At 43.6% G+C, this 72089-nt stretch overlaps 1 protein-coding gene across 1 annotated transcript; it reads left to right on the forward strand.

Moving 5' to 3' along the window:
• The first annotated feature begins 8882 nt into the window (after positions 1-8882).
• P2RX3 (purinergic receptor P2X 3) lies at positions 8883-56741 on the forward strand. Its single transcript, XM_033920679.1, has 12 exons — positions 8883-9001; positions 31137-31272; positions 33087-33158; positions 36654-36720; positions 38076-38163; positions 40628-40705; positions 41178-41319; positions 43465-43601; positions 46457-46550; positions 50329-50394; positions 52684-52761; positions 53870-56741. Exons 1-12 carry the CDS (start codon positions 8883-8885, stop codon positions 53999-54001), a joined length of 1209 nt encoding a protein of 402 aa, XP_033776570.1. The 3' UTR covers positions 54002-56741.
• The last annotated feature ends 15348 nt before the right edge of the window (positions 56742-72089 follow it).

Here is a 72089-nt window from a genome sequence, read left to right on the forward strand (position 1 = left end):
ATCGAGGTTACAACCCCATATAAAACCACCATTAAAATAAAAAATAAAACTGTAAAATAACTTTACATAAGCGTAAGAATTCATTCTTGTTTAATATTCTGTCAAATGTGCATTTCGAGCCTGGGGTTTCTCTGAAAACCTACCTATTTGAATTAGTGTTTCCAAAATTATTAGTCTACATTCTGTTGTGGGTGTAAGGGGGGAGAGGAGGGGGGGGCAGCGTGTGATAGCGTTCTCCTCTCTGTTTGAAAGGTTGTGCTTTACTATCTAATTTTATGGCAATCAATTTTCTACTTTCTCTGTTATTTTTAATTGCTGCATTTGTTGTAAACCACTTTGTCTCAGTTACATAAAAAGTGATATATCAAATTAATAAACGATAATTATTTCAGCCTGCCTTCAAGGAACCCTTTGTTAGCTTGGGTTTTTTTTTGGTTTGTTTGTTTTTGTAAGAGAATGTATTTTATGGTACTGTAATTTAGCCCTGATTTTAGAATTGTAATTTTGTCTTGTATTCTGCATTTACGTATATTTATTTTTATGGAAACCGTTTTGTTTAAAGGCGGTGGTATTTAAAAAATTTTAACTAAATAAATGAGGATCTTATTTTGGGAAATGTAATTTGTTTCTGCCACAGACCTTAACTAAGCTGTTTGTGCACTGGTCTCTGTGGTATCCCTCAGCCCCACTGATCTGAGAGGTCCGCTATGTTAGAATGGGTTTACATTATCTCCAGGATGTAAGGACAAGGCTGTCTATAGATCCTCTCTCTTCATAGTACAGTCTCTGGGCCTAAAGATGGATAATACTCGTTCCTCTGGTGCCAAATCATAATACACAAATGTGACACCAGAACCCATGAGCTAGATCCTTGTTAGAAAAAAATAAAAATAAACAGTGAAAGGATGAACAAGTCATTAAACACATCTCTCCCTGACACAAATAAATAGCCATGGCGTTTTTAATGTAGCTTCCTCAAATTAAATAGTAAATTACTAAATTAATATCTGCTTCATTTTCCCATTTTCATTTTGCATCTCATCTGTGCAGCAGGGAATTGATAGATATCACTTAGAAAAGTTACATCACACTGAATGTACAGTAGCTCTCTTAAAGCAAAAACCCACATCTCCATTATCCCTACCTCTGTGGAGTGCACTATTTTCTTCTTGTTTTTTGGACTAGGGAAACGCTCATCGCTTTGTGAAACAGCTCATACAACAAATGCATGTGACCCAGATGTCACTAATAGCTCTGTACTTAATGGTGGAGATTTTCTTTTTATGCTTTTCAAGCGTGGAATTACCCTGTAAGCACTATGAAGAAACACCCAGAATGTTTCTCACTAGCTATCAAAGAGGAATGTGCCTAGATCCCATAAGAGAATGCCTTCCACAGTGTTATCTGGAGATGAGTGTTCTGTAAAACTTAAAACCACTCTGAAGAAGGGGCAGAAATATATGGAAGCCTGCTTTGCCACTGTAACGGTGAAAATAAAGACAAGGAAACACAATACTACTCATGAAAACAATTTCCATGATAAAGACCATGTTGGAGAATGGGGAGGGGTGGGGGTGGGGGGGGGGGCGATATTCAAAGCGATTTAAGTGGATAGAAGACTCTCCTGCTCGCTTAAAATGCTTCCTGACACCTAAGTGGGGATATTCAGTGGCATTTAACCGAAAGATCATGGCAGCCATTTTGAAAGGCAGTCAAAAGGAAGCAAGAGTGCTCCTGTCCCCAAAGGCCCCTCCCCCCCCCACTGGACCACCAGGTAAACAAGTAGGCATGGGGGGGGAGCTACCTAGACATCGGGGGTTTGTTTGGGGAGGGAGGGGAGAGATTAGGACATCAAAGGTTTTCTGTAAGATGAATAGTTATGTCGGTCCCGGCTTGATATTTATCTGGGGCCTGCATAACTCACTTATGTGGGCCTGGCTGAATGTTGGCTGGCCCCTCATAAGCTCCGCATTTAGCCCTCAATAGTCGGTATTGGTGCTTGGACATGGCCTGGCACTTACTATTGAGGGCTAATTCAGCCAGTGACTATTTCAAAAAAATAATGACCACCGGCTGAATACTAAGAGGGGGGGGGGGGTAGAGAATGACATGGGGACACATTTTTCCCTGTCCCCGAAGGAACTCATTTTCCTATCCCGTCCCTGTGAGTTCTTTTCCTGTCCCTGCCCCTGCCCCATTCCTGCAAGCTCCATCCTCATCAGCACAAGCCTCAAACACTTTAACATCATAAGTAGCAACATTCTAGAGCTCAGATTGTGATGTCATAATGCCTCATTCCACCAATGCCTAAGCTCTGTTCTCATTTGCACAAGCCTCAAACACTTTAGCATCATAAGTAGCAACATTTTAGAGCTCAGATTGTGATGTCATAATGCCTCATTCCGCCAATGCCTAAGCTCCATCTTCAGCTGCACAAGCCTCAAACACTTTAAAATCATAAATAGCAACATTCTAGAGCTCAGCTTATGATGTCATAATGCCTCATTCCACCAATGCCTAAGCTCCATCCTCATCTGCACAAACCTCAAACACTTTAATATCCTAAGTAGCAACACTCTAAAGCTCAGATTGTGATGTCATAATGCCTCATTCCACCAATGCCTAAGCTCCGTCCTCATCTGCACAAGCCTCAAACACTTTAACATCATAAGTGTTCGAGGCTTGTGCATTTAAGGCAGGGCTTACAGGAATGGGAAAGGGAAATTGAGTTCCTGCACGGATGAGGAAAAATTTGCCCCCGTGTCATTCTCTAGTTTATGTCTAGCAAATAAGAATGATTATAATTCTATGATGAGTGGCTATGTGTGTTGGGGGGAGTAATGTGATGTTGATCATGTTTTCTATTCCACCTTTACTTAGCCAGTTTGAGGTCGAATTACATTCCATATTATATACAGGTACTTATTTTATACCTGGGGCACAAGGAGTTGCAGTGAGAATTGAACCCAGTTACCTTAGGTCTCAGGCTACTCCTTCACTCCTGCAAAGTATATCAAATGCCAATCAACATGGTGCTGTGATCAACTCGTGCATTTTGTCCATGTAGGCCAGAGGCTTTACTAAATGTGTAAATTCCTCTTGAGCTAAGAAACCAACTGCAGGATTGTCAGGTTTAAAAAAGGTTTGGATAAGTTCCTGGGGGACATGGGGGAAGCCACTTCTTGCCCTGGGAATGTTGCTACCCTTTGGGTTTCTGCCAGGCACTTGTGACCTGGTTTAGCCACTGTGGAAACTGGATACTGAGCTTGATGGACTATTGGTCTGACCCAGTATGGCTATTCTGTTCTTATGGTCGAGAGCTGGGCACCTTATCAGGGTTATGTGAGCGGCATTTTGGCTTACTAATCACTGAACTTGATATACCATGTGGAGACCTACAGCGATGTGTGGTTTTGCTAATACCTGCTAGAGATGATCCATGAAGGTAAATCCTTCTAAAGATTTCTGGAAAGCCATCCACTGCACAAGTTTTCCATAAAGAATTATTCTTTATAATACCGAGGGCCTCAAAAAAAGTACCCGGCGAGTTTTGAGACCACTGGGCTAAGGCAACCCAAAGCAATTTGATTGCCTGATAGCTCAAGAGGCAAGGGCTATTGCAGTAGAGAGGAATCTGAGTTGTTTAGTGAGTTGGGAACAAAGAACTGAAAAGAAAAGCTGCTATTGACTTAAGCTCCTAATAGGGAAGTCTTTTTAGATTGGAAAGGCTATATTTCAGGAGCTGCTGTCATTCAACTGTGTTTGCTATGGAAGGAGAGCTGGCGAATTAATTCCGATGACTTTTTTTTTTTTATTTGGGAAAAGAAAAATGTGATTGTGTAGTGTGCTGAGAAAAGTGGAAGGGGAAAACAAAAGTATTGGTTCCCTAACGAAACATCTTTATTGGGTAGAGATAGTGAGTGATTTTTTTGTGTGTGTGTGAATTTGTCAAAGTTAGAGTGAAACGGCTTAAGAGAGTCTCTGAGATTGTGAGAGACTATCATTCAGATAAACATATAATCTTAAAGCCACCAGGAAAGAAAGTCTGTTCTAACGGCTGTTAGAATCTGTGACGCTCTGAACAAGGTATTACTCTGCTAGACTGGGTTTGAACAGAAGTTGGCACGGGCAGGCTAAAGCTGGTTTTGTTCATCACCAGAAAAGGATCAAGAAAGTGAGTTTGAACAACTAAAAGACAAATTGTAAGAATACGAGGGGCCACTGAAAAGGTCTCAGCCCGACCAACAAAGCTGGAGCAGTCTCCATCGAGGGCTATACACTTAGGCCAGCGATTTTCCACATTTTTCATTCCATATTTTTCTGATGGAATGAAAAAAGTGGAAAATCACTGAACTAGGGGCCTCTTCTATCAAACTGCGCTAGCAGTTTGCAGCGTGGTGAGTCGCGCTGAGTGGCCCGCGCTGCTCCCGACGCTCATAGAGTTCCTATGAGCATCGGGAGCAGCGCGGGCCATTCGGCGCGGCTCACCGCGCTAAAAACTGCTCGCGCTGTTTGATAGAAGAGGCCCTAAGGCTAAGCCCGCGCTACATGGCTAGAACTAACGCCTGCTCAATGCTAGCACGGACGGCAATTTAGGGCACGTAATTCCGCGCGTTAAAGCCCTAACGCAGCTTAGTAAAAAGTGTAGAGCCTTCAATGGAAACTCCCCAACGGTGTCGGTTGGGCTGAGAAGCTACTAGTTAATCTGTCAATTTAAGGTACTTGGTTATTTATTTTAAGAATTCTAAGCTGTGGTTATTGCACTTTATTTAATGTGATGGCTAATGTGTAAATTCTATGAGCTCTCGACATTATTTTTAGGGGATGAGATTGCTATGTAATTTGAATGCATTTTATAAATGTATGATGTATGAATTATTATGAATGTTTTCCAGTTGTTAACCGCTTAGTTTTAGGCGGTCTAGAAATATTATAAATAAATAAAATTGTGACATAATAATAAAAAGATATCGTAGAATTAACTGTCCCGGTAATAAAAGGCCATTTACAATGATATACTTATATGGGCAAAGAAGAGGAAGAAATTCCCAAAAAAGGAGTAAAGAAAGGATTTTTCTTTCTTTTTTGCCGAATATGGAGAATCTGGTTCTTGTTGGGTTCAGGAGAAGAGCCAAGTAGATGATGGCAGAGGCATTTGGAGTGACTGACATCCATGACTGAATTCCTTCAGCTTAAAATTGTTATGGACAGAATGTTGTTGAATTTCTACATTGCTAGGTCTAAAGTTAGCACCCTGTCAGTGAAGAATATGGAGGGGAGATCCAAGATGCTGCTTGAAAAGAGGCACAGATCTAGAGCTCAGATTGTGATGTCATAATGCCTCATTCCACCAATGCCTAAGCTCCGTCCTCATCTGCACAAGCCTCAAACCCTTTAACATCATAAGTAGCAACATTCTAGAGCTCAGATTGCGATGTCATAATGCCTCATTCCACCAATGCCTAAGCTCCGTCCTTATCTGCACAAGCCTCAAACACTTTAAAATCATAAGTGTTCAAGGCTTTTGCAGTTAAGGCAGGGCTTACAGAAATGGGACAGTGACAAAACTCTTAGGGATGGAACAGGGAAATTGAGTTCCTGCGGGGAAGGGGAAAAATTTGTCCCCCGTGTCATTCTCTAATTCTGTCATGGACCAGATAGAAGTGTTGGTTCCTAGAGAATGACACAGGGACAAATTTGTCCCTGTCCCCAGGGGATCTCAATATCCCTGTAAGCTCTGTCCCATTCTTGCAAGCTCTTCCTCAACTGCACAAGCCTCAAACACTTATGATTTAAAGCATTCAAGGCTTGGGCAGATGAGGACAGAGTTTGCAGGAATGGGACAGGGACAGAGCTTGCGGGGACGGGATGGGGATAGAGAGATCCTGCAGGGATGGGGAAAATTTGTCCTGTCAGACATTGATCCTTAACTCTGAGCAGAGTGCTGCCCCTCCTCCACTGCATTCAGTGTTCCCTAATCCATATGTGCTTCAGCAACCCCCAGCATGTGGGGTTTGCAGAGGTAGAGCAATGCAGTGTAACTCTGTGACTACCCTAGTGACATCATCACCAAAGGCCTGAAATATCCATCTTCGATGAGCGCATCATCAAAACTCGACATTTTGTGTCTTTGATGATGACTTCGCCAAGGCAGTTATATGAGTGAGAGTTTTAGTGGGCTGAAGATAAATGAAATTTACCTAAAGTTAGTGGGCCAGCTTTGGTCTGCAAGCTATAATTAGCCTACTCCTGACCTAGGATAAACATTTTAATTGTCTATCAGGTACCCAGGAGTAGTAAACAATTGGTCCAAACTCCCACAACCTATTTTCAGTGGCCAGATGGATTGTTCTTCTTTGTTTATGTTAGAACTATTCACATAACTGAACCTTTGCTGAGTGTCCTGGCTGATTTCCATTCTGGTATGTTACAAGAATAGCTTATTTATACAGCTCGGTGTGTCTATCTTTTTGAACCAGAGCAGTGGGTCACCCTAGGGCAGGGGTGTCCAATATCGGTCCTCGAGGGCCGCAGTCCAGTCGGGTTTTCAGGATTTCCCCAATGAATATGCATGAGATCTATTTGCATGCACTGCTTTCAATGCATATTCATTGGGGAAATCCTGAAAACCCGACTGGACTGCGGCCCTCGAGGACCGACATTGGACACCCCTGCCCTAGGGGGTGCTGCGGTGAACATCACATAAAAATTCCCAGGTGCACATTTCACCATAGCCCCCTTATATTGTATGGCGAATCACCAAAACTCCACTGTACCTAACTGTACACCAAAACAATAGCCCTTATGCCCGCAGGTGACACCTATAGGTGGGTATAGTGGGATTAGAATGGGGTTTGGAGGCTCACAAATTCCACCATAAGTTAGAGTGGAGTATGGGCCCAAGTCCCCATCTCTATGGTTGACAATACCACCTGCCAGGCTGCTCTAGGAACCTGCTTGGGGGGAGAGGGTCAGTGACAGCTGGGGGAGCGTGTGGGGGTCTGGTCAGTGTGGGCACCTTTTTAGCACTTATGTGTTGTTAAAACTGGTCTAGCCCCAGACATCCAAATTATGCCCTGGACATATTCTAAAATGTTCGAATATGGCAGAAAAACGTCCAGCTCATAAGCCCCCCCTCTAGTCCCACCCACACCACTCCTCTAACACGCCCCCTTGAATAGCATAGATATTCATCTAGAAAACAGGTTTTGAAAATAGCCCCTTTATGTTGCTTTTTGGACGTTTTTCTTTTTTTGAAAATGAGTCCCAAAATCTAGCAGAGGTGAGGAGAAGACTCATAGCACTGGGAGCCCCAAAAGGAGCAGTTCTGATTGAACTGGATGTCCAGATCCAGAAGCAGAAAGACAAATCTAATCTAATCTAAACCTTAAGTTTATATACCGCTTCCTCTCTATAATTATAGAGCTCGGCACGGTTTACAAGAGCTTAATATAAGGAAGAAACAACTTAGTGAGGCTGGAGGGTGAGTAGGAGGGAAGAGAGCATTACATTTTTGTGAATAGTCTAGTTTTCAGATGCTTTCGGAATAGTTGGAAGAAGCCCAGATTCCGAAGTGGGGCAGTAAGGTTAGTCCAAAGCTCAATGATTCTGAAGAAGAGAGATTTCCCTAATTTTCCCGCATAGAGGATAGTTTTAGCGAGAGGGAGGATAGTTTGTTTTTTGGGTGGATCTGGTGGTATCAGGACTCAAGGAGTTCCAAGATAGTGGAATTAGGGGAGGGAGGATGCCGTGTAGGCAGGCGCATTTAAAGTGAACCTTTGAAATTCCTGGAAGCCAATGAAGTTTGGACAGAAGTGGGGAAACATGATCGAATTTGCTTTTTGCGAAGATCAGCTTGGCCGCAGTGTTCTGAATTCGCTGAAGTCTTTGAAGACTTTTTTTTTTTTGGTTAGACTTAAATAGATGGAGTTACAGTAGACTAGAAAATTATCCTGGTCCAATCAACCCTTCCTCCCCCCAATATCCTGAAAGCCAGACATAACAGAAATTATTTCATAGGTTAGTACTGGGCGTTTATGAGGCTTAAAATCCAAGTATTCACAATGGGCATTATTACTTTGCCAATGTGTAAAATCTCTGCCTGCTTTAATAGGATAGAAGTTAATACATTACTGTCAGGATAGGGAATAAAGCTTTGCTCTAACAGAATATAGATATACAGTATTAGTAGTAGCTGATGAGGAAGGCATGCACCAATGCTGTAATCAAACATATTTAGATCACGCATTACTGTTTAAAATGGCAAACTAAAAGCCCAAGAATCTTTGGGGATTAGACAACTTAGAAATTGAAGATCTGTGAAAGGGGGGGGGGGGGGAGGGGAGAGCCGTCTAGAAAGCCTCGCCCATAAGTCCTGTAACTCCCATCCACTCTCCCTTCCTTTAATGGCATGGCTGAGAGAAGTCAAAGCCCCCCCTCACTGGCAATGAGGAGGCAGAGAAGCTCTGAAGACATCCAGCACTGAAGTGGAAAGAGAGAAGCAAAAAGCAGCAAACTGGGAGTCCATGAAGAAGCCCTTCAGCTGCCTCTCCATCCTCCTCCTCCTCTCAGGGCAAGGTGATCTGAAAAAGGAGGCAAAAGGCTGACTAATAAGAGGAGACCGAAAACAGAGAGGGAGAGAAGGACCTGACAGCGAGAAAGACGTGGCTGATTGCTTCAGACACCCTCTAACATTATTTGTTGGGAAGGGGTAAAACGCGGATCTGGCGGATCCTTCCCTTATTTGTTGTTCTCAGCTTTGTCATCAATGTGAAATTGGTAATAAAAAAGATTGAACCAGCTGGAGGGAAAAGAGAGTGAGAAAGACTTTCAAGGGATCGGACTCTTCTTTTGCCCCTCTGAAGTCCTGGGCAGTGACCAGCATGACCTGCATTGCCGATTTTTTCACCTATGAAACCACCAAATCAGTGGTGGTGAAGAGCTGGACGATCGGAGTGATAAACCGCGCGGTGCAGCTGCTCATTATCACTTATTTTGTCGGGTAAGTGACGCGCATTTGTGCCCGGGTGTGAGAGAGAGAGTGACTGTGTGTGTGTCACAAGTAGCAATGATTGTATACCGTATCTCTTTGGGTTATAATAATAATAATAACAACAGTTTTTATACCGCATTACCGTTAAGTTCTATGCGGTTTACAATAGATTAAGCGAAGTACAAATTGAGATACAGAGAGAGCGAGCGCTAATGCAAACCGTAATACAGTACTTGAGATTAAGCAAAAGTTAAAATAATCTGACACTATGCGCATATAAATCTGTTGCGCTGGATTTGTTACGCGGCTATTTCTTTTTCGGTATTTGGGATGTTTCCAGCTGATGCTGCTTTGTGGTGGGTAAGAACTGCTATAGAGGACATTGCAGGATGATTCCAAAACCGGAAGAGGGGATTCCAGGAACTTGTTGGAATATTGCGGAATAGAAACCTGGTTAATATAGAAATAATAAATCCGAGTTCTTATTATTGTTATATATATTCAAATATTTGGTGAGAACAATGATTTGGATTTAGCACACATTAATGAGATATTATTCAATAATATTAAGGACACTGTGCGGGGCGTCCGATTTTAGGTTTTACCTGATAACTCATTTCCTCCCCTGATGCACAAACACCCCAAACTTTTTTTTAATTTATAACATTTTATTGAAGAAATCCAGTAGATATACAATAATATAATAAAATAGTCATTATATTAAAATTCATCATATTAATTTCCATCAAATGTCTTTCATTTCTTCAAAATATATTTCCAAATTACCCATTACGTCTCTCAATACCCTCCCCCTATTTCCTTCCCCCCTTCCCTTTTCCCTATTCACCTCTCCCCCATCCCCCCCATAATTTTTAATTATAACATTGTAATAAATGAATTAAACAAAATACAATTCAAATAATTCCACATATATTACTATCAACAACCTATTACCACCCCGACCCTAGAATGAAAGGTGACATCAATTACCAAATGTTAAAAATGCAAAGAACGATTCCAAAGCTTCACTGTAAAGTATTAAGAATCATACTTCTTGCTCTAGAGGATAATTTTTGTATATAAGAGTCCCAAATTTTCAAACCCAAACTTTTTAAAAAAATAGATGTTTATTGCATAAACACTGGGAAAAAACCCACACTTCTCTTTGTACTGCCTTACCTCACTCCCAGCTGTCTTGTATCTTGGGTTTCCCTGCCTCATTCTATACTGAGGACTCCTAAGTGACACAAAAGCACTTAGCCCCCCTTCGACCAGAAAAGGTTCATTCTAGTAATTAGCACCTGTATCAAGCAAACCCAGATAAACAAGTTTTGTGCCTTCAGAGAAGCCCTGATTAACTGGGAAACAAGCATCTCAAATTTCCCATTTCGAAATATCTATGAATAGAACCACTAATTACGTGGTATTATTGCTGTGACATCTCTGTAGTTTTGGCATATGGGTATTACAGGAAATGCTGAAGGATTAAAGACTCTATAATGCAGCTATTCATATGACGATAGCACATAGCACTCAGCACGAATTAGAATACATTAACAGTATAATTTAGGCAGCTCCACAGCTGTTCGGAGTGCTGTACAAAATCATTGGCATGCATAACCTTTACTTGCATCCTTTAAGTCAGTGGTTCCCAATCCTGTCCTGGAGGACCACCAGGCCAATCGGGTTTTCAGGCTAGCCCTAATGAATATGCATGGAGCAAATTTGCATGCCTGTCACTCCATTATATGCAAATCTCTCTCATGCATATTCATTAGGGCTAGCCTGAAAACCCGATTGGCCTGGTGGTCCTCCAGGACAGGGTTGGGAACCACTGCTTTAAGTCAGTGAGGTGAAGTACATGAATGGGAAGGAATTTGCTTATGAAAAAGGGGACAATGCTTTTGAACTAGAGAGTTTCGCGGGGACAGAAATCTCACCCATCCCTGCCCGTCCCCGCCAGGACCCTCTCCATCCCCACCCGTCCCCATCAGGATCCTCTCCGTCCCCACCCGTCCCCGTCAGGATCCTCTCCGTCTCCACCCATCCCTGCAAGGAATTACTTCCATCCCCGCCCGTCCCCATAAAAAGCAGCAATTACTTCTGACAGGATCAATAATTCCATAGTTTCTTTTGTGTTTGTGCTGCTATTTTCCTTGTGGAATCTCTTTGGTGGAACCCTTTTTTTGTTTTCTGTTCAGGTAATTAACTTATAAACCCCCTCTTTTACTAAGGCTGACGTCCATTATATTATATGGATGAACCCTGCTTCCAAAGCCTTCCATCCCCATGGGAGTCCTGTGGGCCAGAGGGGGGTCCCCGTGGGAGTCCCGTGGGCCAGAGGGGGGTCCCGTGAGAGTCCCGTGGGTTAGGGGGGATTCCCGTGGGACCCACGCGAGACCTGCGAGATTCCCGCAATCCCCGTTCCTGTGCAGACCTCTATTTTGAACCTTGAGCAGGACGAAGCTCCTCTTCTGCACTCTAGACTAGATTCAGTAAGCCAGTGGTTCTCAACCCTGTCTTGGGGGCCCCCCAGTTTTCAAGATATCCATAATGAATATGCATGAGAGAGATTTGCATACCTGTCACTTCCATTATCTGCAAATTTCTCTCATGCATATTCATTAGGGATATCTTGAAAACCCGACTGGCTGGGGGGGTCCCCAGGACAGGGTTGAGAACCACTGCAGTCAACGGTGCTGAAATCTGGGTACCTGAAAACCAAAACCTGGGATTATAAGTGAACACCACGTGGGTAATATGTGAAATGCAAGATTACAATAAAAATTACCCACTACTATCTATTGCAGGGGTGGGCAACTCCTGTCCTTGAGGGCCGGAATCCAGTCGGGTTTTCAGGATTTTCCCAATGAATATGCATGAGATCTATTTGCATGCACTGCTTTTAATGCATATTCATTGGGGAAATCCTGAAAACCCGACTGGATTCCGGCCCTCGAGGACCGGAGTTGCCCACCCCTAATCTATTGTAACACTGCTTGCTCCAAGTGTGAAAAGTGCTCAGGACCAATCAGATGGTTAAAAGATCACATTGATACCCCATAGGCTGTGCCTTTTTATTTCAATCACTGCACTTTAATCACTAGAGCAGTCAGAAAGCAATCCGAACCTCAACAAATATATTAATGGTTGTATTCATCTCAGAAAGGTGTTCTATTCCTCCGGGTTCTGAGCTCTTTTCACACGTGGAGCAAGCAGTGTTACAATAGATAGTAGTGGGTAATTTTGCTGAAATCTGGGTGCCCCCCCCAAAAAAAAGAGAGAGCGCTGAGTGGTAGTCTATAAACAGCTCTACTGTTTTTAAAATTGCGCTTAGTGCTGGAATCTGCACCCAATTTTGGGTGGGAGGATCTACACACCAAGTGGACCCTGGTCTAAATCATTATGCCAGACTTAGGCTTGACCTGTGTTCTCTAATGTTGTATGCATCTGTAGGAAACGCAGTGAAATAGCGAGGGTGGGTGGTTCTCCTTCCCAACCCCCCCCTGCCATGCACGTTGGTCCCTTCCTTTCCACGTACCTCTTTGTTTTTCCTGGCGTGAGCAGCTTCATGAATTTGCTGCCCCCTTCGGTGTCAGCTCTCCCTCTGACGTCACTTCCTGGGCACGAGACCCAAAAGTCACATCAGGGAGAGAGAGAGAGCCGACATCGATGTGGGCTTGCGCCGGGAACATTAAAGAGGTACGGGAAAGGGCAGGGGTGCACTCGCGCGGTGGGGGGGGGGTTGGGAAGGAGCAGTGGCGGGAGCAGAGAGGAGGATGGGTACCAGTGCCTCCGCCAAGACGGCAGACCAACCCCTCACTCCTTTACTTTGCCACTGAGTAAACGCCACTGATCCATCTAAGCCCCTCCCATGGCCAAGCCCCTGTGGCGAAAATCTTACGCCTGCATCTGTATAGGAGAGCGTGTAACAGAATGCACACGTGCATTCAAAGTGTTGCCTATTAGCGCCAATAACCGATTGTTGGCCTCCCGGTATTGGCGCTAACAGGCTCATTACTCACCTGAAACTGTGCGTGCGCCATGCAGTTTTAAGCACTATGGGCCGGATTCTCTACATGGCGCCTAGGTCAGCAGTGTCAGCGAAAATGGACGCCAGTCACGTGTCAGTCGCATGCAGGCGCTGTTGACGAAATCACGGCCAACGGCGCCTATGAAAAAAACGTAGACGCCTGCAACGTAGGCCAGCGTTTTACCGTCCAACGGCGCCCAAGTGCCATTCTGCTCCTAACCATGCTCATGTAGGCGTAAGACCTGTATTTTTTCTGGGTGGCACAAGTCTGATTCTGTTCTCTTGGTTTGTATTATAACTATCATCTGATGTTGTCTATTATGAACGGAGGAGGGGGGGGCAGAGCAAGCAGCGGGGGCAGGACTAGGGCAGAGCTAGGGCGGGATTAGGGGCAGTAACAGGGCGGGGATGGGCGGACCTGGGGGCAGGTCTAGGGATCTAGATTTTACGAATGTAAAATCTGGCAACCCTACTTATGTGCATCTTTTAAATTGTATCTTTGAAATACGGTGCTCCCCCCTGCATGTGCCGCTAAATACCTGTGCACTCCTGCTGGTATTTAGCAGCAGATCCTTTTTCAAAATACCATCGGAAATGAGCGCCTCCTGACCCGGCCACCTCAGTTCCAGTCTCTCCATTCTGCGTACAATAGTAAGCTGCAGCTTAGTAGCACTGTACGAAAAGTATATCTCAGCAAAGTTACTTTTGTGGTTACTATAAGGATTTTAATGCAGTTTAGTGAGGCAGCTCCTGATAATTCTATAATGCGGTTATTGCTGTAATTATCCCATAGAAGCGCTGCACAGTATCACGAGAGAGTGCACCTGTGGTTAAGAAGACTGACGCCAGTAGATACGGCCTTCCAAAGTTTCTTATATGATGTTCAAGGCCCTCGTGTTTGAAGTCTTTGGTGAGCAAAGCTTTAGAGCAGCGGTTCCCAACCCTGTCCTGGAGGACCACCAGGCCCATCGGGTTTTCAGGCTAGCCCTAAATGAATATGCATGAGAGAGTTTTGCATATAATAGAAGTGACAGGCATGCAAATCTGCTCAATGCTTATACATTAGGGTTAGCCTGAAAACCCGATGGGCCTGGTGGTCCTCAAGGACAGGGTTGGGAACCATTGTTTTAGAATATATAGGCACGAACCTCTCTTCTACAAAGCCGCGCAGCAACAGCCCCGAAGCCCTTTAAATCTCTATGGGCTTCGGGGCCGTTACTGCGCGACTTTGTAGAAGAGGGGGGTAAGTTTTGCAACGATCATCCAATAGAATTAAGGAAAATGTCTTCATACTTGGATTTTTCCTTCACAGTCATCCTAGGGATGGGTTTCCCCCCCCCCCCCACACACACTTGTTTCATGCTTCTTCCAATGTAAGTCTCATGTTAGATATGCCGGTTACAGGAAACGAAGGAGATGGGGGCGATCTAATCTAATCTAATCTAAACCTTAAATTTATATACCGCATCATCTCCATGAGAATGGAGCTCGACACGGTTTACAAGAACTTAAAATAGTGGGTAGAGAAGAAAAAAAAGGATTACATGAACTTATGTGTAGAAGGGGGGAGAGAAAGGGGGGAAGGATAGAGCTACAATTTGCTGAAAAGCCAGGTTTTCAGTTGTTTGCGGAATAACTGAAGGGAGCTCAGGTTCCGCAGCGGGGTGGTGAGGTCGTTCCAAAGACCTGTGATTTTGAAGAGAAGGGATTTTCCCAGTTTGCCTGAATAGTGGATGCCGCGTGGAGAGGGGAAGGCTAGTTTAAGCCTTTGGGCAGTTCTGGAGGAGTCGGGACTGGAGGAGTTGAAAGACAGTGGGATAAGAGGAGGCAGGATTCCGTGAATGATCTTGAAAGCCAGGCAGGAACATTTGAAATGGATTCTGGAGATTATTGGGAGCCAATGAATTTTGGCAAGGAGTGGGGAGGCATGGTCAGACTTGCGTTTTGAGAAGATCTTTTGTTGGACTGCATCAGTGCATTTACATGTATATAGACTATATTTAGTTGAATATGCCAAACTTCATAGGAGGTGTGTAAATATTGTGTACTTAGCTGCAATCGTAAATCTAATATTAGATGTGAAGATAGGTAGGACGATCGATGTGCCGGTAACATAAGTAGGATGATTGACTATGCCATAATTATGCCGGTCTTAATAACTCTGTATTGTAACACTGCTACAGAAGCCCCTGTAACTCGGTATAGAGCCCATGTATTGTAACACCCCGCAGAAGCTCTTTGTAACTTTGTATTGTAACACCTTTACAAAAGCTCATGCAAACCGCTCTGAATTGACTCCCCAGTCAGGAGTAGTGATATAGAAGCTCACAATAAACAATAAGCAATTTTGTGATGAGCTTTCAAAGATTTTATGTTCTTGGATTGTCTTAAAGTTCCCTTTTAGTATTCTTACCATAAAATCATCGGTGCAGTGGTCAGTGTTTCCAGAGTGTTGTCCGACAGAGGTGACATCCTGGTTGGTATTGCACTTTGCAAAGAGGCATGTTATATCCGTGAAACAAGCCAAATGCACGGGATGGTAGCACGGAATGCTGCTACTATTTGGGTTTGTTGCCAGGTACTTGTGACTTGGATTGGCCTCCGCGATCACGGGATCCTGGGCTAGATGGACCCCAGTAAGGCGGTTCATAGACAACCCCGCGAAAGACAAAGGCGCGCGCCGACAACTGAGCACAAGACGGAGGCGTGCGCCGAAGAAAATTACAGTTTTTAGGGGCTCCGACGGGGGGTTTTGTTGAACTCCCCCAGTTTACTTAATAGAGATCGCGCCGGCGTTGTGGGGGGTTTGGGGGGTTATAACTGTCCACATTTTACTGTAAACTTAACTTTTTCCCTAAAAATAGGGAAAAAGTGAAGTTTTCAGTAAAATGGGGGGGTTATAACCCCCCACACCCCCCACAACGCCCCCACAACCTGGCGCGATCTCTATTAAGTAAAATGGGGGGGTTCCCCCCCACGCCCCCCCCTGTCATAGCCGTAAAAACTGTAATTTTCTGCGGCGCGCACCTCCACGCTGCGCTCAATTGTCTGCGCGCGCCTTTGTCTCAGTGCGCTTTTGACACCCAGTAAGGCAATTCTTATGTTCAAAGGTACATTATGGCCCTCTTTTACTAAGGTGCGCTAATCGATTAATGCACGCTAATCGATTTAGCGCACGATAAACGCTAATGCATGCATGTTAGGCTATGGACGCGTTAGCGTACGCTAATTTGATTAGCGCGCTAATCGGTTAACGCACCTTAGTAAAAGAGGGGGTATATTTTTTTGCAAAGTTTTAAAATCTTATTATTTTTAACTAGATTTATTGTAAGAACTGATGAAAATGTTGATGCAATGTTTTAAAGTTCTGTTATCCACCTAGAATCTAGTTGAACATTAGAGCGGCTTCTTATGTTCATAAATACGTATGCCCCATTTCAGCGTCAGGATCCATGTCTATGCCGGCGTAAAGATCAATATTTTGATTTGCAGCTGCTACCCAGGACCTCTGGGTTTCAGAAAAGTGTCCTATTGATCAGCGTTCCACTTGAAAGATTAGTGGAGGGAGGTTGCTCCCTTAATTCCCCAGGGGTTGATGTCACCCTCCCCAAAAGCGAAGCTTGAAATGGATACCGGGCTCCGTGACAGCTTTGGGAAAAAATTAACATTTATAATGCTAAAACGTCTGACATATGCAGGATACAGTGGGGAACGGTTCATAGACAACGGCGCGTAAGACAAAGGCGCGCGCCGACAACTGAGCGCAAGACGGAGGCGCGCGTCGAAGAAAATTACAATTTTTAGGGGCTCCGACGGGGGGGTTTTGTTGGGGAACCTCCCCCCCTTTACTTAATAGACATCGTGCCGGCGTTATGGGGGGGTTGGGGGGTTGTAACCCTCCACATTTTACTGTAAACTTAACTTTTTCCCTAAAAACAGGGAAAAAGTTAAGTTTTCAGTAAAATGTGAGGGGTTACAACCCCCCACACCCCCCCACAAAGCCCCCACAATGCGGCGCGATGTCTATTAAGTAAATTGGGGGGTTCGCCCCCCACGCCCCCCGTCGGAGCCCTAAAAACAGTAATTTTGAGCGGCGCGCACCTCCGCGCTGCGCTCAATTGTCTGGGCGCGCTTTTGTCCTGGCGCGCTTTTGACCTGACACCGTGGGGAACGCCAGGCCGATGTGTGGGATACAACTAAAATCAGCTCTTTATTGTGGAAATGGAGGACTCAACACAGGCTGTGTTTCAGCAATAGCCTTCATCCGGAGTCCATTAAGATCAACGTATATTTTGTTGTTTACACAAATAAAAAGAGCTTTGTCGGCAGTATACCTCTCGCACAGAGTCTCAGCTCGCTCTGGTTTAAGTTTGGCTTTCCAGTCCACCTCCTCTTCTTTGTGAATAGAGGAAGCTGAGACTCAGTATAAACAACCGAATATACGTTGATCTTTTATGGACTCCCGATGAAGGTTTTTACCAAAATACAACCCAACATGAGTTCCATTTTTACAATAAAGAGTGGTTTTCAGTTGTATCCCACATGTCTGCCTGGAGTTTCCCAATGTATCTTGTTACCTTTCTTTGTAACACAGCAACATAGTAGATGACGGCAGATAAAGACCCAAATGGTCCATCCAGTCTGCCCAACCCGATTCAATTAAAAAATTTTTTTTCTTCTTAGCTATTTCTGGGCAAGAATCCAAAGCTCTGCACAGTACTGTGCCCAGCTACTGAAGTCTCCATCAAATCTCACTTCAGCCCATCTACACCAGGGGTGCCCACACTTTTTGGGCTTGCAAGCTACTTTTAAAATGACCAAGTCAAAATGATCTACCAACAATAAAAATTTTTTTTAAAAAAAACCCACAAAGCACACTGAAAGGCAGAGAAAATGTTAATTATCATTCATATCCCGGTTTTTTTTCAAAGAGGTCAAGGCAGATGACTCTATGCAATGTCATCTCAATAACAACCATACAAAAATAGACAAATATAGCCCCTCCCTTTTTACTAAACCACATAGCAGTTTTTAGCGCAGGGAGTTGCGCTGAATGCCCCACGCTGCTCTCGACGCTCATAGGCTCCCTGCGCTAAAAACAGCTATTGCGGTTTAGTAAAAGGGAGCCATAGTGCAAAATATAGATAGCAGATATAAATTCTCAAAACAGACACATTTTGATCACTAAATTGAAAATAAAAACATTTTTCCTACTTTTGTTATCTGGTGATTTCATGAGTCTCTGGTTGCACTTTCTTCTTCTGACTTCTTCTCACTTCACTCTGGCTGCACTTCTTCTGACATCAGCCCACTCCTGCATTCAATATTTCTTCCCTCCTATATGCTTTCTCTCTTCTAGATCTCATTCTCTCCCCCAACTTTTTCTTTCTTTCTCCCTACCTCCTGTTCTTTCTTTCTCTCTCTCTCTATGCCCACTTTCTTTCTGTCTCCCTGTTCCCTTTTTCTTTCTGTCTCCCTGCCTGCCCCCTTTGTTTCTTTCTCCCTGCCCTACCCCAAGCCACTAGGTTTGCCGTCGCCACCGGGGAACAGGCCTCCAAGCCACCGTCCCCCAAGCTCTCCATGCAGAAGCCTTGCACTGACCAGCATTCTGCTCCCCTTCAATTCTGATGTCGGAGAGGAAGTTCCGGACCAGCCAGGCAGCAATTGGCTGGCCCAGAAATTCCTCTCCGATGTCAGAATTGACGTTGGGGAGAGGAATGCTGGTCAGCGTGAGGCTTCTGCAGGCCCAAATCTCCGGACGCCCAGGGCCAAGGAAAAGAAAAAAAGCCCGACTTCCATGAGAGCCGTTCCAGTCTCCTTTTAGCACGACACTTAGAAGAATGCATAGCCCCTCCCCCCCAATAGGAACCACCTCAACTTCCCATTTTCAGGCTCAAGACGTCAGAGCAGCAGCAGCAGCTCCGGCATTTTTGGGCAGAGCACCTCCTGCTCCCAACCGCCTTTCTCCAGTCTGGCTTGTCGATTCCGCCAGGGGCAGCCGGCGCTCAGCTCTCCAGGGTCATGACTTCCCTGGACCTCCCTCCCGCCTTCTCCCGAAGGAAGTGACATCATCCTCCAGTCTATCAAAGAGTGTCTACGGGAGAAAGCGAGAGAGGGAAGACGGGTTCTGGCAGTCAGGCAAGGAAGGGCGCAGCGAGAATGAGTGTGCGTGAAGTGATGACCGGTGGGGAACCTTGGGGAGAGGAAGGCTGATCGGCCGGTCGATTGGGACGGCAATACGAGTCTATCACGGAACCCGGGATGGGTTCCGCGATTGACTTGCGTTGCCTTCCCGATCGACCGGTTGATCGCGATCGACGTATTGGGCACCCCTGATCTACACCATCCCAGCCATTGAAGCCCTTCCCAGCCCATCCTCTACCAAACGGCCATATATGGACATAAACCGTGCAAGTCTGCTCAGTACTGGTCTTAGTTCTTCAATATATACCGTTATTTTCTGATTGGAGGTCCTCTGTGTTCATCCCACACTTTACTGAACTCTATCACAATTTTCCTCTCCACCACCTCCGTAAAGAAGAATTCCTTACATTGCTCTTGAGTCTACCACCCCTCAACCTTAAATTCTGTCCTCTGGTTTTACCATTTTCCTTTCTCTGGAAAAGATTTTGTTCTATGTTAATTCCTTTCAAGTATTTGAACGTCTGAATCATATCTCCCCCTGTCCCTCCTTTCCTCTAGGGCAGTGTATCTCAAGCTCTGTGCCTCCTGAGATTTCAGGTGTGCAGCGACACTCTGGGGAGGAGGTGAGTTGCCAGCGCTGGCTGACTGCCTACCAGACATGCGACGAGAGGCACGTCCTATAGGCAATCAGCCAGTGCCAACACCTCTTCGTGCCTCTTCCCTGCTGGCACCCCACTGCGCCACTCAGAGCCCATCTGGAGGGCCTTCGCGCAAATGCGGACATTGAAATGATGATGTCATGCATGCATATGATGTCATCACTGTGACATCCGCGCACTTATGGATGCCTCGAGCCACAGCCACTGTGTATAGTGTGTCACGGCTCAACAAAGTTGTCGGGACACTGCTCTAGGTTATACGTATTTAGGACTTCCAGTCTCTCCTCATATGTCTTTTGGCGCAAACCTCCTATCATTTTTGTCACCCTCCTCTAGACTGCTACATGTCTTCTTTGTATTTCATATGCGTTTCTTATGGCTTCTTTGTATTTCATAACATCAAGTTTTTGTGCTGGAACATACATGTTTATTTGCCTTTGATCATTTTGGGGCCCTTTTACCAAAAGTGGTAAAAAGTGGCCTTAGCGCACTCTTTATACAGGTCAATTCCTGCGTTAAGGCCATTTTTACCACTGGGGTAAAATGACTGATATATCTATTTTCCTTATTAAGGTCCACGTGCTCATTTTTCCATTAGCACATAGGCAGCGGAACACATTTTGTTGGGGGCAGGGGCAAAAGTACCACCCTGGACTAGAGGTCTGCACGGGAACGGGGATCGCGGGAATCCTGCAGGTCCTGCGGGAATCCCCCTGTAAACCACAGGACTCCCACGGGGATCCCCCTCTGGCCCACGGGACTCCCACGGCTTTGGAAGCAGGGTTCGTCTATATAATATAATGGACACGTCAGCCTTAGTCAAAGGGGTTTATAAGTTAATTATCTCCACCAAAGAGATTCCACAAGGAAAACAGCAAAAGAAACTGTGGAATTGATGATCCTATCAGAAGTAATTGCTGCTTTTTATGGGGACGGGCGGGGATGGAGGTAATTCCTTGCGGGGATGGGTGGGGACGGAGAGGATCTTGGCGGGGACGGGTGGGGATGGAGAGGATCCTGATGGGGACGGGGGGGGGGGGGATGGGTGGGACTTTGTCCCCGCGCAACTCTCTACCCTGGACCTCTCTCTCTGTCTCCGTGCTCCCCCACCTACCTCCTCCCTGGCTGCTCTCATTATAAATCTTCGGGTAGTGGCAACAAGTAAGCTGTCGATCTGCCCTGGAAGTCTTCTTTCTCCAGCAAATAGAGACTGCAGAATGAAGAGTTCTGGGGCAAGATGATCGCAACAGGCTCATTCATTGCCGCTGCCCAAAGAACTAAAATGAGAGCAGCCGGGGAGGAGGTAGGGGGGGGGAGGCGGAAGAGGCATCTCCTCTGACCTCCGACTGTCAGTCTTTGGAGGGGCACGGCCCCTGTGGCCACCCCCGTTCCAACGCTCATGCATTAGCATATGGTCATTACTGCATGAGCCCCTACTGCCAGTAGGAACTCACATGCAAAGCGTCTACTAATTGGTCAATATATGGCAAAGTCCATACACTAATCCATAAGTGCAGAACACGTTCACTCTCCGCTCCCAGACTCGTCCCGCGCTAACATTTTTTTTGGGGGGGGTTGTTTTTTTTTTAACATTTTAGCATGTGGGTAACATGCACGCATCCCAAAATTACCCCAGGATGCCTTAGTGTGTGCATATTATTGTATTTAATTATATCATGTTCTTATATCTATGCAAACCTTGGTGTTTTAACTTATGCTTATTATTGGTTTTCATATGCATATTTTGATATGTTCTTTGATGCAATACTAGACTCTTGGCAAAGGCAACCTTTTCTCCACTCCCCCCCCCCCCAACTCCTCTCCTTGCTGCACGCATGCACCCCTTGCCTTCCCCTGTACCTTTTTTTACTTCCCCGGTGCAAGGTTGCTGCTCACGTCAGCATCGGCGCTCTCTCTGACGTCATTTCTGGGACCCGCACCTAGGAAGTGACATCAAAGGGCAACCCTGACATCGACGTGGGCATTCTGCTCAAGCTAGAGATGTTAAAAAGGTACGGGGGAAAGGAAGGGGGGCGGGGCAGGGGTGCCACCATTCCAGGCGCCGCTCACCCACTGGCTACTATTGGAAACAGGATGCTGGACTTGATGGGCGTTCGATCTGTCCCAGTAGAGCAGCTCTTAGGTTCCTAACATGCTTGGGATATCGGAGGGACCTTCAACAAATTTCCGCATTTTTATTTTTTTAAACACTTTTATTAAATATCTCAACAGCAAATTACATCACTTTTCCATATAATCACCCTGTTTTGCAATACGTGTTTCCCAGCGTCCTACTATCACACCCTCTTACCGCTTCTCCCACCCTCAACAATTTCCATTGAAAATAGGTAAGTGCGGAAACTTTTTGAAGGACCCTCGCGCGCATTTATGGCTAATCTCTAAGTCAGGTATGTTGCATGGTTATAGGTGTAATACAGGCTCATGGGTCTAGTAGGTCATAGTGCAGTATTCCTATAGTTTGTAGTGACACTGTGTATTTACAATTCTTCCCATGTTAATGGTTATATATGGATATATTCTATAGAGGGTGCTGTAAATCTGACTCAATCACGGCTAGTTTAGTACTTAATGGCGCTGACATTCCTACAACCTAAGCTTTTCTTGGCTAGTCCCAACGACAAAATAACAAACTCATTGCTTCATCTTAATGGTCATGACTACCTGATTATTAAATCTATCAAAATTCCGGGAGTCACACTAGACCGATATTTAACACTAGCAAAACACACGAACATAGTGGTACAAAAATGCTTTTTTACATTGTGAAAATTAAGAACCATAAAAAATATTTTGATCCTTTATCGTTCAGGCATTAGTTTTATCTATTTTAGACTATTGTAACATCATCTATTTAGGAGCACCCAAAAAAATTCTAAGGAAATTACGGATAATTCAGAATACAGCTGTTCGATTGATTTTTGGTTTAAAAAAGAACGACCATATTAGTCCATATTATCGTTTACTTCATTGGCTGCCTTTGGAGGCAAGAGTATTATTCAAATTTTCCTGTATCTGCTTTAAGCTGATATCGGGATTGTCTCCAGCTTACCTTTTCCCTCATTTTGTGTTGCATAGACCATCAAGAGAAACTAGAAACTTCTACTTACTTGCTTATCCAAAAATTAATGGGTGTAGATGTAAGACCTTCTTAGTTAGGTCCCTAGAATTTCAAGCTGGTAGGCAACAATCTTGGTTAGGTAAATGTATTCAGCAAGCTATGTTATACTATTGCAGTTTTCGGAAATTAATTAAGACCACTTTGTTCGATAAGTTTATTACTTAGTGAGTTTTATTTATTGAAATTCTATTTTACAAATATTTGTATTTCTTACTGTATTATTGTATTTCGCTGATTGTCCAGCTCTTTTTAATGTAAACCGCCTAGAACTTTTGGTTATGGCGGTATAAAAAAATAAATATTATTATGTGACATAATGAAGCATAGTAGTGCTGTAATCTAGCTGTACAATTCTTGTGTGTTACTATATTGTATTTTATCACCTGTGACCTCATTTATTAAAGGCTCTATTTAATTGTGTGCCTATGAGGAATCATTTTACCCATGGACACGGAAGCTATAGAAAAATTCTGAATGCCACTTGCCACTTCATTTGGAAAATTGGAGGTGCACCCGGAGGCAGAGATAAAGCCAGATACAGTGCAAGAGTATTAAACTCGTACTTTTGTCATTAATACGTTGCGATGTAGTATTCCTATTGTGATGCATTACAATACGTGACTTCTATGGTTATACCACAAATTTGCTCCTCAATCAGAATGCAGTGAGGCCTGGATTCTCTCTTCGTTCTGCACGGTAACCTGTATTTGTTATCCCTTACACAGAGTAGGAGAAAGGGTATTTCTGAATGACTATTGGAATGTTTCCCAGATGCATAAATCTGTGGGCTTCATTCCAAAATATGCTCTTGAGGACTAGTTAAAAATATGCTTCTCAGCAGATCAGCCTTATAAGAGACTTTACTTCCAAAGGGAATTTGAAAGGATGTTCTTAGAATAGGAGCTTTGGTACTCCGTCACCTGTTCCGTGCACTGCATTGAGAAGAAGCCTGGCAGGCTCAGTAAGATAGCACATCTCATCCAAGGAAGCTCTGTAAACACTATAACAGTGCTGTGACAGAAAACATTGGACTCATGATCTGGGCTGAACTGTGGAAAATGTAGATGTTGTGAACATCTGAGACGTTCCCATTAGAGAATGACACAGGGACAAATTTGTCCCCGTCCATGCAGGAACTCAATATCACCATCCTGTCCCTGTGAGCCTTGTCGCTGTCCCTGCCCCATTCCTGTAAGCTCTGCCTTAAACTCACAAGCCTCAAACACTTATGATTTTAAAGTGTGTGAGGCTTCTGCCAATGAGGACAGAGCTTAGGCATTGGTGGAATGAGGCATTATGACATCACAATCTGAGCTCTAGAATGTTGCTACTTATGATGTTAAAGTGTTTGAGGTTTGTGCGGATGAGGACGGAGTTTAGGCATTGGTGGAATGAGGCATTATGACATCACAATCTGAGCTCTAGAATGTTGCTACTTATGATGTTAAAGTGTTTGAGGTTTGTGCGGATGAGGACGGAGCTTAGGCATTGGTGGAATGAGGCATTATGACATCACAATCTGAGCTCTAGAATGTTGCTACTTATGATGTTAAAGTGTTTGAGGCTTGTGCAGATGAAGACAGAACTTGCAGGAATGATGCAGGGACAGGAAAAGAACTCGCCGGGAAGGGAAAATTCCCATTTCCACAGATAAACATACACAATATTTGAGGAAGACACTTCCCTCCCCCCCTCCCCGCTCACCGCAAACGCCTATGGATCCCATAGAGTTGGAAGATTTTCTTCATGATAGGTTTTGTTTGGGCTCTAGTAAGTGATATATAGGTTGGGGTATTGTTGCAATGAATGCAATGTCCGTAATCTCTTTTACCTTTTCCACAGGAGGGCTCACAGTCTAAGTTTATGCCTAAGGCAATGAGGTCGAAGCTTTTCTGTTTTTTTTTTATAATAGTTTTTCATGTGTTTGGTTGTTTTGGATTTTCTTATTGAATTTATATATATATTATTAAAAAGGAAACCTTAGAGAATACGAGTTAATGTATATATAGATGTTTACAGTATGTTGTGAATGCGAGGCTAGATTGAGATGAGTGGAGTAATGGTATGGAAGTATTGGGGTCAGGGGTCAGCAGCAAGGTTACTGTTACTTAAAGCTTTTTTGGCAGTGATGAGTAGCACCTCTCTCCAGAGGCTTTGAGAGACAGAATGGAAAGCAAGGTGCTCTGCTATGCAGGAAATGGATTTGGTTTATTCAGTGGGGGGGTCCCTGGGGAGGGTTTTGCCTCACTAAAGGTCTTGCCAGAAGCAACACGCCGTTTTCATACAGCGAGGCTGAACTCACTTAATCTGTCTCCTTTCCGGAGTGCCATGATTCATGGTGTTTTTAGAACCTAATTAGCAGGAAAAGAAATCTTAGCAAAGGCAGCCTAGCAAAACATCTCTCGAGTAACCCCTTCTCGGCTGGAAATGTTGCCAATCTCAAGAAAACCAGTCACTTCCTTTCAGGCGGCATGGAAAATGCCAAGAGACCTAAATCCAGAGGTTCCCAAAACCTGATCCTGGAGGCACTTAAGCCAATCAGGGTTTCAGGATATGCACAATGGTTACCATATAGCTCCAGGAAAAGGAGGATGGATTGAGACATTTGGGTTTTATACTTCCATTGATGGAAGTAAAACCCGGATTTCTCAATCCGTCCTCCTTTTTCTGGAGCCATATGCTAACCTATGAATATTTATAACAGAGATTTGCATTCAGTGGAGGTGGTGCATGCAAATATCTCTCATGACAAAGTTTGGGAATCAATGGCCTAATCCAAGGAGAGAGACTTTTTGACCCTCTGGCAGTCCTAGTTTCTACACTTATATATCTCGGTGCATTGGGGCATGTTTAGTCCCTGTTTCCTCCCTTTTGAAATCAGTACGGATTGTTAGAAGTCTGAGTCTCCCAGTTTTGATGGCTGTCTCAGCCAGAGGATAGGAGCTTCAGCCACTAGTGATCAGTGTCAATTTCTACATCTTTGAACTTTTATTACTTGCTACAGGTAGTAAATTTTACTATGAATCTTTAAAAGCTTTATCTTTACACAACTGTGTTGCATGGATATCCACTGTTTTCAGTGCTGTTATGTTACAGGAAGCTGAATATACTGGGTAACTAGCCTGTTTAGGCTGGTGCCAACCTCAGAGGCACAGGCTTCTGACTTTCTGCTACATTTCTACTAGGGGGCAGACTAGTACTGTGGCTTCCAGCACCAGAAGAACTGAGACCCATGCCTTTGTATAATGCATATCACTGGGAATGTCCAGGAAGTCCATTTCTCAGAACTCCAGGTCCCATTAAGTTGCTGGGTTTTGGGAAAAGGAGAAAGCTATTCCATCTGATATTCAGTGCAATTTAGCCTGCCAGGAATGGCTCCTGGATGGCTAACTAACACTTAGCTGCTAAAAGAAAAATTTGGCAACCCTGCTCAACAGGTACAATAAAACAATCGGTGTTGCTTTAAATGCTGACTGCAACAGGCTAAATTAGACCTGGATATTCAATGCTGAGCCACATCAGAGCATTGGTGCTTTCTGTGGGGCCTCGGATGGTGTTTGTAAGCAACTGTCAATATCAGGGGTTGGGAACTCCGGTCCTCGATAGCTGTATTCCAGTCGGGTTTTCAGGATTTCCCCAATGAATATGCATTGAAAGCAATGCATGCAAATAGATCTCATGCATATTCATTGGGGAAATCCTGAAAACCCGACTGGAATATGGCTCTCAAGGACCGGAGTGCCCTACCCCTGGTCTATATTATACCCAAAGTCTGTATCACCCCTTTACATCAGTGGTTCCCAACCCTGTCCTGGAGGAACACCAGGCCAATTGGGTTTTCAGGCTAGCCCTAATGAATATGCATGAAGCAAATTTGCATGCCTATCACTTCCATCATATGCAAATCTCTCTCATGCATATTCATTAGGGCTAGCCTGAAAACCCGATTGGCCTAGTGTTCCTCCAGGACAGGGTTGGGAATCACTGCTTTACATAAACACCATCACCTTGAGTAGGTGTCTGATAAGAACTTGGGGAGATACGAAAGGTTTGTTACAGTGGGTTTAAAAATAACAGAATTAATCTGTCTATACCAGGGGGAGGCAATTCCGTTCCTCGAGAGCCGGAGCCAGGTCAGGTTTTCAGGGTAGCCACAATGAATATATATGAAATGGATTTGTATGCACTGCCTCCTTGAGATGCAGATCTATCTCATGCATATTTATTGTGGATATCCTAAAAACCTGACCTGGCTCTTGCTCTTGAGGACCGGAATTGCCTACCTACATTAGAAAATGAGGGGTTTCTAACTCCCAGTACTGGACAATCCTGCGTGATCTGTGTCCCTTATATGGTGATTTGGTTTAGAATGAGCTGGGGAGGGCTTTGATAGATGTTCCAGTGACAGGATGGTTAGGTTAGACTGGAATGGGCTTCTATGGCAACTCCAGCAGTGGGAGCCTAAACACCGTACTGAGCGGACTTCTATGGTCATAGCCCCAAAATATTAAAGAAAAGACAATTTAACCATGACTATATAATGAGTGTGACTATTGGGCAGACTGGATGGACCGTTCAGGTCTTTATCTGCTGTCATTTACTATACAGCTCTCCTAACCCCTCCCCTTATCCCCCCCTCCCATTTAATTCCCTCCCCCCAAAAGTCTGTTCCTATTCTGCTATTTCTTCATCTCCAAAGACTCAACCATATAGCCAACTCCCTGAATTTTAATTCCCCTGGAAATGTCCAGTTAGTCTCTTTTGTAATCCGCCTAGAACTGCGAGGTACGGGCGGAATAGAAGTCATTAATGTAATGTAATGTACTAAACCGTGATAGCGGTTATGAGCGCAGGGAGATGAACTGAATGCTCTGCACTGCTCCCGATGCTCATAAAGTTCAGTGTGACTCCCTGCGTTAAGAACCGATTATATGATAGATAAGGGTGGGGAGGAGGGAAGATAAGAGAATATTATATGTATCATTGTTGATTATTAAGTGATATATTTATGGTTATTTGTATGGATATGTTATCATACTTATTATAAGTTTAAAAATGAATAAAGATTTTAAAAAAAAACCCAACCAAACAAACAAACCGCTATCATGGTTTAGTAAAAGGGGGGGTAGGTTACTATGTTTGCAATATTGTATGTAGTACGATGTTAATGACTGTTTTTATTTTGGGTGCTCTTTATTGATTTGTTTTTATGTATTGTACATTTTTATAATTATAATTTTTAATTCTTAGAGTGATAATTATGGTCCAAAGCTATGGAATTCCCTTCTGCAACATCTCAGACTTGAACCATCTTATGTCAAATTTAAGTCCCATCTCAAGACCTACCCCTTTCAAGAAGTATTTGGCTTAAAATCACAAATTCTTCACTCTTCCCCTCCCCGCCACTCCCTCCCAATCTTTCCTCTTTCCCTCACGACCTCACCCCTAGTACTCTTCTCTTGCTCTCTTTAACTCATCCCTTAAGAGTACCAGGCAGTCACTGGACATTCAATATTTCTTTGCCTCCAATGGATGGTAGCTGTTCACCAGGCAGACTCTTGACTGGTTGTTTAAGACTTTTCAGTTTCACATGATGAGAAGATTATGGCCTTGGAAATACTCTGTGGTGCCAAGTTTGCTAAGAATGCTGGCTGTTAGGACATCCGAAAAGCTGGCTTTTGTGCGTTTATCATATGGACATCTTTATATTCAAGAATGGTCAATAAAGATAGATGTATTAAAAAAGACCAAAACGTCTAACTAGGTCATTAAAAAAAAAAAAAAAAAGATAAGACGTCTTGCTGTTTTTAGAATGGACATTTTCTCTACTGAATTTCTGGATGTCTTTCCCAAGATGTCGAAACTCAGACTTAAGACATCGTATCGAAAATACCCCTCCACGTGTTTTGAATTCTCTTAATATTCCATTTCAACTGGGTGAGCTTCTGATGTTACTGTTTCTTATGAGTCAATTGGGATGTTAGTGCTGTCATTGACATTTTAAGGGGGAGTATTGGTGGAGAGATTTCTTGAAGACTTAACCTCTTTTCCATCCTGGAAGTCTCCTTGGATGCTATACTCCAAGTGTCAGCATTTGTCTTCATTCTGACAATATGATGGGTCTTTACTGCCTCTTCATATCTTCTAGAGATGTGGAGGGGCATTTTCGATAGGATGTCTATGTCTGACTTTGGATGTTTTGTGAAGCACATCCAAAAATCTGGTAGGAAAAATGTCTATTTTCGAAACCGTAAGACGGCCATCTTTTTTTATTTTCGCAAATGGCCTTTGTAGACGAGTTCTCCCTTAGTGCATCTATCTTTTTTGGCCATTTTCAAAAAATAAAATGTATAAATGAAAAACATACTAAACAAGCCATTTGCATGTAGTGAGTGAGTAATAAAATAATATTATAATTATTCTTATTATAGTTGGCACTACTAAATATGTTTGTTCTGAAATCTGAAGGAATCTGAAAGAAAACAGAGGGCCTCAAGCAAGGAGTTGTGGAATGTGGTCTGTGCTAACCAAGCCACAAGCAAAGGTTGTGCTATGCATGTAGCACTGGGAATTTGGTGCCTGAGAGGGGGGATTTATGACTGGTACATGTTTATGCAGACCGTCTAGAGATAAGAAACCTGGGCTGAATTAGGATTCCCACAGCAACAGGGTAATAAATTCCCTTTGAGAATCCGTAGGTGCTTTCACCCGAGGAACAGTGCAGAAAAGCTCTAAAAAATTACCAGGCAGAAGTTTGGTTTTTGACCAGAGAGAAAGGCGTCGGGTTGATTTTGGCACGCTGTCTCCCTCTCCAACTCAGGGTTCTTGGGGTTTTTTAAGAAATCTGCTTTTGAATAGTTTTGTACCAAAATTGTTTTAAGAGGCACAGCTGCGTGCGTGTATTAATGTTGTATTCACTTTAAAATTTTGATTTATCAAAGAAACGGTTAAAAAAAAATTATGATTGGCAAAAAGACCCCGAGTTCAATTTTTCCTGGGAGAGAAGCACTTGTATGGCCTATGTAGCAGGTCAGTAGGAGAGACCAGCTTTTCTATTAGACTGTCCATTCAGACATTCCAGCAGAGCAGTGGGACGTGAATTTCACATAAAGTGTCCCAGTTACTCATCCCACCATAACCCTTTACACTGTATGGGAAGCCCTCCAAACCTCACCCCAAACCAACTGTACCCAACTGTCTAACACCCCATAAGCCGTTATGCTTCATCTATTTGTCAGTTCAATAGTTTTTGGTGGGGTCTGATGGGCTCCCACTTTCCACCACAAGCGACCTACCAACCCCCCTCCCTCCAGACCTGAAACAGCAGTGTCAGCAGTCTTGACCCGCCAACCCCCCCCCTCCCTCCAGCTGTTCTGACTCGCCAACCCTCCTCTCTCACTTACCCAAAGCAACAATAGCAGCCGGTCAGCAGAGGCAGCGCTGTAAATAGGCTGCTTGTGGTCAGCCCCAGCAGGGCCTTTCCCTGCTGCATCACTTCTGTGCCCTGCTGGGGCTGACCACAAGCAGCCTGTTTACAGTGCTGCCTCTGCTGACCGGATGCTGCTGCTTTGAGTAAGTGTGGGGGGGTGGGGGTCCAGGTGGCCAGACCCATATGGAGGGAGGAGGAGCAGACCCGAAGGGGAGGTAAGGGGAGGAGGACCAGAAGTGTATGTGGGGGAAAGGTCCAGCAGGGTGGGCAGGGGAGGGGAGAAGGATGAATTCTGGACCCATAAGTATGGGGGGGGGGGAGAAAGTGGGGGAGAGAAAGTGACCCAGGCTAGAAAGAAGGTTGGGAAGGGAGGAACAGATGCTGGACCTACAAGCGAGGGTGGGGGGATGATAGAGAGTGAGGAGGGAAATGAGACAAAGCTATTTTTAGAGTAACTCTCAAGCAACCAGAAATTACAGTTATCTGGCATCTACCAATCCTCATGGGTGTTGGATAACGGAAAGTCTACTGTATATTAAACATTTATTTAGTTGAATATAAAAAAATAAATTGTCTAATATAATACTTTTTGACTAAAAAGTAAGAGTGCCACAACTACAATGAATGCAACTGTTGTTAACATTTGTATCCCAACCACTTTATTGCCAATTCTGTCCACTTTACTCTTGGTAAAACTACATTTTGAAGATGACTGTCATTCATTCATTTGCTCATTTCAGGTGGGTTTTCATCCATGAGAAGGCTTACCAGATACGAGATACTGCCATCGAGTCTTCTGTGGTGACCAAGGTGAAAGGGCTTGGCATGTATAGCAATCGAGTGATGGATGTTGCTGATTACGTCACACCACCTCAGGTGAGTCTAATTATATTGCACTGGCCTCCTCCACACCTCAATCCATTATTTCCTGCATCAAGCCCGCTCTTTTTGAATCTAGGGCAGGTGTAAGGGTGGATGTCTGCAATATAGGTGACATTTTGGCCACTTACGCTAGTGTTTTTATAAAGATAAGAAGATACCTACTTGTCTTTATAAAACTGACTTAAATAGAAACTGAAAATGAGCTTACACTAGGCATCCCCTTATAAAATTACTCATAGAGGATAATTCTGTTAAAAATCAATTACTTGTGCAATGGAAAAAAACACCTATTTGCTGCCCATTTTAGGAACCTTAGGAGACACCAACCTTCTGGGTCCTGCTTTCACGTTCAGCCTATTGACTGGCTAAGGAATGTCTGACCAATGGTGTCTTCTAAGCTACTGGTCCTACCTTCTTTGCAGCTTATTGGCCGGCTAAGGAAGGTCTGGCCAATAGGCTGCAGGGGGCGGTGGGACAGCAACTATAGAGACAAAGCCTTACGTTCTCCTTTCCCTTGTGGCTCTACATTGAGAAGATTCATCTCTGATGTCTGAGCAGTGCTGGAAAGAATATTGGAGGTGCTCTAGCACCCACAGAGCTGGTGCTTGTGGCATAGAGTAGGAGACAGAGTACCTAGAAATAGGCAGGAAAGGGAGATACGAAGAGGAGGTACACACAATTTTGATAATGTATCCAAATTGCATGCACAATTTAATTGAACAAGCCAATTAGCATCAATAATTGACTTCTTAACAAGCAATTGCTGGTGCTAATTAAAATCAATTCTATTTCATGCATGAGGCAAAAAAGGGAGCGTGGAAATAGATGGATCATGGGTGAGTCATGGGTGGATTGGGGGGCTTTACTTTAAGTTACACATATAATTATAGAATAAGGGCATCCACGCCCAAATTTAAGTGCAGGTATTTGTACCACATTTTCATTGGTGCAAAATGGCCACTCCTAAATGTAGTTGCGGTTCCTGCCATAGAGAATAACACTGTGGCAGAAATTGTCACCATTCCCATCCCCGCGGATAACCATGGGAAACCATCTCCATGTCATTCTTAAGGAGCGAGGGAAGAATCAGAGTATGAATGGGCCCAGACACTGACCCTCAAGCCTTGCATTGAAGAATGCTGGTGTAGAAGGACTGAGGTTGAGATAGACACTAAAGAATGACACGGGATGGTTAGAACATAAGAACATAAGTGTTGCCATACTGGGACACACCAAAGGTCCATCAAGCCCAGTTTCCAATAGTGGCCAATTCAGGTCACAAGTACCTGTCAGAAACCCAAAGATTACCAACATTCCAGAGCTGAGATTGTGATGTCATAAAGCCTCATTCCACTAGTGCCTAAGAGCCAACATCATCAGTGATGTCACAATGGGTTTACATAAGAATCAGAGTATGAATGGACATAGCCACTGACCCTCAAGCCTTGCATTGAAGAATGCTGGTGTAAAAGGACTGAGGTTGACATAAGACACTAAAGAATGACATTGAATGGTTTCCCGTGGTATCTGCGGGGACTTTTTCCTGACATAAATGCTATTCTTTAAACCACGCCTAACTTTAAGCATGACTTATAGAATAATGCTTTTTTCAGCGCCGATATTTTGGGCACCATCTATATAATTTAGCCCTTAGTGTGCATTAACCACATGTTAAGAGCTTAATACCCTTTAATAATAGGACCCTTAAAGTGTGTGCGAAGCATTCCAGAATCCGGCAAATTAAGGAAACCTGATAATGATATATTTTTTTAACAATTGGCCTCTCTCTTCTTTTTCCCCCTTACTAGGGATCATCAGTATTTGTCATCCTCACAAAATTAATATTGACAGAGAACCAAGTGCAAGGATTCTGTCCTGAGGTAAGCAATGGGAGGAAGAGGAGGATAAGGGAAGAAGATGGGGGGGAAAGGAAACTGACTGTGTACATCAGGAGTATGAGCAAAAGGGAGAGAAAGGGGAGAGAGCGTGCAAGGGTCGGGGGTAGAGGAGAGAAGGTGTGTTAAATGTTCTCTAGAGCAGTGATTCCCAACCCTGTCCTGGAGGAACACCAGGCCAATCGGGTTTTCAGGCTAGCCCTAATGAATATGCATGAGAGAGATTTGCATATGATGGAAGTGATAGGCATGCAAATTTGCTTCATGCATATTCATTAGGGCTAGCCTGAAAACCCGATTGGCCTGGTGTTCCTCCAGGACAGGGTTGGGAACCACTGCTCTAGAGGAAAGCTAAAGTCATAAGGCAGAAGGATGAAGACGGGGGAAAGATAATATTTGTAGGACTTGGACTGAGAATTCACTAGCGAGAGATAGGGGAGCATAGGAGAGGCACAACATGGGTGATGTATAGGAGAATATTCATGTTCCACCCATACATATACCCACAACCCTATAGCGTGCAACTGCAAAGGAAGTGTTAATATGGGAAGGGCATGGGTGTGCCACAAGCATTTTGACTGTTCCTGCACACACGTTAAAGAATACTGGTATTTATTTGCTCAACTGCATTTCCACCAGCACCTAGACATGGTCCTTCAAGTTCGACAAAGTGCGCCTACCCAATGTAGGCGCCTAACTTAACTGAGTAATAGGCTAAACACCTCTTAATTGGCACTAATTGGAATTAATTAAAAGTTAGGCACCTAATTCGGCAGGCATGATTCTACGACAAACACTTGGGGCCAGATGCACTAAACATGATCAGTAAGACTGTGTGGATCGCTGTGGGCTGATTTTTTTTGGGGGGGGGACGATTCCGAAACAGCGATCGATGCTCAAACAAGTTTGCAGGCCAATGATTTGCATAGAGGTTCGCTGTTATCTCCGTTGCGACCCCGTCCGATGAATCGCTGTGAGAGCGACTCTCGGACGTGCGCAGAGTAGTCCAGTTGATACAGCGACAGTGGGCGCATGCGCCAGATGTGCTGCGTCAGACTCCTCCGTGGCAGCCGGTCCTCCCTCCTTCGATCGCCATCATCGTTTCCTCTTCCTCCCAGGGAAAGGGCAGCCTGCATAAATCAGAGCCTACAACCGCCGTCCATAATGTTGAACGTTGGAGCAGAAGCGCACGCGGTTAACAACCGCTGGCATTTCACATGCTTTTACACAGCGAGGGGAATCTCTTGATGCTTTGCGGAGAGGTAGCAGCAGACCACGCAAATGCGGGGCATAAATGAGGGTGGTGCTGTATAAAGTTCTGGCCCGGCTTGTACATATTTTAATTATGAGGAATTAAAATTTTAGCTTTCTCTCATTAGCCCCATCTTTTCACTGCCCTCTCTCTTTTATATTTTATAAAATAAGACGCGCCTTCAACACACGTGCTCACAACGCACATATAACACACGTATACGTCCCCGCTAGTGTAAAAACTGTATTTATGGTATCAATGTTATAAATGTTATATTAATTTCAGAGCTGAACTATCTGTAAGACACGTAAGCGACTGGTCTTCACTGGTCACTGTTTTTGGATCGCTAAAAGCGATCACTTTTTTTGTGTGTGCATCGCAAAGCGATGTTAGAGCATCAGTCGCTCAGCTAGTTTACATGGCATTTCAGTCAGATCAGAGAAGGAGCGATCGTGCAGAAAACCACGCGGTGAGCTGTTTTCTGCACTGGGTCGGCAAATCCAATCATTGCTAAACCAGTCAAAACCGGTTTAGTGAGGATTGTTAGACAATCACTGATTTTAGTGCATCTGGGTCCTAGTGTAAAATGCATAGTTAAAAGTGGGCGTGTTTTTGCGTTAGCAACCACTGGGTGCCTAACTTAGGCGCAGACGTTTAGGTCACGAAAACCCTTGAAACACCAAAAGAAATTGACCCTATTCACTCCACAAAAAGCGCACACAAAAAAACAAAGAATCAATGTCCAAGTTGATGGCTTTATTGGAACAAACAAGTAATCCACATAAATCAGGGGTGTCAAAGTCCCTCCTCGAGGGCCGCAATCCAGTCGGGTTTTCAGGATTTCCCCAATGAATTTGCATGAGATCTATTTGCATGCACTGTTTTCATTGTATGCTAATAGATCTCATGCATATTCATTGGGGGAATCCTGAAAACCCGACTGCATTGCGGCCCTCGAGGATGGACTTTGACACCCCTGACATAAATGCATCTAGGGATGGAACCTCTAGAAACATATGGACTCTACATGATCCATGTTTCGACACAATTGTCTTCTTCCGGGGTCCCTGCTGGTCCTAAAGATGAACTTGTGGATTACAACAAAGATCTCTACGCAAAACCGACGCGCTCAAAACGACAGAATAATGCTCCAAGCTCCCAGGCTCAAAAGTATAAAAGTTTATAAGAACACCCTGGAAAAATAAGGTGTGCTAAATGTTAGGTTAAAAATGGCTAGTTCTTTCACCCAATATTTGGACGTCTTGCAGAAAACGTCCTATTGAAAATGGCCCTCTTGGTATCTAGACCAGTGGTTCCCAAACCTGTCCTGGAGGACCACCAGCCGGTCAGTTTTTTGGGATAACCCTAATGAATATGCATGAGAGAGATTTGCATATAATGGAGGTGACAGGCATGCAAATTGACTGGTTGGTGGTCCTCCAGGACAGGGTTGGGAACCACTGATCTAAATTGATAACCAGAATGCCAAGATACCCCAGATCTCCGACAACAGCATTGGCTACCAGTTGTATTTAGAATCCAATACAAAGCAATCATGCTATATCATCAATTATTATATAACTTCACCTATCAACTTGAGTGTATAAAATATTTAAATAACGCTCCAACTTTAACATTCACAACTGGAAAAACAATTTCAGAATTTAGTTTATGGGAAAATAAATCAAGACTATTCACTGCTTAGTCTTCACCTCCTCTGCTCTGCTCTTCCTCTTTCTATATCTTCTCTCTTTTCTTACCCTCTTAATTCCTTTTCTTTCTAATTTTACCCTGTTACCTTTTTCCTTCCTCTTTGTTCTTCCCAGCTTATGTCCTCTCCTTCTCTTCCTCCACTCCCTGTTTTTCTTCCATTCTCCACCCTCCCCACCTCCTAGCCATGCCTCTCTCTTTCTCCCTGCTTCCCCTACACCAGGGGTGTCAAAGTCCCACCTCGAGGGCTGGAATCCAGTCGGGTTTTCAGGATTTCCCCAATGAATATGCATGAGATCTATGTGCATGCACGGCTTTCAATGCATATTCATTGGGGAAATCCTGAAAGCCCGACTGGATTGCGGCCCTCGAGGAGGGACTTTGACACCCCTGCCCTACACTGTCCTTCCTCTCAAACTCCCAGGCAGCATAAGTTGATAAGCTTAAATTCAGAGAAACACTCAAAGTTAAAGAAATCATGTACAGAATAACTATTTCTTTTATTCTTTTTTGTCAAGATGGAAGACAAGTACAGCTGTAAAAATGACAGTCAGTGCACAGGGCGATCCCGAAACACAGGAAATGGTGAGGAACTGAACTCGTGCTATTCTTTACTTGGCTTTCCATCTCTTCCTTCGACCCTGTCTCCCATATCAGAAAACAATATAAGCAGTGATGTAGCAAGGGTGAGAGGCACCCACCCCCATCCCCATCTGCTCGTTCCCTGCCCCCTCCTGTCGTGTGTGCAAGCCACCACAGCATTTCACAATAAAAAAATTAAAAAAAAAAAGTTACAGTGGGATTTAAACATGTGTCCCTTGGTTTACAGTCCATTGTACTGACCTCTAGGCTACTCCTCTGTTCTGCAAGGATATCTTGTCATTATAATAAGAATGCTGTAAGACAGATGTCCCTGTGCCTTGCTATAATTTGCTGGTAAATGTTTCAGTTTGTAAAATGGTTGTTCAGGATGGATGACTTTTCTATTTGAAAATTGCTGTGAGATGAACTTTTATTTGGGGGGAGGGGACACATGACATTATGGCCCTGATTCTATAAACAGTGTCTAATTCCAAGGCAACATCGAGCACAATTGTCAATCATCTCCTAGGTGCTGCTTATAGAATCCTTAGGCACATTGCCATTTAGACCAGGGTTTTCTTGGCCTAAATGAATGCAGCTAAGTCAAACCACACCTGAAATCCGCCCCAAATCTGGCCCTAATCACGCCTACTTGCCAGTAGGTGCCTTGGTATAGATATCTACCTCGAAGTGGTAGGCGCCTACTGAGTTAGGCATCTACCAGCTAATTATTTTTTTATGTTTTTTAATTGTTTGGGGTTTTTTTTTTTTTTTTAGTTCAATAAAGTTTATTGAATTTATATAATAGTACAAAACGAAAAAGTTTCAAGAGCATAATACACAAGTCAAATGACCAATGTCTGTGAAAAACAGAGAAAGAAGAACTTCCAGATCGTATAACATATAAACATCCTAGTGCGTATGTATTAAAACATTTATAGAGATAGAAACATTAAATAACGTTCATTATTGCAAAGGTAATCATGTCATCCAAAACCTGTAAAAGCAAAGTGAGAGTGACTTATAAAATCAAGTATGACCAGACATTAAATCTAGAAGTAGAGCAATTTAATTGGTTTTTAATGGTGCCTTCAATTATCAGTGTTGATTAAGCTAATCAAGAAAATTAAGTTAGGTGCCTAGATCAACTAAGTACGCTGATCTAGGTACCTAACTGTATGCGTCATTTATAGAATCTGGGCTTACGGGCAGGAAGTTCCAATTCTGGCTTGGATGTTCTTTCGAAAATGCTCCTCCATTGTATGAGTGCAGTTCTCTGCGAGTGTGTGTTGTTACATATGTACTATAGACTCATGAGTCTTTGACGTCATTGTTTATACTGGTGATTCCTTTCACAGGGTACTTGACTGGACGCTGTGTGAATTATACATACCGCACCTGCGAGATCCAGGGCTGGTGTCCCACCGAGATCGACACTGTGAAGGTGTAAGAAGACAAAGCATCTCCATTGAGATCTCGGGCAGCGAGATGCTGTCTTTCCCCATTAGTATCAGGGAGCCCCCTTTTTCCTATCCTTGCACACCAAAAAGAGCATGATGCCGTTCTTTCTGCTGTCTAGTACCTATGAACACTTGCGGCAAAGCAAGGGAAGAGATGTAGGGGTAGGCATGTTGGTAAGAGAAGCTTTAAGTAGAGCCCTGAAGAACATAAGAAAAGGACTCGTTTACAGCAGCCTTTTTGGAAGGAGGAGAGGAAGGGAATATCCGAGTGCAGCTCATATAGGCGGGAATGGAACTGAGACATCTGGGTGTAGTTACTGTGAATTAAGAAGGGAAGGGGCTATGTAGAGTGTGAGTAGGGAGGAGTTGGAGTCAGAGGAGAAGAAAGAGCTCAACTGAGCCCAGACCTTCATGGTAGTAAAAAGAGCCCTAAATGTTAAATTTTGGTCACTGAATACCTGAATAAATTTATGTAAATCTGTGCGCACGCTAACCGCTAACACGTCCATAGACTAGCAGGCACGCGTTAGCATTTGGCACGTGGTTAGCGCAACGCAAATATTTAGCACGCGCTAAAAAGCATAGTTCACCTTAGTAAAATGAGCCCTAAGGGGTCCTTTTATCGTGCCGTGCTAACGGGGTTAGCGTGTCGGACATTTCATCACGCGCTAACTCCCCGCGGCAAGCAAAAAAACTAACGCCTGGTCAATGGAGGCGTTAGCGACTAGCGCGGCAGGCGGTTTAACGCGCGGTATTCCACGTTAAACCCCTACCGCGCCTTGATAAAAGGACCCCTAAATGTTAAATTTTAGTCACTGAGTACCTGAATAAATTCATGTAAAACCGTTCTGAGCTCCTCTGGGAGAACGGTATAGAAAATTGAATACATAATAAATAACAATAATTAAAAAAAAATAAGTCATGAACAAACAGTAAGGGCTCCTTTTACTAAGGTGCGTTAGCGTTTTTAGCGCACGCAGGAAATTACCGCGCGCTGCACCGCACGCTACACTTCTAGAACTAACGCCTGCTCAATGCTGGCGTTAAGATGTAGCGCGCGCTATTCCACGCATTAAAGCCCTAACGCGGCTTAGTAAAAGGAGCTCTAAGTGTGCTTTAACATCTGGATCGTTACCGTCCGTAGGTTTAAGACGAAATCCATAGCTGAAGGAGTTAATAAGAGTACTTAATAGATTACATGCCAAACAAAATACCTCTCACTGGATCAGTACTTGTTGACCATTCCATCATTGAAAATAATCGGCACTAGAAGAACTACAACTTTCTCTGTCTTGGGACCCCAGCTTTGGAATAAACTTCCAATTTTTCTGCGCGCTGAAACCTCCTTAGAAAAATTTAAAAGCAAACTAAAAAGCTATCTTTATAAAGATGCATATGAATCTTAGATCAGATAATCTTTTTTTTTTTTTTTTCATAAATAATTTTATTATTTTATTAAAATACAATAGTGTAATACATTAGAATAATAACATGAAATATGACAAAGAAAACACTATCACAAGCAGAAAATATAGAACCATAACTATAACCCCTCCCTTCCATCAATTATTAATATTAACAATATTAAATGTCTTAATATGAAGATTCAATATCTACATTAAACAAAATCTATCCCTACCCAACCCTCCCTCCCATCCCATCCCAGATGTGCAATGAAAAAACTCCAAAGGCAATATGTTATTTTTACTTTAAATTTTTTGATTTTCCTATTTACTTCTAGATTAAGCTTTTTTTTAAACATTTTTTCCAAACCAAATTTCATTAAAAATTTTTTTAATACCCTTCCTGTTGTTCCTTTCCTAAATGTTTTTTTATTTTCGTTTTTTTTTTTCTTTTAAAACAAATGTAGTTTTTCCTGATATTCCTTATGTATCTTTAATTAACTATGGATAGGTTTGTATATTTATTGTCTCAAATGATTTTATTTGTTCCCCCCAATTTTTACTATTGTTATACGCGCTGAAAATACTTGATATTGCGTTTAAATCAAAACTACAAACTACAGTAAACAATCTTGATGTTAGCAATGACAAATTGTCCATCTTCACACTTCAGACGGAGGATGGTTTTAATGCTGATGTTGATGTATTTGATCAACCCACGGTCCTGGCTGGGTAGGGATAATTAGTTTTCATATCTGTAGTTTGGCACTCGGACAGTTGATCCCGCGACACTTAGTCCTGCGACAGCTCCTCACAGCCACTTCAGCCCTTGTCACTTAATCCCGTAGACACTTAGGTCTCCTTTTACTAAGGTGCGCTAGCGTTTTTAGCACACGCAGGATATTACCGCGCGCTACGCGGCTAGAACTAATGCCAGCTCAATGCTGGCGTTAAGGCCCAGCGCGTTAATGCCCTAACGCACCTTAGTAAAAGGAGCCCTTAATCCTGCTCTGCTGCCAGGTTAATGTGTATTTATTGTTCTTGCAGACCTATAATGTATGAAGCTGAAAACTTCACCATTTTTATCAAAAATAGCATTAGATTCCCGCTCTTCAACTTTGAGAAGTAAGTACCTATGTGGCTACGGTCTCTGGTTTTCTTTCTGTATCACATCTCCATCTATTTCCTGCCCATTTCTATCCGTTTCAGTCTTGTATTTCTTTCTCTGTCCCTTCGTACCTGGTTGTGTCTTCCCTTCTCTCTTCCCGTCCTTCCTTCTGTGTGTTGTTTAATCATCTTAATTCCCTAGCTTCTCTATTGTCTTTTACCTTTATGTTTCTTTTGCTTTTAAAATTGTAATTCTCCCCACTTTCCTATTGTTTTTATGTTTGTCAAGTATTGTTTAGTTGGTATTTATCTGTTTAATGTTGCCCCCCTTTATTTAAAAAAAATATAAATTGTAAAACGCTTAGAATTCGTGATTAGCGTTTTATCAAAATTTTAATAAACTTGAATCTTGTTTGGACATATATTGTGATAATATTGATGAACACTCCTCTCCCTTAATGCTTGAATCTCTCATGCCTTTTCTTTCTAGGGGTAACTTGCTTTCCAATCTCACTTCGGATCACATCAAGAAGTGTCACTATGACCCTACCACTAGCCCTCATTGCCCTATATTTCGTGTGGGTGACGTGGTCAGACTGGCTGGACAGAATTTTACCAAAATTGCAGAAAAGGTACATAGGATGCTTCCATCCCCCTCCCGACACTTGATATCATAAAGCGATGCCCCATGCAGTATTGAAAAGAGATTAAGAGACTAGCGACCCAAGAAGGCGATGGAGGAGAAGGATGGTGGGGGGGGGGGTAGAGTGGCTCCGACTGGAAGGGAGTAATGGAGGTGGAAAGGTACCATCAGTGACATAGCGAGTGTAAGAGGCACCCTTCCCTTACCCTCTTCTCCACCCCCATTCACTCCTTCCCTGCCCCCTCCTGCTGTGCACGACCTTTCCATTCCCCCCCATACCTCTTTAACGTTCCCAGCGCGAGCAGCAACCTCAATCTGCTGGGGGACTGGCAAAAAAAAAAAAAAAAAAATTAATACATAAAAACTGAACTGAAAGTCTGTTTCCCAGACTGTTAAGTGACTTGACCACTCAAAAGGAGCGCACACACATGTACGCGCATGCACACACGCACACTTCTCCGATTCAAGATTGTTGGTAGGGTGGGCACCTTTCTCTTCTCTCCGAGTCCTTGCCTGCAGTCTTCAGGCCGCCCACAGTGTCGGAAACTTTCTCTCTCTGCTTCAGCTTCCTGTCACCAGAGGCAGTACACTGCAGAGGGAAAACAACCAGGCCGCCGAACGCAGCGTGTTCAACTGACTGATGCTGCCGACGGCCCAAAGTCTGCAGGCCGGCGCAGGGGAAGGGGTCAGAGCACCCCTCTAAGAGCTGCACCCAGGATGGACTGGCCCCCCTGCCCCCCTTGATACGCCATGGCCCCTCCCATCCCCCAAAGATGTGGCTGAAAGAATACATACCTGCTTGTATGACAGCTTCAAATGTTATGGCCAATCCTGGTAGAACAGCAAGCGGGTCTCTAGAGTAGTCTGATGGGGACTCAGGACCATGCTCCACTTTAACCTAGGGCTATCAGATGTCCAGATTTCTCCAGACAAGACATAGTTTTACAGATTTAAAAATGGGCATGTTTGATACTGGATATTTGGTATGTTCCTTTTTTTTTTTTTTTTTGTAAATTCTTTGTTCATTTTCAAACTTTACAATCAGTGTGACAATATGTCCAAACCAATTAACAACAAATATATCACTTAATAATCATCAATGGTACAAATAATATGCTCTTATCTCCTACCCTTCCCACCCTTTCCTGTCATAAAACCAAATACCTTGTACAATATGTAATAATAAAATTATCCCCCCCCCTCTCCCCTCTCACAAGTGAACTTGTAAATTTAAGGGAAAAAATGTCATCTAATCAGAACAATATTTTGTTAATGGCTCCTACACATCTTGAAATTTCCTGAAACATCCCCGCTGTATTGCAATAAATCTCTCCATTTTATAAACATGACATAAGGAATTCCACCAGAAATTATAATTTAGTCTACTCCAATTTTTCCAATTATATGTAATTTGTTGAATGGCAACCCCAGTCATTATAAGTAATAATTTGTTATTATTTGTAGAAATCTGACTTTTTGCTCTCATTGTCATCCCAAACAGCACAGTATCATATGATAATGCCACTGGGTTGTCTAATAAACAATTAATTTGGTCCCAAATTGATTTCCAAAAATTCATCTAAACTCGGATTTAGACGTCATATCGATAACATCCCTCCACGTCTACTGTCCTTTTAAAGGTATTATTATATTTCAGACCAGAGGATTTTATTATATGAATTAATTCTAAACAGTAACAAATAAAAATTTGAAAGACTTACTGGTAATATAAATTCATTTTAGGGAAGGGTTTTATAACCAATGAAGGACAGCTGAAGACTCTGTGAGTACGAGGAAACTAAACATTTCGGGAGGGGGGGAATTCCCTTCCTTTCTCAAAATTGTTTGGGACTGTAAGACAGAGGAGGTTGGAGAGAATCATAGAACCTGGGATATATTCTTTTCATCTCTGGATAGGTCCTGTGTTGTAGGGGCCTCAGGTAGTTCCTTTGGTTATCTCCCTCCTTACTCCGGGCCAACCAATATCAGAATAAACTTTCAGATTTATTAACTGAAGATTTAAGGAAAATATCCTGAGATGAGAAAAAAAAAGAGAGCTTTATTATTATGCTGGTGTTAATTGGCAAGGATTCTGATCTGCACTCTTTACTGGATGTCTGTTTTCTCTGTCTAGGGAGGAGTTATCGGGATTAAAATTGGATGGGGCTGTGACCTTGACCGGTCCTGGGATTATTGTATCCCAACATATACTTTCACTCGCCTAGACAGTATTTCAGAAAAAAATAATGTGTCTCCAGGATACAATTTCAGGTGGGAGTAGACAGGAAATGCTTGCATGGCACATCGATTTTATACACACCTGCACTAGAGGTCTGCACGGGAACGGGGATTGCGGGAATCCCGCGGGTCCCACGGGGTTCCCGCGGGAATCCCCCCTAACCCATGGGACTCCCCCTCTTGCCAACGGGACTCCCACAGGGATGGAAGGCTTTGGAAGCAGGGTTCGTCCATATAATATAATGGACACGTCAGCCTTAGTAAAAGAGGGGGTTTATAAGTTAATTACCTGAACAGAAAACAAAAAAAGGGTTCCACCAAAGAGATTCCACAAGGAAAACAGCAGTGAAAACTAAAAAAGAAACTGTGGAATTGATAATCCTGTCAGAAGTAATTGCTGCTTTTTATGGGGACGGGCGGGGATGGAGGTAATTCCTTGCGGGGATGGTTGGGGACGGAGAGGATCCTGATGGGGACGGGTGGGGACGGAGAGGATCCGGGCGGGGATGGGTGGGATTTCTGTCCCCGTGCAACTCTCTAACCTGCACCACATATTTAAATGCTTGAGTACCTGATTGTAAAAACCGCTTAGATAACCTTGATAGGCGGTATATAAAATCCTAATAAACTTGAAACTTGAACCATTTAGAAGGTATAAATGAAATTCTACTACTAAGCGGCTGGTAGGAACTTAGGCCCATATTCTGTAACCAGCGCCTAGTGGTTACCCTATTATGGAGGCGCCTATCTAAATTGAATAATAAGCTCAATTAAGCTTTTTAATCAGCAATAATTGAAAGAGCGATTCTATAACAAAGGGCCTCTAAAAATTTAGGCGGCCTTCAAAAAAATAGGCGCTATGCATGTTAGGCATGGGTGTGGCTTTGTGTCAGGCGCCCTGTTACAGGATCTCTGCTCTTAAGCGTGCTTAAGCGCTCGCATGGACGTCTAACTTTTAGTTGTGCCTAGAGCTGGCCTATTTATTGGGCGCCTCCAAAATAGATGCCGCTCAGCGCGATTCACTCAACAGCACCCGATTGTACTTGAATCGCGCTGAACGGTGCCTATATCGGTGCCTAACTTTTGGGCGCTTCTTATAGAATTTGCCCTTTATTCTATAAGACAGGCTTGTCCAATCTATAGAGCAGCGGTTCCCAACCCTGTCCTGGAGGAACACCAGGCCAATTGGGTTTTCAGGCTAGCCCTAATGAATATGCATGAAGCAAATTTGCATGCCTATCACTTCCATCATATGCAAATCTCTCATGCATATTCATTAGGGCTAGCCTGAAAACCCGATTGGCCTGGTGTTCCTCCAGGACAGGGTTGGGAATCACTGCCCTAATGAATATGCATGGCGCAGATTTGCACGCCTGGCACCTCCATTATAGGCAGACCTCTCTCATGCACATTCATTAGGGCTATCCTGAAAACCCAACTGGCCTGGGGATCCTCCAGGACAGGGTCGGGAACCAACCTGAGGGCCACAGAAGCCAGTTCATAGGCAAAAGTGCGCGACGACAAAGGCGCGACGACAACCCAGCGCAGACAACTGAGCGCAAGGCGGAAGCGCGCCGAAGAAAAACAGTATTTTAAAGGGCTCCAACGGGAGGTGTGGGGGGAACCCCCCCCCCCACTATACTTAACAGAGATTGCGCCGGCGTTGTGGGGGGGTTTGAGTGGTTGTAACCCCCCTCATTTACTGGAAACTTTACTTTTTCCCTCTTTTTTAGGGAAAAAGTGAAGTTTTCAGTATAATGTGGGGGGGGGTCACAACCCCCCAAACCCCCCCAACGCCGGCGCGATCTCTGTTAAGTAAAGTGGGGGGGTTCCCCCCACACACACCCCCGTCGGAGCCCTTTAAAATACTGTTTTTCTTTGGCGCGCTTCCGCCTTGCGTTCAGTTGTCTGCGCTGGGTTGTCGGCGCGCCTTTGTCGGCGCGCGCTTTTGACCTGTCACCCAGAAGCCAGCCTGCCAAGTGATTCTTCCTGGCCTTCAGGAGCTTGGGCAACTCTCAGAATCTTCCCCCACCACGACTCAGCTCTCTGAAAGCTTGAGCTGCATGGTGCCGAAAGTTTGGGTTGGACTCGTGGTTTCAAGTCTCTCAAGACTTGAAACCACGAGACCAACCTGAACTTACAGCACCACATGGTTCAAGCTTTCAGAGAGCTGAGTCGTGGTGGGGAAACAGGAATCCCCCCCCCCCCCTCTTCTTTTGCTGAAGCCAGGTGAGGGGAATAACGTGTAAAGGCTGAGGAATAGTACATGGGAGAGAGAGAGAAAAAGAGACTGGTTGAAGGCGGGGAGGGGGGGAATGAGAGAGAAATTCAGTGTAGGTTGCGTGTGTGTGTGTAGGGGGGGTTTACATAGGAGAGAGAGAGAGAGAATGAGACTGGTTGAAGGCTGGCGGGACATGAGAGAGAAGTTTGGTGAAGGCTGTGCATCTGTGTTTGGGGGTGAGGAGTTACATGGAAGAAAGAGAAAGAGACTGGATGAAGGCTGGAGGTACATGTGGCCCCTGATTAAAAATAAGGATGGGCAAGCCAGCTATAAGGAAACATAAACACCTACTTTTCTTTATGGAATATCAGCCTTTTCTCGTAGGGAAGTCATCCCATCACCTTTATCATTTTCATCTCCCTTGTCTGTACCTTTTCTAATTTTATTTATTTAAAAAATTTCTATTCCGTGTAAAACTAAACTGTTTACATAATTTTAAAACAAAAACATGATAAAATAAACATACAAACAATCCTCAGAAATTATGTCTATTTTCAGATGCGGCCACCAGAATTGCACACATTATATAATACCATTCAGCACTGTATTTTTTTTCAAACCGCATTTTGAGCTACATTTTAATAACTTCTTTTTTTTTTTCCATCAGATATGCAAAATATTACAAGCATGAGAATGGCTCAGAGTACCGCACATTGCTCAAAGCCTATGGGATCCGCATTGATGTGCTGGTGTATGGAAATGTAAGTTGAAAGGGATTATGTTGTTATGAAATTTATCCACGGTGAGTGTGTGGGGGGGGGGGGGGGAAGGGAGAAGAGTAGCTGTGTACAGGAAACCTACTAGCAACGCAACTTGATCACCATATCTCCAACATGCTGACAACGACCGACTTCAAATCATTTCGAAAAGAAATCAAAACCCTGTTATTCAAAAAATTTATCAAGAAATCATAACACATCTCCATGACTATCCCCTCTCTTGTAAATTTCCCATCAAAATCTCAACCACGTAAACAGCACCCTAATTTGTAATTTTCCTGGAAATGTCCAGGTATCTTCTTTTGTAATCCACCTAGAACTGCAAGGTACTGGCGGAATAGAAGTCAGTAATGCAATGTAAGCTAATGGTACAAAGTCAACTTGACTTGGACATACCAAGTGGGGATGGACAGCTGCAGGTCTTGGCTTCACAGCAATTGGAAAGTTTTGTTAACCCTCTGGATCATTTATAGAAAGTACATTTCTAGCATTTATAGACATTAAGTTGAGAGGAGTTCCAGGTAACCTGGAGCAAAAGCTTGAAAATCAAAAACCTGGGGTGGGGGCTATACAATGATCATTTGCATGGGGCAGTGAAACATGTGACTCTGACCCGAACTGCAGTTAGAGCCAAACAATAGATCCTGGCAGGCCCAGAAAATCTAAAAACCATTGGTGTTGCCTCCTACCCACAAGGAAGGAGAACGATTTTCAAACAGCCTATTTACCCAGATAAATAGTTTGGTATTATTGCTTCCATTGGAGGTAATTCTATAAAGTATGAACTTACATTTATGCAACAATGTTTGCATATAAATCATTTGAATAATGGTATATATATATATATATATATATTTGCACATATGGACATACGTGTAAATGCCTAAATTCTGCCTAAGTGCTATTCTGTACATGTACATGTATCCAGGGCCGGCATCACTATTGGACCAGGTGAGGCTCTGGCCCAGGGCGCTGGTGATTAGGAAAGCCAAAATACCCAGCCTCTGACCTCACTTGATGTATAGGTTAAGCCACACCCACATAGTCTGGTCTCTCGCCTTCGCTATCCCTCTTCCTCCTCGTGGGTGCAGCATTGCTCCTCTCATCTTTCTCACTCCCTCCCCAGTCCTACAAAATTTACATTGGTCACAGCCACTGGCAACAGCAGCAATAGCAGCAGAAGCAGCATGATAGGCTGCCTTCAACCAGTTCCTGGGTCTTCCCTCTACCACATCCTCCCTCCTCTGATGTAATTTCCTGTGGGTGGGACGCAGTAGAGGATCAGGGGAGTGAGAGAGGTGAGGGAGCAGTACTGGACCTATGAGGAGGAGGACAGAGGACTGAGGAAAGAGTCTGGGTTGGGGGTGATATATGCTGAACCTATGGGGGAGGGGGCACCTGAAGTGATGTGATGGGGGTGCTGCCAAAGCAAGTAGTTTCAGAGCTAGCCCTGCACATGTTATGTACCCCTGGTTCTTGATGACTTGATACTGGGGTAATCATGATTGTTGAGTTTTATTTTCAAAATCTTGGGAGTGAGGGAGAGAGCCTAGGGGCTTGAAAGACATTGGAGGAGAGGGGAAGAACCTAGGGTGCCCTGTATCCTTGCAATGACCCTGAATCTACAACAACAATGTATTATTTCTATAGCGCTACCAGATGCACACAGCGCTGTGCATTAAATACGCACGAGACAGTCCCTGTCCGATAGAGCTTACAATCTAATTATGACAGACGCAGAGAACAGAAGGGTGAATCTATATATGACTATGAGGCAAGTTTCCTGCTCTTCTCAATATTGGTAAAGCCTTCACAATAGTATCCAGTCAAGTTTTGGCAGTAAAACATTCAGACAAACATGGAGAGATTCAAGAAAATCTAGAGGAGAGCAACTAAAATTATTAAAAGCCTAGATAACATCACCTATGAAAACAGATTAAGAAGTTGAGTTTATTTTGTAGAATATAGAAAACTGAGGGTTGACTTAAAAGCAGCCTTCAAATATGTAAAGGTGAGTTATAGTTGTTCTCCATTAAAGATGCGAAGGAATGGGCTTAGATATAACAGGAAAAATTTAGGTTAGGCTTAAGGAAAAATGGTCTGACAATAAGGCTAGTTTAGCACTGGAACAATTTCTGTCAGGAGCTGGTGGAATCTCTTTCAGGGGACATTTTTCAATTCTTGGATGTAGGGGGATGAACTAGATGACTTTTTCAGGGCCTTTCCAGCTCTTTCTCCTTAGCACTAGGACTTGAACAATGGGAACAATTTATTATGAAGGTTTTGTAATCTTAGTGTCATTTTTAAATATAATTTTAGCACTACCTTGCATATTTTGGATTTCCTTTGTTTATCATTGATTTTAATACAGATAAATAAGAACACATAAGATATTATTGTGTATCAGTCTGAAACGCCTACCATTTATTTAGGGCCAAAATATTCAGGGATTTCTGCGCTCTTAAAATATATGTTCCTAATCCTCTCTTTTATCAAGCTACGCTGACGAGCAGCGCGAGCTAAATGTGGGCAGCTCGGCATTTAGCTGGAGCTGCTCGGCAGCGCAGCTTGATGAAAGGGGGGAGTAAATTAGCCATCTAAATATGTGCCCTATTTTCAGCCAAACTTAGGGGCACTAATGTATGCTTACCGCAGGTTAAAAAGCCACTACTGTGGGATGCGCTCAGGCATCCTGCAGTAGCTCCTGTTTGGAGGCAGAGAGTAGGCATGCCCTGCACTAACTGAATAGCATGGGAGTCCCTACTGCCTACAAAATAGATGGTGGTAATAACGTATGCCAGGGTATCGCAAACTGTATGCCGCAGCACTTTAGTGTGCCCCGGAGGATTCCAGATGTGCCATGAGATGCTGGCGAGGAAGAGAGGCGCTGGCTGACTGCTTACAGGACGTGCCTCTAGCGACAAGATTTTCTCAACATAAGGTGGTGTTGTAAGTCACCCTAGTTACCTTATACCGACACTGCTTTCACTCTCTCAGCCCTCAGAGGCACGTCCTGTGGTCAGTCAGCTGGCACCTGTGCAAATCCTCCTTGCCCACACCTCTGCTCCTCACCTCTCCTTCTGCAGTGGTAATAGGGGGCTCAGGACCTTAGCTGGAGGACATGCACACATACATGGGATGCCGACGTGGTGACGCCATGCATGTGCCTGATGTCCTCACGTCAACATCTTGAGCATTTCTGGGTGCCCCAAGATTAGTGTGTCGGCAGCCTAAAACATTTGCAACACGCTGGCTTATGCACTAATGAACTGGGAAATTGGTATGTGGCCATTAATAGGCTAAAAGAAATTATGTCCCCCAACTCTTCCCCACTGCTTGAGCAACCCCTGTTCCCCCTCCCCCCCCCCCCCCGGCATACCTGTTGAAATATTCGCCAGTGCGAGCAGCATTTTACACCTGCTGTTCGTGCCAGCCCCGGCTCCCTTCTGATGTCACTTCCTGGTCCCACAACCAGGAACTGACGTCAGAAGGAAGCTGAGGTCAGCGCAAGCAGCAAGTAGAAGATGCTGTTTGTGCTGGCAAACATTTAAAGAGATATGCAGGAGGGAGGAGTGGAAGATAAACGCCTGCACCTCCTGCAAAGATGGCACCCAGGGCAGACCATCGCCCCCCTCACTATGCCACTGTTAGCATTTCTATGTATACATTTGGGCATATGGCATGTCTATTGATTTTATCCCTCCCCCAATGCCAATCTGCTGCCCCTTTTCCTCTACTGAATCTTCTCCTCATATTTCAGGCTGGAAAATTTAACATCATCCCAACTTTGATCAACTGTGTTGCAGCTTTTACATCAGTGGGCGTGGTGAGTGTCTAATAACTGTCTTTTTCAGTTTTGTTCCCTCTTTCTCTCTGCGTCACCTTTAATTTATGCCTGCTTACTTTTCCTCTCTATAAATAATATGAAGAGAAAGTGGAGATGTCTTATGTCTCTACTGCAATACTGTATTTTCGTGCATACAAGCCACAGGTTTTTCTGCCTTTGTGTAAATGTGTCCTGAGCTGCATTAGTCCCACCTATGTATTACCTGCCCTGGGGCATATGCACACATTACGTTATTTTGCGCTGAATCTCAAGTTTGGGTAAGCAGGACAGATAGCTGCAGATTTTAAGTTTTAAACACAGAGAGTAAGCAACAAATCGTGCACGTGTCCGAACAAAACTGAACATGAAAGCTCGCGTTATTTGACCACAGAAAAACAGGGGCTGATGTATGCTGACTCTTCCATTTTTTGCCTAGGCGTGTGCACAAGAGCTCCCTTCCCGCAAAACCTTTGTGCGTGAGTGCCAAGCACGTTCCTCCTCCCACTTTCAGTTTATTAGCATGATTTAGCTGTGCATAAAATTTGACAAACTTCACTTTACAAGGTCAGGAATGTGTATTCGCCATGACCCCTCTAGTCAAAATGCAAAAATGAGCATAGGTCGTGCTTTATATGTGCAAAATTACGGTAGTGGAGGAAGGAGCAAGTAGGAGAGAATATGGAAATCTCCTTCCCTGAAAACAGAATCCGTTTTTTGTATTTCCCCTTTGTCTTCTGTTTCTCCTCCATCAATTTCTTTCTTGTGCTTCCCCGCCACTCTTTCAGTGGAGAATTCTGGAATTTGTTAGAAAATGTGGGGATGGTATGGATATATTTCCTGGCAACTTGATGAGGAGTGTAGCAACAGCTAGGGATAGGCGCTCTTACCACAACCTCTGGCAAGGCGTTCTAGAGCTGAACTATTCTCTGAGTGAAAAAAATATTTCCTCCTATTGGTTTTAAAAGTATTTCCCTGTAACTTCATCGAGTGTCTCCTAGTCTTTGTAATTTTTGACAGAGTGAAAAATCAATCCACTTGTACCCATTCTACTCTATGAAGGATTTTGTAGACGTCAATCATATCTCCCCTCAGCCTTCTCTTTTTCCAAGCTGAAGAGCCCTAACCTTTTTAATCTTTCCTCATACGGGAGGAGTTCCATCTCCTTTATCATCTTGGTCGCTCTTCTTTGAACCTTTTCTAGCGCCGCTATATCTTTCTTGAGATAAAGAGACCAGAATTGAAACTTCAGGTGAGGTTGCACCATGAAGAGATACAGAGTCATTATAACATTCTTAGTCTTGTTAACCATCCCTTTTTTAATAATGATAGACATAAGACTGACAGTGTGAAAAAGGGGGGGCTGAGCTACAATGAAGTTTGAAAAGATTTGGGGGGGCGGTACACACAAGAGGTATGCTCTGTCATCTTCAGGATTTCACAGTTGGGTCAGAAAATACCAGTTTCTTTAAAAGTCAATTGAAGGTTTCATGATAAAGTCTTTAGGTCAATTTTAAATTGAATGAGTGATGTCTGCAGTAGTAAATGTGGTTCCAGAGGTGAGGTCCTTGTACTGAAAATATCAAGTCTCTAGCTTGCCTGTAATGACAAAATGGTCAAAGAAACTTGAATAAAATGAATATTATGGGAAATGACAAGCAATGAAAATTTCCCCAGCTGCCTATCTAAACTAAAACTAAACTAAACCTTAGGTTTGTATACCGCACCATCTCCACAAGCGTAGAGTTCGGCACGGTTTACAGGGTTAGGTTGAAAAGGAGCTACAATGAAGGGTTATAGGAAAGGAGCTAGGAAGATAAAGAGGGACAGGGTACCAAAGAGCGGAAGGTGTTAGATTTTTGAAAAGAGCCAAGTTTTCAGGTGTTTGCGGAAGGATTGGAGGGAGCTTGAAATTCTGAGCGGGGATGTGAGGTTGTTCCAGAGTTCTGTGGTTCTAAAGGGGAGGGATGTTCCTAGTTTTCCTACGCGGGATATACCTTTTGCAGAGGGGAATGATAGTTTCAGTTTTTGGGAGGATCTAGTGGAATTAGGGTTAGAGGAGTTCCAGAAGAGTGGGATAACAGGAGGGAGGATGCCATGTAGGATCTTGAAAGCTAAACAGGCACATTTAAAGAGGACTCTGGAGTGAACTATCTCTAGCCACCGCATTTCTTTTCCAATATCCTTCTTTTGGGAGATAGAAAAAAATGTTTTGATTTTGTGTCAAACTATTGTCTGTCGAACAGGGATCTCTCTCTATTCTCTGCTAACTGGTTTCCTCTTTCCCTGCAGGGGACTGTCCTATGTGACATTATTCTTCTGAACTTCCTGAAAGGAGCTGACCAGTACAAGGCCAAGAAGTTTGAAGAGGTTTGGAAAATACAGCACTCTGTCAGCAGGAGTTGCCATTGGGAACAGTGCACAAAGTATTTCAAGTTCTCCTAACTCTTTAGAAAATTATACTAGAATAGAACGTCGGTGGAAGCTTGCGGTTCCTGCAGCTTCACTCTTGTCCATCAGGAGTCACTCTTGGGGAACATGTGGCTGCAGAAGAAGTGATGTTAGAGAGGATGGATATCACAGCACCTGCAGTTCTCACTGTTTCTCAACAACAGTGGTTCTGAGGGACCCCTTGACATCTTAAAACCCAGGCTCTTGCCTACATGTTCCATCCTTTAGACACCTATTCTACGATACTACCCGAAAACGTATTTTTTCAGTTACCACACCCACACACCGGAACTCACTACCACTCTACTTAAGAGAGGAAGAAAATAGAGATAAATTTAAAACAAACTTAAAATTTTTTAAATTTAGAGACGCTTACGACATGTAATATCCTTTCCATCCAAAACCACCGACTCCCCTTAAAAACTAAATAAGGAAGAGCATAGGTTCCCTTCCCTACGGTATCGCCCTTCTCTGTCTTTCTTTCCTATTATGACTGTAATTCTCCCCCCCCCCCCAAGTTTTTAAATACATGTAGACAAATATTTCCGTGAAGTGAAGTGTATTAAAAGAATATATACATGAGGAAAAAAAACCCTACTGATTATATTAATTTCTTTGAATTGGCATTTTCTTCCTGTTCCTTTGGATTTTCGGCTCCATTGAAACCAGTGTTGAGGTCTGTTATCATGAGCCTATACTTGTAATGATACAGGGATTAATCCCCTCTTTTATATCCCCTATCAGGTTACTGAAGTTAAGTCATTGCCATATCAGACTTTCATTGGAGACTATATAGCTCACTTTCTGCTGGGGCTGCCATCACAGGCCTTTAAATGTGGCTACTCTATGTCTCCATTGTGATGACTGTTCCCTTAACATCCCCCCCCCCACCCCCCAATACACATACACCTCTAAAAAGCTGAACAGGGGAGTAGAAGTCCTGAGCTCAAGAAGGGAACCAAAGTTTCTAAAGCCAAGTTCAAAGGTTCATGACTTGTAATCCAGTCTCCTGTGATTCCTTCTTCAGATTTCCGAGGTTAACCTGCCTTCAGACAGATCTGCAAGCACCGAGATGTTCAAAAGCACCCAGACGTTATCTGGTGGTCGGATTGACGAGAAGCAGTCCACCGACTCAGGAGCTTTTTCTATTGGGCACTAACGGGCTCCTCTCACGCATTTTACCACCCAAAAACAATTGTTTTATACAGATGTCACCGAGAGTCACCACTTCCAGTCAAATCTGCTTTAGGAGTCATTTCTAGCAAAGACTTTCACTGTCTCTGAGAACTTATCTGTTTATCCAGCCTATGTCCTCATTGCAATTACCTTCAGAACCACATTTCCGATACCTTAATCTCATCAACATCTGATTTAAGACTGTGGGCTGCCACGAAAGGATGAATTCATCCCGCTGGAAGTTAAGCACCAAAGGCATCTTAGCCACTATAATTCAATAACTTTGTCTAGACTGGTGCAAATGGATATGACCGTCATCATGTTCTCAATCCTCCTCCTATATCAGTCCTTCTGTAACTCTCTGGTTCTATCACAGCCTCACTGTTATTGTTTATATCTTGTCTTCCACACAATCTCACACTTGCTTATATATCATGCACTTTCCAAATACTGTTTTCTAGGGCAAGATAATACAAGTCAATGGGGCTGATCCACTAAAGGTCACCGATGGTTATCCTGCATGCTTGATCAGTTTAGTGTGCATGACAAATAATGTGCTATCCACTAAAATATTACCTTGGTACCAACAGTTTAATGAGCAGACGGTAAACTGTAAAGTCTAGGTACACTCATTAGAGACGCAATTGAAAGCAGAAGGAGCTCATGGAAATTATCATTCTGTTCAATAAGCTGTGTGCTCATTAATGACCATATGCTATGGCCAAAAATGTATCGCCTACTGATTGCACATGTATGAAAGCCAGATAATGACCAGAGGCACTTTATTAGGAATAACTGAGGCAGTTGGGTTGCCTCAGCTTGAAATACTATTACAAGGAAGGAGAAGATATGAACAGAGAGGACAAGAGCAGGAGAGACAGAAAAGAGAAGGAACAGGAGAGGAAAGAAGAGAGGGAGAGAGAGAGGTAAAATTAGAGGAAAACCAGGTGGTGGCCACATCTTTGGATATTCTGGCCCAGCCAATTCCCCCTTTTCCCCCAGTCCTGGCTGCTCACCTTGCATTGTCCCTTTCTGATTCATCAGGTCATTGTAGGCTGGAAAAAAAAAAACCCATCTCGAGGGCCCAACCTCATGTGAAGGAGAGGAAACCAGTACTAGACTGGGAAGATGGAAGGGATGGATAGAAAGTGGCATGGATTGTAAAGTACTGCAGGTGCCAGGATTCTAAACATTTAAGGAGCAAGTTAAAAGAGACAGCAAGATGAAGGACAAAAGAGACAGTCTTCCTTCTTTTACATCTCTCCAAGTTTCATATCTTTCTTCTCCCTTATCCGCCCTCAGTCACCATTGGCGGAAGGAATAGTGTAGAAGAAAGACTTTTATCCCTTCACCAGAACCTATTTAGTAAAAATAAGCATGATCTTTCCAATTGACAAACCAAATAGAAATACAGAAATGTATAGAAGTATTATACAGAGCACAAGAGAACAGTAGAACAGATCAGGTAAATTATCATGTGTACAAGGCAATATGACACGACTTTTTGGGATCTGTCAGGTACTTGTGATCCCAGATAACATGCTGGGCTCGATGGACCTTGGTCTAACTTAGCATGGCTTATCTTATGGTCTTATTCTTTTATGCATTAGAAGACACTGCACAAGGAAAACAGACCATTGGTGGGAGCTTACAGTGGTCAGAAGGTACCAAAGACATAGCTCTTCAGCAGTAAAGCATCAAAAGGCATTATCATGCTTCATTGGCTCCACTTCTGGGGTACATTAGATGACTTGTTACCCCAGTTGAATAGTTGTCAAGCTACAGGTCTTGTACCTGTGGTCCATGGTCCTCTGATACTTGAGTTTCTGCAGGATTTGGATAGTGTTGGCCCAGAGGCAGTAGTAGACACAAGGATTGCTATTTGAAGACTGTCAAAGCCATGTTAGAGGGTGAGGCAGTGATCTGAGATGGCTGCTTCTGAGTGTAATATTTTCCCATATTGTTCATGGTATTCTGAAGCCACTAGGATCTGAAACCCAGCTTCATTTGCACATATCCGAGGCCTTTGTTCACTGTGATGGCCCTGTGCTGTGGTCTCAATGGTACTAAGTAGTCAGCAAGCAGGACGAGTGTGATGGTCTGTGTCGCAGGTTCATTCCTTCACTGTCAGGTATTGTATGCCATACAAACACTATAGATAAAGTGTGTACAGATGCAGCCACAGGTCTAGCTTTGCAAAGTTTGCAGTGTAGCTCACATTTGCTGAAGTAGAAATTACACCTCGGCTGGGGCAGAAGTGCATTAAAGGTGCAGAGACCAAAAGGTAAAGTGAGTTCCAAATCAGAAGAGACAGAAGATGGCCCGAGTGGTGGCATAAAGGAGGAATAACCAGGGCCATCTCAGACTGGGTGCTTTCAAGCTCTCAGTTCCAGCCCCAGTTGTATTCTCCTTCCTGCCCTCGCATCGGAGGAAATTGCATCAGAGGAGGGCGGGATCGGCTGAGGGAAGGCCCAAGACCACCTGCTTCAGTTACTGACTGACTTGCAGTGGAATCAAGGGATATTGTCTTTATCAGCCTTTTACTACAGCAGATTGGACTCCCCAGGAAGGCATTGCATGTTGAAATGTGGACCGTGTTGGATCCTTTTTACACCAATTGTTTACACTCCTGTTGATGTTGTACATACATTGACTGCTGCAATCAAACTGCAATCAAGTTTGACAATTGAGATTGATAATAAAGGTCATCTGGTTACCGAGTTTCTCCTGACCCAGTCCTGTATATCTCTACATCTGTTTCAGTTTACAGTTTGTATTATACATACTACATAGCCAAGCTACCAAGGTAAACATAGCAGTTTACAATCTTCAAAAGTGATAATAACATAGAAACATAGAGTATGACGGCAGAAAAGGGCCGGCGGCCCAACAAGTCTGCCCACTCGAGAACCCTCCCTCTCCAAGTTCTCCCACAATAATTCTCCCATAAGTCCTCCCTCCCATAAGAATCCATCTTATAAGACACTTCATCGTTAGGACAGTCCCACAAAGCATCTGCCTCCGATTGTAACTCTGCTTATGCAGTAGACACTGGGAGCACCTATTAAAGTATGGAGAAGTAAACAGGTTCACAGGCACATCTGGCACTTGCCATACCCTCTTCCAAAGTTGCTTTCTTTCAGGGGAATGACTCCACACACCCAATTGCTTCCTTCCAAGGGGATGGGTCAGTCTCCATGCTAGCTCTTATCCGTGGGAACGAGGTCACCTATGCCTTCCAACAGCATAATAAGCAACTAAAGCTAATTTAGAAATAGGAACTTCCCCAAACACATAGAAGTTAATGTTAGAAAGTTGCACCTCGGTAATATGCACCTCTTATACGTCTATTTCATAAATTAAGTATACGTCTACTTTCTAAAATACTAGCATAGGTGCGAAAGAACATGTGTACGTATAAGCTCTAGCACTTCTACCAGCTCGAGGACTGGGTTAGTGTTTATTTTAGATTTGTTATAGTGCCCATTCTGAGAAGTGGGTCAAGGCAGTTTACAAGTTCTAAAATACATCAACATAGGGGGAAAGTGCCAGACTTTAAAGAAAAGAAAACTTCCTCACATGCCAAAGGAGAACCAACAACTCCACATGTGCAAGCAGGCAGAGAAAACTGGCCTGTCCGAGTGATTTAACCAGTATCAAAGGCCACATTGAAAAATTGGGTTTTAAGGATCTCTTTAAATCTCAGGAAGGATTGCTCTGTATGAATATAAGACAGAAGATTGTTCCAAAGTCTGGGGGGTTAGTAGTAGAAGGCCGAATGAAGACCTGCAGAGGGACCTGACGAGACTAGAGGAGTGGGCAAAAAAATGGCAAATGAGTTTCAATGTGGACAAATGCAAGGTCATGCATGTAGGGAAAAAGAACCCGATGTTCAGCTATAAAATGGGGGGAATATTGCTAGGGGTGAGCGACCTTGAAAAAGACCTGGGGGTGATGGTGGACGCAACATTGAAGCCATCGGCGCAGTGTGTGACAGCCTCAAAGAAAGCAAACAGAATGCTGGGCATCATCAAAAAGGGTATCACAACCAGGACGAAAGAAGTCATCATGCCACTGTATCGTGCAATGGTGCGCCCGCACCTGGAATACTGTGTCCAGTACTGGTCGCCGTACCTCATGAAAGACATGGCAGTACTCGAGGGATTCCAGAGAAGAGCGACAAAACTGATAAGAGGTATGGAAAATTTTTCATACGCTGACAGGTTAAAAATGCTGGGGCTGTTCTCCCTGGAGAAGAGGAGACTTAGAGGGGACATGATAGAAACCTTCAAAATCCTGAAGGGCATAGAGAAAGTGGACAAGGACAGATTCTTCAAACGGTGGGGAACCACAAACACTAGGGGTCACTCGGAGAAATTGAAAGGGGACAGGTTCAGAGCAAATGCTAGGAAGTTCTTTTTTACCCAGAGGGTAGTAGACGCATGGAACGCTCTTCCAGAGGTTGTGATAGGCCAGACCACAGTACAGGGGTTCAAGGAAGGTTTGGATAGGTTCCTAAAGGATAAAGGGATTGAGGGGTACAGATAGAAGCAGAGGTAGGATATAAAAATGGTCAAATCACTTCACAGATCAAAGGACCTTGTGGGCCACCGCGGGAGCGGACCACTGGGCGGGATGGACCTCTGGTCTGACCCAGTGGAGGCAACTTCTTATGTTCTTATGTTGTGTATTCATTGTGCACTAGTCTTGGGCCTGGTAAAACAAGTCAATTAGGAGGTATAGATATATGCAAGTGCATTTATCCATGATTTCTGTAGGATGTGTGTTAGTGTTTTATAAAAGTGCCTTAATGTCTTCATGAAAGAGGCAACGAATAGGTGCCTTCTCTTCCTCCTGTTTTAAAAATGATCTTGCATATCATCCAAATAATAGCCAGCATTAGCATGATCACATTACAATTAGCACAATACCTATAGCATCACAGTAATCACTAGTCACATAACTACTACAATCTGCTATTATGTAATTAGATATACTATCATTGGATCTACTGTTAATCTAATCTAATCTAATCTAAACCTTAAGTTTATATACCGCATCATCTCCATGAGAATGGAGCTCGACACGGTTTACAAGAACTTAAAATAGTGGGTAGAGAAGAAGAAAAAGGATTACATGAACTTATGTGTAGAAGGGGGGAGAGAAAGGGGGGAAGGATAGAGTTACAATTTGCTGAAAAGCCAGGTTTTCAGTTGTTTGCGGAATAACTAAAGGGAGCTCAGGTTCCGCAGCGGGGTGATGAGGTCGTTCCAAAGACCTGTGATTTTGAAGAGAAGGGATTTTCCCAGTTTGCCTGAATAGTGGATGCCGCGTGGAGAGGGGAAGGCTAGTTTAAGCCTTTGGGCAGTTCTGGAGGAGTCGGGACTGGAGGAGTTGAAAGACAGTGGGATAAGAAGAGGCAGGATTCCGTGAATGATCTTGAAAGCCAGGCAGGAACATTTGAAATGGATTCTGGAGATTATTGGGAGCCAATGAAGTTTGGCAAGGAGTGGGGAGGCATGGTCAGACTTGCGTTTTGAGAAGATCAGTTTGGCTGCAGTATTCTGGATTAGCTGGAGTCTTAGAATACTTTTTTTTGATAGATTTAAGTAGATGGCGTTGCAGTAATCTAGTTTGGAGAGGATGATGGATTGGACAAGGATGGCAAAGTGTTAATGTTATTTATACCAAGGTTTATGAAAGTGGTTTTGGAGTACCCTATGGCTTGTCTGGTTTTCAAGATATTCACCCTAAATATGCAAGAGATAGATCTGCATACACTCCGCTGATGATATGCAAATTTATTTCACAATGACAAAAAGAATAAATGTATACAAACAGAGTATTGTAAATTATTATGTAGCCACCAAAAGATATTCATAAAATGAATCCAAATACCAGAGACTTACGGCCTCTTTTACAAAGCTGCGCTAGTGGCTGTGGCTAATGGCCCCAAAGCCCAAAGAGATTTAAAGGGCTTTGGGGCTGTTGCTGCATGGCTTTGTAATAAAGGCCATTAGTAAAGCAGGTTTCAGAATTACTATGGAGAAAAGACCTCAGTGTTTCCTGAGAACAAACTCGGTACTATAACAAGTGCATAATTATCATAGAAAAGCACATCCTTGGTCTATGAAAAACTCCATTTAAAGTTCAATAAATAGTGTTTCACAAAAATAATTATTTCAAATTTGCTTATACAAAGTAGGAAACCAGAACTTATCTCTAAGATCATCCCCCGTGCATTGCTAAATTAAATTAAATAGCACTGGGTGATTACTTCCAACTGCGATGATCTTTCCTATACCAGAGGATACAAAGATATTAACAAGATAAGTGCTGGTTTCCTACTTTGTATAAGCGGATTTGAAATAATTATTTTTGTGAAACACTATTTATTGAACTTTAAACAGAGTTTTTCATAGGCCAAGGATGTGTTTTTCTATGACAATTATGCACTTGTCATAGCAGTTTCCCGAGTTTGTTCTCAGGAAACACTGAGGTCTTTTCTCCGTAGTAATTCTGAAACCTGCTTTACTAAGTCTATGGTATTTGGATTCATTTTATGAATATATTTTGGTGGCTACGTGCAAATTTATCTTACATATGTGTGTATATTTGGAAACCCTGAATGAGTAGGAGTTATCCTAGAAATGGCTTGAGAAATCTTGATTTATACAACATTTCAGCACCACGGTCAGCACCTTGATAGATTCATTTTTCCACACACCATTCTTTACTCAATGATATGACACCCATAGGAATATAATGGGCATCTTAGCATTTAGACTGTGCTAATTGTTAATGTGTGCTTAGCACCCCTTGATGAATCCCCCCTCCCCCCCCCCACCCATGTGTACAATAGTATATACATACACATTGATCACAGTATCTGGAAACTGCAATATTGTTAGTTACATTAAAAGAAGGCGTTGCCAGGTTGTGTATGGGGAGGGGGAGGTGTTAGGAGTGGGGAAAAAGCATCTGTACAAGGTATAAGAACATAAGAGTCAGCGCAAGATCCATGCAGCCCAGCATTTTGCTTCCAACAGTGGTCAATCCAGGTTAGAAGGACATAGAAGAATCCCAAAAAGTAGCAAGATTCCATAATATTGATCTCAAGGATGAGCAGTGGCCTTCCTCAGGACCATTTTAATGGTTTATGGACTTTACCTCCAGGAATTTGTCCAAACCATTGTTAAACGAAGCTATTTATTTATTCAATTTTCTATACCGTTCTCCCCAGTGAGCTCAGAACGGTTTACATGAATTTATTCAGGTCCTCAAGCATTTTTCTCTGTCCGTCCCGGTGGGCAAATAATCTATCTAATGTACCTGGGGCAATGGGGGGGATTAAGTGACTTGCCCAGGGTCACAAGAAGCTGTAGCTTTTTAACCACTGCGCCACACCCTCCTCCCACACTGCATCCTCTGACTATGAGCCTAGAGGTTAATTGATGGCAATATTTACAGGTCGCCTGTGTGTGAAGGACATGTAGGCACCTAGTTCAAGCTATTTATATAAAATGCAGGGGGCAAAGAGGCTGCAATCACTTTAGAGTGAAGCTGTGGATATTTATACCTACTCAGAAGTCACCCAGCATAAATGTTCATTCACAAGACACACATATGCCTAGAAACAACGCAAGTAAATCATGATTCTGCCCAAACTCCTGCCTGAGGGTCATGTACCATCTTGGCCCCATGCACGTAATTTTTAAAAAGACTTTTACATGTGAAAATGTCTTGAGAAAATGATCTTTATAAAAGGGGAGGCCAGCTAGGGGCCTATTTGTCTCTATACAATATCAGCACAAATCTCCCGAATTTGCTGCTACAATGCAGCTGCACCACACACAGAGGTGCGCATTTTATATGCAACATTCATACTTTGTGACTCCATCCAGACTCCTCCCACCCCCCTCAAATACCTACATCTGGTCACTTACAAGTACACTCCTATTTGAAATAGCACATACTTGCATGCATGGGAGGTCTTTTATATGCATATATTTATTTATTAAATTTTTTTTTCTGTCCCATTTTCCTCAAAGAGCTCAGAACGGGTTAAACATACATAAAATACCATTTATAGGTTACAATTTGCACTAGATTTGCATAATTATGGTACAAGTTCACGAGATAAGTTTTCATCTTAACTTGACACAAACAAGAGGTCTAATATAGAGGTCTGCACGGGAACGGGGATTGCAGGAATCCCGTGGGTCCCGCGGGAATCCCCCCTAACCCACAGGACTCCCACAGGGACCCCCCTCTAGACAACAGGACTCCCATGGGGATTGAAGGCTTTGGAAGCAGGGTTCGTCCATATAATATAATGGACACGTCAGCCTTAGTAAAAGAGGGGGTTTATAAGTTAATTACCTGAACAGAAAACAAAAAAAGGGTTCCACCAAAGAGATTCCACAAGGAAAACAGCAAAAGAAACTGTGGAATTGATGATCCTGTCAGAAGTAATTGCTGCTTTTTATGGGGACGGGCGGGGATGGAGGTAATTCCTTGCGGGGATTGGTGGGGACGGAGAGAATCCTGATGGGGACGGGTGGGGATGGAGGTAATTCCTTACGGGGATCGGTGGGGATGAAGAGGATCCTGATGGGGACGGACGGGGATGGAGGTAATTCCTTGCGGGGATGGGTGGGGACGGAGAGGATCCTGACGGGGACGGGTGGGGATGGAGGTAATTCCTTACGGGGATCGGTGGGGATGAAGAGGATCCTGATGGGGACGGACGGGGATGGAGGTAATTCCTTGCGGGGATGGGTGGGGACGGAGAGGATCCTGACGGGGACGGGTGGGGATGGAGGTAATTCCTTACGGGGATCGGTGGGGATGAAGAGGATCCTGATGGGGACGGACGGGGATGGAGGTAATTCCTTGCGGGGATGGGTGGGGACGGAGAGGATCCTGATGGGGACGGGTGGGGATGGGGGCATTTCTGTCCCCGTGCAACTCTCTAGTCTAATACTAATATACATAATATACAGTTTACAGGTTGCAACTTGCCATAGTTATCCTTACAGTGCAAGTTTTATCCTAATTTGTCTATACACACAAAAAAGTCTCTATAATGTTACACCTGTAGATTGTATGTTCAGATTTACATGCATTATATTCCATGAAAAAAAAGGTATCTGCAACTAAAGAAAGGTGAAAATACCTTCCCTACAGGTAAAAAGCACCTAGTTATAACATACCCTTCCCCCCCTTTCCCTAAACCGAGCTGCACTGAATGTTCCATGCTGCTCCTGACGCTCATGGGAACTCTATGAGCGTCGGGAGCAGCACGAAGTATTCAGCACGGCTCCCTGTGCTAAAGAGACATACGATCAAGAAACGGTTTTATTTTACTTTTGTGATTAGGATAAACATATCGAGAGCCTCAAAATAGTACATTGCAGGCCATGAGTTTGAGACCATTGGTCTAGCAGTATTATGGAAATATTGAATAGCAGTATTAGTTTGTCCTAGTTTTACCATTTCTCCTTCTCTGGAAAAGATTTGTTCTATTTTAATACCTTTTAAGTATTTAAACATATGTATCATATATCCCTTGTCCCTCCCTTCCTCTAGGGCAGTGTCTCAAACTTTTTTTTAGCTCTGGAACACTAAACAGAGCAAATGTTTTTCATGGCACATGATAAAATGATAACATGAAATGATAAAATTGCAAAACCAACAAAGAATTAAATTTGAGAGTTATTTATTTAAAGCTGTGTATGGGGAAATATAACAACGGTGAAACTAAAGTAGATAGAATAAAATTGCTAGTCAATGCGATGGATGTGCTTCTTTTGAGTGCAAATTAACTCAAAACACAGCTCAATAGTTGATGAGCAAACATGTGTTTCATCATCTACCATCTGCAGTCGGGTTTTGTTTTGTTTTTTAAATTTAATTTCTATCAGAGCTGAAAATCCAAGTCCACAAAGATAAGAAGATCCAAATGGTAACAAAGCCTTGATTGCTTTGTTGCTCAAGTTAAGATAACTACGGCATAAGAAATAAAAACAAAACTAAAATTACTTGCCGTTAGTTTTTAAGGACCAATCACGTCAAAGAATGATGCTTGTCTGGGCGGTTATATCCTTATGCACACAGATGTAGACTTATGAAGGGAATTTTAAAAAATAAAATAAAATTCTGGAATCTCTCGTGGCACACTGTTCTTCAACCGCCGGTCCGCAGACCGGTGCCGGTTCGCAGAAAATTTCTGCCGGTCCACGCAGGGCCGGCGAGATCTACAAATTAAATTTCCCGTCGGGCATCTGTTCCCCTTTCCCTTCCAGGGCCGGCGTTAGGATCTGCTGCGGTACTGCTACAAACGGACGGCGAAAAGAAAGACAGAAGCCGCGGGACTTTTCCTCTTGCCTGCATCGCTATAGGCTCTGCCGAACTTGATCCCGCCCTCCTCTGAAGTGACTTCCTGTTTTTGAGGGGGAGGATTGAGACCGGCAGAGCTTGTAGCGAATAACAATGCAGGCAAGAGGAAAGGTCCCGCGGCTTCTGTCTTCGTTCTAGCCGTCTGATTTAGCGGGACCACAATTGAAGATAGGGTAGGTTTTGTCTTTGTTATTGCTGCCAAGTTTAGCAGGACCAGGGTCGATAGCAATCCAGTGCTGGAAGGGTGGATCGGGGCCAGCAGCCAAGGGAGGAAATAAGAGATGCTGGATTATGAGGAGAGGGAAAAATGTGATATAGGTATTGTGGGAAGGGGATGGAAGACACAGGAGGGAGGATTGGTGTGGCAGAAGGGAGATGATGGATCCCCTTGGGGGAGGATAGTTATTGGAACTAGGTGGGAGTTGGAAGAATAGGGACACAAAGACAGATGCTGGACCTTGCAGGGGGTAGAGAGACATGGAAAATGCTGAACAGGAGGGTGGAGTATGAAGACAAAAGTAAGATGTTGGACATGGGTAGAAGGAGGAGGGAGACAGAGGGGATATGCTGGACATGGTGAAGGGGGAATAGGGAGACAAGGTGAAGATGCTGAATAAGGAATGGCGGGAGTAGGGTGATGGAAGGTATCTGCTGGATTAAGATGGGGAAAAGAGGGAAGGTATTGGAATACGTTCAATATAAAATCATAACTGAGGCTTGTGCGGATGGGATCAGATGGTTTGCGGGGACCGAGCTTGCGGAGACAGTGCGGAATTGTGTTTTTTTAAATTTCAGTCTTAGTAGTTTGCCGGTCCACAAAATAATTCTTTTATTTCTGCCGGTCCACGGGTGTAAAAAGGTTCTAGGGTATACATTTTCAGGTCATCAAGGCTCTTCTTATGTGTCTTTTGACACAAGCCCCATATCTTATTTGTTACCTTCCTCTAAACCACTTCAAGTCATTTTACATCCTTAGTATGATATGATCTCTGAAACTGAACATAGTAACATAGTAGATGACGGCAGATAAAGACCCGAATGGTCCATCCAGTCTGCCCAACCTGATTCAATTTAAATTTTTTTTTTTTTAATTTATTTTTAATTTTTCTTCTTAGCTATTTCTGGGCAAGAATCCAAAGCTTTACCCGGTACTGTGCTTGGGTTCCAACTGCCAAAATCTCTGTACGATTTGTACAGGAGCTTTAACATCTCCTTTCTTCTGCTGTTTATACTTCTCCCTATGCAACCTAGCATTCTTCTGCTTACAGCCACCACCTTGCCCCATCGTTTCATGGTCTTTAGGTCCTCAGACAGTATCACCCCAAAGCCTCTCTCCTTGTGTATATGTATCAGCATCTCGCCTCCTAACATATACGGCTCCCTAGGATTTCTACTTCCCAAATGTATCACCCTGCACTTCTTTACATTTTAACTGCCAAATATTAGACCATTCTTCTAATGTTTACAGATCCTTTTTCATGTTGTCCACTTTTTTGCATATCTTGATATCGTCTACAAAAAGGCAAACCTTACCTTCTAACCCTCTGTCAATGTCTCTCACAAATATATTGAGACACTCCACTACTCACCTTTCTTCCCTCTGAATGAATTCCATTAACCCTCACCTTCTGGCATCTGTCTGTGAACGAGTTTCTAATCCAGTTCAGCCTGTCTATGATGAGCCATGTCAAAGGCTTTACTGACATCCAAGTAGATTACATCTAGTGCAAGTCTTCGATCTAATTTTGTGGTCACCCATACAAAGAATTCAATCAGATTCATTTGGCACGATTTATTTACCTTTAGCAAAACAATGTTGCCTTAGACCTTGTAGTCCATTGGATTCCAGGAAATTCTCTATCCTTCCTTTTAGCAGCACTTCCATTACTTTTCCATTGACTGAAGTGAAGTTTACTGGCCTGCACTTTCCCACTTTTTCTCTGCACCACTTATGTGAAGAGGGATCACATCTGCTCTTCTCCAATTCCTCAAAACCTCTCAGGTCGCCATAGATTTATTGAATAAATCTTTAAGAGGACTCACCAGAACTTATCTGAGCTCCCTCAGTATTCTGGGATGGATCCTGTCCAATGCCATGACTTTGGCCTGTGGCTGTCATATCACCAGGGATTAGTGGGTGGTTTTCTGTGCTCAGATGGGAATGAAGTAGAGGGGGACCTGCTTCTGCCATGTCCCACTAGATCGCCAGGAATGGTCACAAGTAAGTCCCTGGGGGTTTTCGAAGGATCAGGTGGGTTGGAGGACTATGTCAGGGGATGCTGAGTTGGGGCATGGGATCTGATCAGGAGGTGCTGAGTTGGGAGGACTAGAACAGGGATTGGAGGAGCATAATGAGGGGACTGGGGGAGATCAGATGGCAAGGATCAGATTGATGGCCCTGCAGCTGCAAACCAGAAATGATGCAGGTGCCTGCGAATATTCAGTGTTGGAATCCACATAGCTAAGTAGCCAAAGCTAGGATAGCCTATAGCAGGGGTGTCCAACCTTTTGGCTTCCCTGGGCCGCACTGGCTGGAAAAAATGTTTCTGGGGCCGCTGCAAGACATAGGAGGGAGCCAGCAAGACTGTAAACACCCGGGGGCATCAGAGGAAAACACTGCATCGCCCTTGACTGGGGCCGCACAAAATACTTCACGGGGCCGCAGGTTGGACATCCCTGGCCTATAGTGTGCTTCTATGTGACCACGTAGCTGTGCAGGCACCAGCGCTGAATCTAGCCCATGCCCGCAAGTGCCATCTTCTTTCCAACTCTGTCCCTGGATTGCCTCTGCCCCCCCCCCAACTGCCTGGTATTAGAATGGGGAGTTAGAGCTGGAATTCAGCAGCACTGCCTGGGTTAAATGATACTGGTATCGGTGGCCAGCCCATTTACGCAGGCAGGAAGTCTCTCCTGCCCGCTTAAACTATGTTAAATATTGAACCCTTCATCTGCCGTTTTGACGCCCAGTCTTCTTTTTTTAAATTCTTTATTCATTTTCAAACATACATCAATATAAGGTCCTCTTGTAATTTTTCACAATCCGCTTGCGTTTTAACAATTTTGAGCAAATTTAATTATCTCGCTAGTTATTCCCATCTCTAGATCATTGATGGTAGTATCTCCTGATGTAGTTGCATGAATCTGTATGTTGTTCTTTCTCTGTCTTCGTGCTTATAGATCTGCTTTTCAAAAAAAAAAAAAATATTGTCTTCATCCAGTGGGACTGTTTTTAAAATGTGACCCTACGATTGTGCTAAATTAAAAGCTCCTGGATGTAGGGAAGTTGTTATCGCTCAGGACACTGGTGGGATTTATGTTGTTTTTAATTGCACTCCAGAGAGCTGTACTCTCTGTCAGTGTAATGAAAGCTTAATAGTAACCAGTGAGAGAATCTTCCAGTATTCCCACAGTAAAGAAAGTTACATGAGCTCAGACGTTCTAATTGGGCAGAAAATACACACGAATGCTCTCGACCAGAATCTGAGAAATGCCAAACTTGGACTATGTGAATGGCGTGAGGACCCCAGAAATCTCCAGAGTACTAAAAGCAGTCACATTGGAGAGCACAGGAACAAATTCCTGCTGAGGGTCAAATTGGGAAGAGCAGCCAGGAAAAGTTGGGTCCCCATGGGCTGCCTGATTTCTCTTGCTCAGAAATGTTCATATAAGGGCCAAAACACTTCTTGGGAGGAGGAACCCCTTTAACAGAGGAATTATTAAGATTTAATAGTTTACATCTGATACTGTAATAGCTTGAGAATGATCTGTCTTCTTGACATTCAACTATGATTGACTAGCTTGAGAGAGGGAGATGCTCTGTGAGTCAGCACACTTCAATTCCCAGGTCCAGCATCAGCTATTATGGCCTTTCGGATTAGAGATACTGGGGGGAAGCATGCAGAGGGTGGGGAGTCCCAGCATCACGTCTGGGCCAGACATATCCAAAAACTATACCAGGCTCTGGTGGTGTTACCATTCCCACTTGGCTTTGCATGGGTCACTGAAGCATACCTGTTTGCAGCTATGCAGTTTGCCCTCACATGGGCTGTTGGAGTCCTGAGTTAAGCCAACTAACAACCCTTCAGGACTGCTGGACCTGCTGCCAGCCAAGTACCATGCTAGCCATTGGTTGTGCAGTTCAACCCTGCATGAAAGGAGCTGCTTTCTCTCTTGATATGTTAAGTGTCACAGACCTATGTGGATTGGTGCATTGCTTGAACTGCTCGTCCCGACACCACTGTAAAAGAACACAATGGTAAAATCACATCAGACCCACCTCGTCACCCCAAATCTACCTCTTTGGGCTTTCATTGCTGAAAAGCAAGTATATGTGAGCTTACTCCTTCTGAATGTTTTAGCTGTATCTGTATTCACGTGCTATAATCCTCTATAAATTTAAAAGCTTTGTTCCTTGAGCTGGGAAACTATATTCAGAAACTTAGGTAACTAGCAGACAGGTACTTCAAAGGAAAATGTCCAGCAGAAGCAGCGAGAGGTGAATTTTCAGTGGTGTAGCCACGGATGGGCCCACTGAACAGTGGCTCATTTCTGATGTAGCTGTTGGGGTTCCCCAAGCCCTGCCAACTGAAGATAGTTTGAAGTTGATATGAGTTATGACAGGCAGCCACTGTAAGCTTTTATAGTAAGGGGAGACAAGATATTTGCTTGATGGTCGGTATATTAAAATCTAATAAACTTGAAACTTGAGACAAAGTCAAATTTTTATTAGTTTGAATATCAGTCTGACCACCGTGTTTTGAATAGGCTGTAGTTTGTTTAGGAAAGTAGAGTTTAGACCTGCATAGAGTGAGATGCAATAATTCAACTGGGACAGTATAAGCATTTGTGTCAGTACAGCAAAGTGGCGCTCTTGAAAAAGGGTCTGATAAGTCTTAGTCTTCTCAGACCACACTTGGAATACTGTGTCCAACATTGGTCTCCCAACCTAAAGAAGGATATAAAAATGCTGGAGAGGGTGCAGAGACGAGCAACGAAGCTAATAAATGGTATGGAGAACTTGGAATATGAGGAATGACTTAAGAAACTGGGACTGTTCTCCCTTGAGAAGAGGAGACTGCGAGGGGATATCATCGAGACTTTCAAAATATTGAAAGGCATCGACAAAATAGAGCAGGAAAAAAAATTATTTACATTGTCCAATGTGACATGGACAAGAGGACATGGACTGAAGCTGAGGGGGGAAAAGTCCAGGACAAATGTCAGGAATTTCTGCTTCACGCAACGAGTGGTGGATACCTGGAATGCTCTCCCAGAGGAGGTTGTTGCGGAGTCCACCGTTCTAGGATTCAAGAGTAAATTAGATGCACATCTCCTTACGAGAGGCATAGAGGGATATGGGTGACTGGGCACCTGACTGGGCCTCCACGTGTGCGGATCATCGGACTTGATGGACCTTGGGTCTGATCCGGAGATGGCAGTTCTTATGTTCTTATGTAGAAGGTTTTCTTCCTTAGGTTGGATACTTGAGATTCGTACAATAGGGTGGAGTCGAGTATGACTCCAAGAACCTTGGATGTCTTGTCAACGTGGAACCTGAGGTTAGAGTTATTGCGGAAGGAACTGTGTGTGCAGGGTTATGAAACCATAGAACTTTGGTTTTGTCTGCATTTAGTTTGAGTTTGCTGGATGAGGCCCAGATCTGTATTTTGTCTATTCCATTTGATATTATCAGCGTTGTATCATTAGTTAATTGGGATGAGTAGAAGAATGTCATCTGCATATGAAAATATGCATTCATTGTTGTCAAATTTGATATGGCCTAGCGAGCTCATAAAATGGTTATAGGGAATCGGTGATAACAGTGATCCTTGCTGTACGGCACAGAACGCTTGCCAGTTTTTTTGAAAACACTTCATCTTTGTAGATATTTTCTGTTGCAGGTTTCTGGGTCTCGCTGCATCTTGTCAGGTAGAAATCGATGTTTCAGCCATCATGCTGTGGCTTTCTTCAGGGTATGCTGTGAGGTCTCCAGTTTGTCTTTGTTAATATTGGGTTCACTGACCTGATATGGGAACAGGGCGGTCCACCATTTTGAATTTTGTCAGGAAAGTCATTTGGTCAGAAATTTGAATAGCATACCCTGAAGAAAGCCACAGCATGATGGCTGATTGTGATGGTGTCCTGGAAATAGCTACCCCGATATTCTTTTTAGGGCTTGTCATGTTGAGAGTGATGCAGCGAGGTGATCTGGCGAAACAAGGATCCTTGTCGGGATGATGTAATCTTGCTGGGGAAGTGAAACTTTTGGAACTGTTGGGGTGTTTGAAGAATTGAAGATTTTGTGAACAACTGGGGACTATGAACTCAGTGTTTGATTCTCCAGCTAAAGATAAGTGCTTTTCTAATTCTACTGTGCACAGTCGTTAGGATATAGAGCAAGTTCTAAGTAGAGTTTTCTTATGCCAGTGATAAGACTTAAGGCAGCTAGAAGTTTCTGTATTTATGCTGCTACTCTAGTTTGAGGCATTTTTCTCCATATGTTTGTGACTGCTAGATACACTTTAGGTTCCTTCCACTGCCTAAATATAGCTGTGGCATAAGTTTTGCACATTCCATGATAGTAGAGGTGTACCTAGGGTATATGACACCTGGGGCCCATTGTTTTTTGACACCCCCTGCCATCATTTTTGACCCCCTCCCCAATGTAAAAAAATAATTTTAGTAATGTTCCCTCCTGGTGCCAGCCATGAGGGGGTGTTCCCGGCTAGGAGTCATGGTCCAGGAATTTCCCTTCTCACGGCCCAAGTGCCAAGGCTCTGGATAGTCCCCGTGGCCCAGCATGTTCTCAGCCTTCTCTCCCTTTACCTTCCATGACGCTGAAAAGACTGCCGGCCTCGGCAGTGATTCAGCTTCGTTGCCCGCAGCACCCCTTCCTGCTTTCCATGTCTGCCTCTGCAATCCACCCGGGCGGAAACAGGAAGTTGCGTCGTTGGTGTATCTCAAGGCTCTGTCTTGGGATCTCTTCTTTTTTCCATCTAGACCCACTCCCTCGGTGCTCTGATCTCCCATGGTATTTAGTATCACCTCTATGTCGACTCCCCCCCAGTTCTACCTCTCAACACCTGATATTGTTCCAGCAGATGTAAGTCTGCATCCAAAGCTGGGTGTAGAAATCTATAAAAGGTACTTGGCATGGGGGTGCTCTTTTATAGAATACCAGTTTCACATGGATCTTTCCAGCACCTAAATTTGAACGCCATTCACTGAATCCCGCCTATAGACTCCAGACTTTACTGTCAGCTACAAGAAATAATTGAATACCTCTTTTTTTTTTTTCTTCAGCTAGAACAGAATCTGAAAATTTAAAAGACAGATGGGAGGTGACTGCAACAATGTACACATGCCCAAACAAGAATGACCGTGCAAGCACACGTCTGCGACTGCTGCCCTGCGCATAAGTACATAAGAATAGCCTTACTGAGTCGGACCAATGGTCCATCTAGTCCAGAATCCCATCTTCACGGAGGCCAATCCAAGTCACAAGTACCTGGCCAACAGTCAAATAGTAGCAGCGTTCCATGCCTTGCACACTTTTCACGTGCAAGAAATGTTTGTGATGCTAATATTCAAGCGCAGGACAACAACCACAGATGCATTCTGGCGCTCTCATTTTCTTCAGACATGCGCACAAAAACCTGTGCATACAGCTG

Source organism: Geotrypetes seraphini, chromosome 14 (assembly GCF_902459505.1).
Source record: "Geotrypetes seraphini chromosome 14, aGeoSer1.1, whole genome shotgun sequence".
In the NCBI taxonomy this organism is placed as follows: domain Eukaryota; kingdom Metazoa; phylum Chordata; class Amphibia; order Gymnophiona; family Dermophiidae; genus Geotrypetes; species Geotrypetes seraphini.

Coding starts and splice junctions, on each gene's coding strand:
- P2RX3 (XM_033920679.1), top strand. CDS start 8,883: ATGACCTGCATTGCCGATTTTTTCACCTATGAAACCACCAAATCAGTG. Junction 31,273..33,086: donor ATTACGTCACACCACCTCAG/GTGAGTCTAATT, acceptor CCCCCTTACTAG/GGATCATCAGTATTTGTCAT. Junction 43,602..46,456: donor TCTCCAGGATACAATTTCAG/GTGGGAGTAGAC, acceptor TTTTTCCATCAG/ATATGCAAAATATTACAAGC.